The following is a 72,089-nucleotide window of genomic DNA, read 5'->3' as shown; positions in this document are numbered from 1 at the left end:
TTCCCAAATCGACCCGTAAGTGAAAACCCGGACCCCTGAAACCATAATGTGCATGAAAAATCAAGAAATCAAGAAAATTGGATTTCACGCGGGCCGCGTAAGCCATAAGGTAAGGCTACGCGGGCTGCGACAACTTGAAAGTCTCCGGATAAGCTTAAGGGACATGTGTCGTCCACGTGTCAAGACCACCGATGACTCAGCAAACCCTACTGCCGCCTTTATGGCCCTCGCGGGCCGCGTGAGATCTTATTAAGGTTTACGCGGGCCGCGTAAAACCTATAATGTTGCTATAAGTAGCCTGTGCATGGGACTTGCTCCTGTGTGTGAAATCTCAGTCTCAAAACGTCCATATTCTGCTCAAAACGAGTTTTTCGGTGTCAAGACGCTGCTACGAATCCAGGGTATTAACTCAATCACTGTTATTTTCTTTCCTTCACCTTTTATTATAACAAATAGTAGCTCGAGATTATACCTTCTAAATCCCGAAACTCTGCCTGTATTAGGGTAATAACTCTAATCACTGGTACGATACTTTATCCGATCGATTAAAACAGATCCAATGGATGTTTAAGTGCTGCCAATATCTGGCTATACTTTGTCATTCATTGTGAGGGTTTCGATCTCGTGATTATCGTTAAAGTTGAATTGAGATAATACATTAATACGAGTTCCATTGTGTCTAGAAATTAGAACTCATAATCAGGAAGCTGTTAAACTAGTATATCAACTTAGCTATTAAGATAATTTAGCGGTTAAGAAAACTTAATAGCTACTGAAACTTAACAGGAAAGGAAACTTAGCAGTTAAGTAAGCTAAGTAAGTTAATTAATCAGCTAGTTACGTTATCTAATTAATCGGCTAAGTAAATTACTTGATTAAACCGTTAAGGAAAATTTATCAGTTAAGTAAGATTAATTAATCAGTTAAGCAAGATTAATTAAGCTAAGCAAGATTAATTAAGCTAATCAAGATTAATTAAGATTAATTAAGCTAATCAAGATTAATTAAGCTAAGCAAGATTAATTAAGCTAAATAAGTTATTTAGTTAAATGGTTAAGTAAACTTAATGGTTAAGTAAACTTAATAGTTAAGAAAACTTAATAGTTAAGAAAAAACTAAATAAATAAAAGGAAACTTAATAATTAAGGAAACTTCCTAGCTAAGAAAGGAATTTGCCTTACCTATAAATTGGAGCATAGGATTTCATTCTCCCTTGCTCATTTTTTTCTTCTTCTCTCTATACGTTGGTGTTCTAACCAATAATCACCGATGCGATATTCTGTCCGATCGATTCGGGAACCAACTAACGAATGCCAAAGTGTTGTACTTTGTGAATTTCGTTAAACGAATGCCAAAGTGCTGTACTTTGTGAATTTCGTTCTGAAACGATTGCCAAGGTGCTGTCTAAATAAGACTATACTTTGTGAATTTCGTTCTGAAACGAATGCCAAGGTGCTGTCTAAATAAGACTATACTTTGTGAATTTCGTTAAGGTTCAAATCTGGTGACCGTCGTTAGGTTTGATGTGGTTTTACACTAATACGTATTCCACTCTATTAAACTAAATGTTTAACTACCCGAAATTCTGCACTATACACTTACAATCAAATAGATGCTCAATCATCAGAATATTCAGAACTATAAAGTAGATGCTTAGAATCAAGATGCTTGTTTAATCAAGACTATACGCTAACAAGGTGAGTCATTCTCTTTTTACCAAATTATTTCCAAAACCCTATTTATGTTTAAAGTTATAATTACAGGCATTAAGTCTTTGTAATCTTCAATTACTGCCGATATGTGGGGTTTTGTATACATTACTTGATACCCGTCACCATTGGACAACGGGTTAGCCAATGGGTGATCTGACCATAGTCACAGAAACGAGTCGAGTGAGAAATACCGATTTGGGGTAATTGGTTGATATATAAACATTGTAATCGCTCTTAATACTGTGAATTATAACAAATATGTTTTTGTACAAACATGAATGAACTCACTAGTATTTCCTGCTGACAAAACCTTTTTAAAACGCGTTTCAGGTAATTACAGTAGATTGGAATAAGAGTTGGATATGGTACCAAAATGCTTAAAGAAGTGGCTTATTTTATCATTAAATTGAATTAAGAAAAGTTGTTTATGTATTCGGATTATCCAATATAAAAGCTACCTTTGAAAAACTTGGGTTTATTCCCATTTATTTAATAAATAGAATCCGATGTTTCAAACTCTGATATTTTTCCTAACTCACGGTCGTTATGAATATTTCCGCTGCAACGTTTTTAAAATAACCACCGGTACCACTTGACTGTTCACGGCTCTCGTCCAGGGTGTGGTCGGGGGTCGTGACAGAAGGTGGTATAAGAGCTAAGCCACTGGTTTAAGCAATTAGGTGTTGTAATAATACCTAAGCTTAAACGAAAGAGTTAGGAAATTATTATTAACTGGTAGCAACAAGGATAGTATTTAGACTTTAACTTAAGAAGGATGCCTTAGTATAAGCTTCAAGATAAGCTAATTACTTGTGTAAATAAAATGTGATGGGTGTTAGTATGCCGTGAGGATGATGACTAGAACGTTGCAAGTATGGTAAATAAGCAATAACACTTGGCCACTGTTATTTCTTATTTATTGGTACTACTTGGTTCTGGAATATGATCCATCATGTGAATACTAATTACCTTGTTCTTTGATAAAAGCTCTAATAAAAGATTCATTTTTAAATCATTGAGAAGATTCTATTTATGGGAAATACAAATTACCTCTCCGGCAAGAACCGTGTAAGATGGGGTTACCTCTCCGGCGAGAACCGAATAAAATGGGATATATATATATATATATATATATGTATATATATATATATATATATATATATATATATATATATATATATATATATATATATATATATATATATATATATATATATATATATATATATATATATGTATATGATATGTCAAACAAGCGACAGAATTCCCTAAATAGTATCATGACCTGATATCTGCCTCGTTTTTGGAAATATGAATTTTTTAAATACATTAACCTTATGCAAGGTTTGTATATTACAATATGTGAAGTATATGATTATATAGATATGTATATCTATAAGGAAATCTAAAAACCATAAGGTTTGACACTTTAGAATAAAGCATGAGCATGTGTGTTAATGATAATTCTAGATTTCTTTATTAGGAATCTCTCGTATACATCTATCATTTCGACATCGAAAACTATTCCATTTGATCTCCCGTCTCGTAACTCGTGCGACAAGATGAACGTGTGAACCCCTAAAGTTGGGACGCCATCGAAAGTATAAGAATTCCCTATGCGTTACCTTAGATTATTAACGCATTAGGAAAAGTTGTGCTAGGTACAAAACATCTCAAAACCTACTCTAATGAGAGTAATTCTGCTTTCTTTAGAAACTCTTGCGAAGATAATAGTAACCACGACTAGATGCACTTACAAAGACTTTCTTCACCTATAATCCCACTAAGATTGTCAGTAACAAAGGAATTGCTACAACAATATGTGAGCTTAAAGGACTAAAGTTATCCTAAGCATTAGTATCTATGTTAAGAAAAATGAAGTAGTGTATGCTTCAAAATTTAGACATCAAGATAGTAAGACCAGATCTTCGAAACACAGGATCAAGACATATGTCTTGAAATGGAAAGAATGAAAAGAACTAACAGAAAGGAAATCCTGTCTGCTTCATAAAAAGAAATAACATGGAAACGATGATTCCAGAGGTGATTGCTGACTTAGGTTTAGGGTTGCAAGCCAACCGGAGAAGTGACCACAAGGAGGCAAGACAGATCAGCCGACAAAGTTCGTCTCTGTGAGGAAAGCTGCGAGTTATGCACGGAAGTAAGACATAGCGTATATGGTCTCGGAGTTCATTAACACTAGAGGCATGGAACTGAAAGAAATTCCGACCGACGTTTCCCAGAGGATCTACTTAGACTATCACCCGATCGTGAGAAGAAACCTAGAATTCATCTGAGACTAGGAACAACACCGCTTGTTATATCACAAAGTTAAGACTAATGTTATAGTTGATGCTTTAAGCCATAAGTTTCATAAGAAGTCGAACCAAGTACGTGCTCTTAGATTAAAATTGCAGATAGATTTAATGAAACAATTAAATAATACCCAAGATCACAGCAACCAAAAATGATGCTGAAGGATTACAAAGGAATAATGAAGGAATCAGAAAAAGGAATTAGTGGAATTTGGAGATTCCATAAGAAAAGAATTTGGGTACTAATCAAGGAAACCTATGAGAAGGAATTCTCGAAGGAGCTCATAAAACTAAGTATTTGTTGCATCGTGTAAGTAATATGAGGTATCAAGAGTTTATAGGAATTACTGATAAATAGCAAGTTATGTCTCTAAGTATTTAATCTGTTAGCAAGCTAAAGCTGAACGTTAGAAACCTTTAGGTTGACTTCAATGATTAGAAGGGTCAGTACGGAAAGGGGGTTGATAACAAATGGATATTGTTACCAAATTACCCAACATAAGAAAATGTAACGACACAATCAGGGAGATTGTGGATGGATTAACCAAGTCTGCTCAATCCCTACCAATAAAGGAAAACTTTAGCATAAAACGCTTAGTTAAGTTGTGTAGGGATCCAATGGTCTCATTACATAGAATCCCGTTATCTATTGTATTAAATCAAGATAGTCATTTCACTTCTCATTTTCGGAAAGATTTTAAGCCGACCTATTTTGAGCAGTATAAAAGAACACTACAAACGTAGAAAGACATGCTAAGTGCATGTGTGATAAATAGAACTATCATTTATCACTCATAAGATTCTCCAATAATTGGTCTACAAGTATTAGTGTTAACCGTTTAAAACACTTTATGGATGATAGTATCATCCAGTTTGTTAGACATACATATGAGAAAAGCAACTATCAGGCCATGAGATCGGCAAACCATTGAAATCAGAGAAAAGAAATCACTAAAAGTCTCTCTATATTTGGTAAGGAAAGTTAAGTCCGAGGAATGTCAAACCATTAAAGTAACTAAGCAAAGTGGACCAGTAGCTTATCATCTAAAATGGCAAGTATACATGATACATGAAATACTTAGAAATCTTTAGTTATACCTCCTCAAAATATAGAAGTAAATGCAAGATCGTATCAGTCAATCTTGAGAATTCCAAAAACATGCAAGATTAGTTCTGGTCAGGGTAAAGTAGGACTTAAAGCGTGGACAAGAATATACTTGGGTATCGAAAATAAGACGGAAGTATCCTTACTTGTTCCAGTAAATCTCGAGGACGAGATTTTAATTAAGGTGGGGAGGATGTAAGGACCTGCAAAAATGTCCCAAATCGACCCGTAAGTGAAAACCCGGACCCCTGAAACCCTAATGTGCACGCGGGCCGCGTAAGCCATAAGGTAAGGCTACGCGGGCCGCGACAACTTGAAAGTCTCCGGATAAGCTTAAGGGACACGTGTCGTCCATGTGTCAAGACCACCAATGACTCAGCAAACCCTGCTGCCGCCTTTATGGCCCTCGCGGGCCGCGTAAGATCTTATTAAGGTTTACGCGGGCCGCGTAAAACCTAAAATGTTGCTATAAGTAGCCTGTGCATGGGACTTGCTCCTGTGTTCGAAATATCAGTCTCAAAACGTCCATATTCTGCTGAAAACAAGTTTTACGGTGTCAAGACGCTGCTACGAATCCAGGGTATTAACTCAATCACTGCTACATTTCAAACTGCTCAATTCTTTTCTTTCCTTCAGCTTTTACTATAGCAAATAGTAGCTCGAGATTATACCTTCTAAATCCCAAAACTCTGCATGTATTAGGGTAATAACTCTAATCACTGGTACGATACTTTATTCGATCGATTAAAACAGATCCAATGGATGTTTAAGTGCTGCCAATATCTGGCTATACTTTGTCATTCATTGTGAGGGTTTCGATCTCGTGATTATCGTGAAAGTTGAATTGAGATAATACACTAACACGAGTTCCATTGTGTCTAGAAATTAGAACTCATAATCAGGAAGCTGTTAAACTAGTATATCAACTTAGCTATTAAGATAATTTAGCGGTTAAGAAAACTTAATAGCTACGGAAACTTAACAGGAAAGGAAACTTAGCAGTTAAGTAAGCTAAGTAAGTTAATTAATCAGCTAGTTACGTTATCTAATTAATCGGCTAATTAAATTACTTGATTAAACCGTTAAGGAAAATTTATCAGTTAAGTAAGATTAATTAATCAGTTAAGCAAGATGAATTAAACTAAGCAAGATTAATTAAGCTAATCAAGATTAATCAAGCTAATCAAGATTAATTAAGATTAATTAAGCTAATCAAGATTAATTAAGCTAAACAAGATTAATTAAGCTAAATAAGTTATTTAGTTAAATGGTTAAGTAACTTAATGGTTAAGTAAACTTAATAGTTAAGAAAACTTAATAGTTAAGAAAAAACTAAATAAATCAAAGGAAACTTAATAATTAAGGAAACTTCCTAGCTAAGAAAGGAATCTGCCTTACCTATAAATACGAGCCTAGGATTTCGTTCTTCCTTGCTCATTTCTTTTCTTCTTCTCTCTATACGTTGGTGTTTTAACCAATAATCACCGATGCGATATTCGGTCCGATCGATTCGGGAACCAACTAACGAATGCCAAAGTGTTTTACTTTGTGAATTTCGTAAAAAGAATGCCAAAGTGTTGTACTTTGTGAATTTCATTCTGAAACGAATGCCAAGGTGCTATCTAAATAAGACTATACTTTGTGAATTCGTTCTGAAACGAATGCCAAGGTGCTGTCTAAGTAAAGACTATACTTTGTGAATTTCGTTTAGGTTCTAATCTCGTGACAGTCGTTAGGTTTGATGTGGTTTTACACTAATACGTATTCCACTCTATTAAACTAAATGTTTAACTAACCGAAATTCTGCATTATACACTTACAATCAAATAGATGCTCAATCATCAGAAGATTCAGAACTATAAAGTAGATGCTTAGAATCAAGATGCTTGTTTAATCAAGACTATACGCTAACAAGGTGAGTCATTCTGTTTTTACCAAATTATTTCCAAAACCCTATTTATGTTTAAAGTTATAATTACAGGGATTAAGTCTTTGTAATCTTCAATTACTGCCGGTATGTGGGGTTTTGTATACATTACTTGATACCCGTCACCATTAGACAACGGGTTAGCCAATGGGTGATCTGACCATAGTCACAGAAACGAGTCGAGTGACAAATACCGATTTGGAGTAATTGGTTGATATATAAACATTTGAATCGCTCTTAATACTGTGAATTATAACAAATATGTTTTTGTACACACATGAACTCACTCACCAGTATTTCCGGCTGACAAAACCTTTTTAAAACGTGTTTCAGGTAATTACAGTAGATTGGAATAAGAGTTGGATACGGCACCAATAGGCTTAAAGAAGTGGCAACGTTTTTCCTAACTCACGGTCCTGATGAATATTTCCGCTGCAACGTTTTTAAAATAACCACCGGTACCACTTGACTATTCGCGACTCTCGTCCAGGGTGTGGTCGGGGGTTGTGACACAATGCCTAAAGTTGGTCCTTGGTTATGCTATGCTCATGTTTGAGGCTGCAAATCTCATTTTCTTTTTCTGACAATTTGATTTTCAATTCTTTTAAAGATTTTTCAAATTGTATCTCATCATTTAGCAATTTAGCTCTATGGTTTTCATTCACCTCCTTGATGTTTGCAAATGCTATGATGCATTTGTCTGAACAAAGGTATTTAAGAACCTGGGGTGATACCTTAGTTGCAGCCATCATGGCACAATCATAGACATGTTCACTTTCTTCTGGTTTTTTCTCTTCACTTTCTTCTTGCTTCTTCTCCTCTTCTTCAGCAGACCAAGGGTCAGAAAGTGGTTCCAACAGGGGTTTTGAATTTTCTTCCAACAGTTGTTCACCAACAACAGCAGTAACCACTTCTTCAGCAATTGTATCCACAGTTTCTGCACTGGATGTTCCTTCTTCAGTTTCCAGCCCTTCTGGAATTGACTCTAATGCTGCAAAACAGAATTCATCACTAGAAACAATATTCTCAGCAAATAGAGCAAAGTTTTCATCACCTAGATCCTCAGGCAAACTACTCCAATCAACAAAGCCTTGGGTGAAAAAGCTTTGCTGATCTGTTTGAACAACTGTTTGTGTAGCTTGTTGAGGTGCAACTTGTTGCACCTGAACCTGAGGAGCTGGGGCCTGGACATACTGTATCTGAGGAACAGTGGTTTGGACATAGTGCACAGGAACAGGGGTTGCAGGGTGTGCATAATGAGCAGTGTTTACATGAGCAGCAGGGGCATATTAGGAATACTGCACAGTGGTTGGTTATTTTGTGGTCTAGACCTAGGGTGTGTGATGATTGTGTAGGATCGTGCGATTGACCCGAGTGAGTCGTTCAGAGAGGTTCTGATCTATTTCAGGTGCGAAAAACAAGAAATAGACTTAGATACAGCAAGCAATTCACTTTAAACACTGATTATATTGATTTGACAGCAAATACAATCAGTCCTCACACCGGCAGCACTTCGGTATGGAATTCATGAATTGTTACTCTGATTTCGCTCTAAACGACTATTTATAGTCGTCTTGATTCCACTCGAAAGATACCAGAACCAGTTGGAGCGGAATTAGCAACATTGTGATTCCGCTCGAAACCGTTTCGGCGAAATTAACATTTAGAGCTTGGAGCGAAATCAGCTTCTTACACATACAAATTTTCCTATTTTCTCGATCTACTAGCCCTGATCTATACAATCTAATCTATGACTCGATACAAGACGAACTTGACAGATGTATGCACCAACAGACTCCCCCTCAGATGTTGACGAGTCTACAGTGTCGAGTCTGACTGTGTCGTGTCTTCACATCTTCAGGCTTGATCAGTCTCTGGGCTTCATTCTCTCTTTCTTCTCTCACATGTCTCCAGACTCCCCCTTGCGATATGCTGGCATTCCTTAAGTTCATCAGCATTATCAGATGATCAGGATCGTTGTCTAACTTTCACAGGTTCATGATCGTTGCCTGGCTTTCTTCAATTAGAGTCCTCATATATCGTAACCTGGCTCTTTTAGAACATAAGCTTCTCAGGATCGATCAACCTGGCTTACTTTTACACATCTTGACAAGATCTAATGTCCTGGCTCTTTTAGGAGATTGTTTCAAGATCGTCATCTGGCTCTCTTCTAACTCAGTATCATCACCTGGCTCAAACATACACCTGCACATTCTCTACCTTAAAGTAAATATCACACTTTTCAAACATAGAGACATGCACTAACTCAGACTCTCCTTCAAAAACACCATTCTCTTTGATGAACCATTTAAAGATTTGATTAAAATACAATCAATTAAGAACAAACTCCCCCTTAAATTTTGCTCATCATGTTTAGCACTCGAAATTTTGAAAATCAGCTTTTCAATACCAGTTGTCGAAAATCTTTTTGAATTTTTCAAAAATTTATGCTAAAACACACCAAAAATCTTTTTGGATTTTGAAACGAAATACAATAAAGAAATATTTACAAACAATCTTTTTGCGGGTTTGAGTAAGAGGATCATATCAGTTTTGAGACAAGTCACCAACACTGTTAAGCTAGATTTCATTTTAAGTTCTAAACAATTCACCTAGATTGTCAGTATATTTGTCCACTTAAATTTTTACACAAAGTTCAATTGATCCGAGATACGAGATTAATGTCTTAAGAACTTAAACTTATTTGCGTGTCCCACTACTTGAATATACTCCCGTATCCAGATCCCAATATTCAGTCTTACAGGTGAGTATACCTAGATGATATCTTTAAGGGGTTAGGTGCGAGGGCCGTGAGAGCTCAGGTCGATACTTCCGTATACGCAGAGAGATGACGGTTTCGACTTTTTGGTGTGTCCCCTTTAGAGGATCTTTTGTTTCAACAGCAATGACTATCAATTTTATTGTTTCATCAATTTGCTGAGGGCTGCGTTTTTTCAAGCATTTGCGGAAAGTATTATACGGGGACTAGGTCAGAATTTCCATTCAGCAGAAGTCCCGGGATAATACCCCAGATATCACTAAGCATAAAGACCTAGTATCTCAGAAAAAGGGACCTTTCAAACAAGATTTCGGGGGTTACCAATATATCCAAGAAGTTGTTACCCACAAAATAAGCAAGTTGGAATTTTTAGGTTTATACCTCGTCACAATCTACTAAATGTGCAAAAACCTACTGGCATATCCACAGTGAGATTGTTTATCACATTTTTACATTCCAATTCTTTAGCATGTTGTGACAGTCCACTGATGTACTATCATTTCCTCTTTTATACAACAAAACTCTTTTTACATTTTATAATGTTTTTGTCTTTTTCAAATTTTCTAATGTTTTTGGATTTTCTGAAATTTTCTACTCCCCCTAAAATGCAAACACATTAAAGAAAATTAAAAACAAACTGTACAGAAAATTTGACAACCAACATCGAATCGCCTCAGATCGCCATTCACTTGGCATAAACAATCAGAACTCCCCCTTTCAACAAACTATTTTCTCATTATGATTTCAAAACACTTAAGTTTGTTTTAGTCAAAATGATTTTTCTGGAAAATAAGTTTGTTTTTACCACTTGTAGGGATTGGTTCATCATCTTGTTCATTCAACCACTTGTATGATTAATATCAAGTTCAAATTAATGACCTTGACGAATCACTTATACCACTTGTAACAACACAAACACCTGTACCATGTGTAGGAAACAAACATCTACACACGTCATTTTACCAATCAAAGATGCCGATTCCTGCTTCTCACTTATCAACCTGGAAGCTCCGGCGTAGTCCTTCAACCTGTAAAATTTAAACTCATTCAAAATCTTTCAAACAATCTATTCAAAAACTAGAATGATGCCGATTCCTGATCCACGATTACAAACTTGGGATCTCCGGCGTAGTCAGATGTTCAAGGGAAAAGAATTTCCACCCAAGTCTGACCAACCTTGGGTGTTTTTAGCTCTTTAAGCTCTTGTTCAGTTGAGTTAAAAGTCGCTTTCTTTGTTGCGTAAAAATCTTTAACCCCTTTAACTTTCCCATCAAGCTTTTTCCCAAAAATTTTCTTAACATTCCCATTGAATGTTTTCTCGACATCAAACTCGGTTTTCTCAGAATAAAACTGATCTTAGATCTCAACTTTACCAACTTTCTGTTTAACTTGTTCCAACTTCAGTGATGGAAATTCATCATCATTCACTGAATACACAGATTTCCTTTCTTTTTCTCAACACGTGGCTCTTCTGGCTTTGTGGAACCAGTTTCATCGCCGACTTTCTCATCAACCTTCTTGACAACCCAAACTTGGTTGTTATTTGCTTTTCTTTTGTAAAAATTCTTTTTAGAACATTCACCAACCTCATAAGTTGAATTTTCAAAAATTTAGAATTTTTCGATTAGTGGTTCAACATCAACAACTTTCTCTTTTAGTTTCTCAGAGACTCCTTGTTTTGTCTTGGCATTTTTCGGACAGTTCCATGCAATGTGACCAGCTTCATTGCATTTGAAACAGGTTCGAGTCTCTCTTGGATGAAACACTCCCGTTCCATTCCTTTTCTCAGCAAGAAACTCCTGATTTGATTGTCTCCAGAACAGTTTCTTCTGTTCTTCCTCTGCACTTCCACCTGAAACAAATTCTGTTTTTGTTTTAGAATTTTTCTCATTTTTATAATTTTCTGGTGGAATAAACCTAAACCTTTCTTTTTGTAGCTACCATTATGGTTTGGTTTCTTTTGAAAACCAGAACCAGAATTGTAACCCTTTTTCTTGTTTAAACGTTGTTGAACTCTTGAAGTGTATTTTTAAGGTTTTCCAGAAAGATTTAAATCTTTTATTTTAGAAATATTAATTTCTGTCATTTTGAAAACCTTTTTGATCATGTCAAACCTAACACTTCTTATTGAAAACTCTTTGTCAGAGTATAATTTGTCAGAATCATTTAAAGTGTATGCAACTTCAAATGTTTCATCATTCAAATTCGATTTTGATAACAAAAATTCTTTACTATAAGACCGTTTAACCGACGATTTTGGACCGTTGACTGACGAACTCGACCCTCCAGACTCAGATTTTGACTCAGACTCCTCATCAGTATCCAACACCTGATCGACCACCTTTGTGATTAACTCAGACTCATGATCAGTGTCAGACGACGTGAAAGTTACGTCAATATTTTCTGGTAATTCATCAGTTGTGTCGGTTTTTAGCTTTATATTGACCGCTTTTTCCAGTTGCTCCTCCTTTGGTTTCCTGGGAGAATAACCTTCCCAGATTGGAGGCGGACACTTGTTTTAGCTAACAGTCGGTTTCTTACCACCATCTTTCTTCTTTGGCCTGTCATCTTGAAAAGCTTCCATACCTGCAACAGTTGGATAAATTTTATCAATAAGATAATCAGAACTAGAATAACTCTGCAATAAACGTCTAATTCTCTCATTCTCAATTTTCTCTGTTTCCAACTCTTGCTTCCACTTAGCACTCTCTTCAATATAGAAGTTGATAGATTTTTGCTTTGACATCATCACAGCATTCATCATCGTCAAAGCATCTTCTCTCTCAGAGTTTGTCTTTTGAAGACCAGTACCATTCTGTTCAAGACATCATAAGATTCTTTCACATAATTGAGATTGAACAGTAACTGCTCCTTCATCTTCCCATACTCTGCCAACTTCTCATCTTTGGCTGCACATTCTTTGCATGGTTCTAAACACTTTGTGCAAGGTTTGAAGACTTTTACAATCTTTTCTACTTCGATGATTTTCTCCACTTCAACCACTTTTTCAGCTTCAATCACCTTTTCTTCTTCTTTCACTTGATCAGCTTCAACAATCTCCTCAGCAACACTTTCAGCCTTCATTTCTTGTTGTTCTTTTGCAGCTCGTTTTTCTTTTAGCTTTTCCAGGCGATCTGCAAAATAAAAATGAAAGCTTTCAGGAGACAGATGAGATTTTGCAATAATAATATGTCGTTCTTCCTCATCATCACTGCTGTCATCAGTTGGTGACTGATCAAATGCTACAGATTTGTCAGAATTATCATCTGAAGAATCAGTATCAGATGGAGTTTGATCAAAAACAATTTCTTTTTCTGAACTAACATCACTTTGTGAACTTTCATCTCCACTTTGTGAGGTTTCTTCAGATGCAACAGACTCTTTATCCACATTCTTCACAATCTCTCCAATAGACTTCATCCATGTAGCAAACATATCTGGTTCTTTAACGATTTTAGCAATGAATGCTTTAAATTCTCCCTTTTCATCTACAAACATATCCCAGCTAATTCCTTCAGGTAGTCTTTCATCATCCTGGTTAACTAAACAGACTTTGCCTTCAGGTGATATGTATTCGTTCCAGTTAAAATCCACCATACACGATCTCTTTGAATCCTCAATCACTTTTCTACCATGAGCCACCTGTGGTTCTTGCTGTTGTTGCTGACCCACTTGTTGGTATATAGCTTTCCGGTAGTAATCATCTTTTCTGAACGGATTCTGAGCTCCACTAGCTTCCCTGTTCTTGCATTCTCTCTTGAAATGACCTTTCTCCCTGCATCGAAAACAAGTAACTTTAGATTTATCAAAACCTAAAGTAGAAACATGGGCATCAAGAAAGTCATTTCTCCCAGTAATCAGTTTGAACTTTTCAGCTCGTCTAAGAACACTAGCTAGACACCATTTGATATCCATTAGTTCCATCTCTTCAGCGTCTATCTGATCGTAATCCTCCTTTGTGAGCATCGGATTTCCGATCCTTCCAGCAACTAAACCTTCATAAGATAACAACACAGAACCCAGTAATGCCATATGATCCTTTGCAACCTCTTTAGAAAAACTTTGACCCTCTGGAAGATTCAAGGCAATGTTACAATGTATCACATAACCATTTCCAGTCTTTGTGCTTTGAGAATGGAAGTTTGATGTTGAATCTTTTGGATTGACACTCGGGTATGAAGAGAATCCACTTCTTTTGTTTGAACTTTGATCAGCTTATTCCGTTGAAGCCCCAGCACTAAACGCAGTCTGGATTTTCGGACTTCTCTCAGCTTCCGGAACACTACCTTTGTAGTACATTTTTACATCCTGTTGAACACTTGGACTGTTCATCCTCGCAATCTTTTGTTATTCCAAATCCTGACTTTCAATCTTCTCAATAAACTGAGAAATAGTTAACCCATCATACACCCCAGTGTTTCTCAAGATCATCAAGTATGTTCCCCATTCTTTTTGCGGTAAAGCGTCTGCTAATTTGTCTACCCACTCTTCACGATCTTTTGTTATACTACGGATTGACATGGATCGCACCAAGTGGCAGTATCGTTCTATCAGCTTCTTCGTATCTTCTCCCGATAAACTACTGAACATATCAAACTCTTTCTTGAGCAATGCCTTCTTACTCTTAATCATGTTCTCACTACCCTCAAACTTGATTCGAAGAGCATCCCAGATTGATTCTGAAGTTTTGTCGTGCTGAAGCAATATAAAGATGTCTTCTTTGATGGCCTGATGTAAGAAACTGATCATCATCTTTTCAGCTTTGTACATATCTCGTTCCTGAACAGTAAACTCAGATATAGCTCTCTCAACTTGTAGATCAGTCCGTGGCAAGACATATTTTTTCAAAATACACTCCCATGACCTCAAGTGATTTGCCTGAACCCAGTTTTCGAACCTATCTTTCCACCTGTAATACTCCTCAATGCTTATTAGTTTTGGGGGTTTTTGAGTAGTTCCTGTTTCATTTTCCAAATTCATAGCTTGAGCAATGACAGCCGGAGGAGTAGGAGTAGCAAACGCGTTGTAGAATTCGTTATCCATGTTTCAATAGCACGTTTTTCAAAAACAGTAACTTTCGAGCGAAATCACCCAGATACAGATTCGAGTGGAATAGCAAACAACACACTCTAGAGTGGAATCAGAAGTTTGTAACTCTGGAGCAAAATCACCACTTAGATTCAAGCGGAATCACCGATTTAGTATCTCTGGAGCGAAATCAGCAGACTGAAATTGGAGCGGAATCACTGAAATGATAATCTGGAGCGGAATCAGAAATGTAGTTGAAGCGGAATCAAACTTTTGAAGTTGAATCAGACAACTTGGAGCGGAATCAGTCACACAACTCGAGCGGAATCACTAGAGGTCCATTCGAGCGGAATCAGTTCGGGGGTCCATTTTGTCCATTTTTAAGTCGAATTTTACTAGGATTCTTTCAAGGCTTTGTTAATGTTCAATTTTATACAATCTGTGAGAAATTGCTCCGGTTTTGACCGTTAAAACTTTCTGAACTAATGAAAGAAGGTGTTGAAAATAGAAAATGCAATCAAAATCAGCTGTAAATTGCAGAACTCCTCCTCCTGAGCTCTGATACCAATTGTAGGATCATGCGATTGACCCGAATGAGTCGTTCAAAGAGGTTCTGATCTATTTCAGGTGCGGAAAACAAGAAATAGACTTAGATACAGCAAGCAATTCACTTTAAACACTGATTATATTGATTTGACAGCAAATACAATCAGTTCTCATCTAAGTAGTAAGCCCACCCCAAGATGAGTACCGACAGCACTTCGGTATGGAATTCATGAACTGTTACCCTGATTTCGCTCTAAACGACTATTTATAGTCGTCTTGATTCCGCTCGAAAGATACCAGAACCAGTTGGAGTGGAATCAGCAACATTGTTATTCCGCTCGAAACCGTTTTGGGCGGAATTAACATTTAGAGCTTGGAGCGAAATCAGCTTCTTACACATACAAATTTTCCTATTTTCTCGATCTACTAACCCTGATCTATACAATCTAATCTATGACTCGATACAAGACGAAGTTGACAGATGTATGCACCAACAGATTGGTCCGTTGTTTTGACTACTACACTCTCTAGCAAAATGACCTAACCTATTACACTTGTAGCATTTGATCTTTGATTTATCCAACCCTACTTTCAAGTTCCCATGTAACCCTGGAAATTTTCTCCCTGTTCTCTTATAAAACTTGTTGGTTCTAACACTCAGCAGTGCAAGTTGATGCAAAATATCCATCTCCTCCAGATCAGTTGGATCAAAATGCTGGAGTTCATTGAGTTCAAAGGACAGATTATCAGAATTCTGGTTTTCTCCATTAGCTGTAAAAGCATAATTGGATGAGTAAGAATCAGAGTTGTTAAGAGCTCCACCAGCTGTTATGTCAATGTAATGATCATAACCCTGATCCTTACTACCACCAGATTCTTCCTGACACAAAAGAGTTGTGTTTCCAAATGTATAGTCATATGCAACCTTCCAAGTCTCCTGTAGCTTCTTTTTCTGGTTCAACTCCCTTTCATAGGCCAGGAGTCTACCATGAAGCTGGGTCAGGGTAAGATCCTTGAACCCAACTGAATTTCTGGTTACAAAAGCAATTGTGTTCCATTTTTCAGGAAGTGACCGAAGAAACCTACTATTTTGAGTTGATTTAGCAAATTCAACATTAACAAGTTTCAGTTCAATTATGAGATAGCTAAAACGTTCAAACTGTTGTGTTAATGATTCACCCTTAGTGTGACAAAAGGTTTCATAATGTTGATTCAAAACCTCCCTGTTATTTTCAATTACTTCTTTAGTCCCACCAAATTGTTCCTTAAGTGCATCCCACAATTCCTTGGCACTGTTACAGTGTAACAGCCCAGCATAAATTACATTTGGGAGTGCAGATGCAACGATGCTAAATGCTTTGGCATCCAGTTCAATTTTTTGAAAATCCTGGTCAGAATAGTTTTCAACTTTCTTAGGTACAAGAACTTTTAGATCCTCAGCACTCGGCACCATTGGAACATGTGGTCCAAAGACAACCGACTTCCAACCCCCTGTATTTTGTTGAGCTAAGATGTGACCCATCCTACGCTGCCAGATGTTGTATTCAGATCTGACCAACATAGGTGGTTTAAAGAGTGAACCAGTGTTATTAGTGTCCTGTGATTGTGACGCCATTCTAGTTGTTTTACAGGTACTGAATAATCAACTTTTGTATGTGATTATACCTTACTCTGGTTTTCAACTAAAAACGAACAATCGAAAGTATCAACGAAATTGAGCTGAACTTTTACGTCAAAATGATTGTTAGATCAAGTTTGACTGTCCTAGCTCTGATACCAATTGTTAGGATCTGAGTTTCTTAGATTGTGTTTGTTTAATTAGAATGAAGATGAAACAAAGATGAATTACAGCGGAATTATAAAATAAACTTTGAACACACAATCAATGGAAGAAAAGTTTAAGCAAACATGTTTAACGTTTAATAGAATGATTGTATTTGATTACAATAAACAAATCAAATGCATGCATGCACAGATCTCCCCCTCATCCTGAGCTCATTGATTATCCGTACAGAAATGACTTAGAAGAAAAGAGCTAACAGAACAGTACATGGTACTGTTCTATTTATAGTACAACACAACCACTGAGCATCTTCGGCTGACGTCACCATGAAAGTGACATCTAACTTCATAACAAACTACAACCACTGATCTATACAACCACTGATTATTAATACTGATTACAAATATAATGCATAACTAAACCACTGATTCTTCATTCCACTGTTGTAGGCTAAGCATTGATGTTGAGCATCAATGCTTTCTTCAAAGGATGATCAGTTCTTCGGAGGAACAGTGCTTTGATCTTTATCAGTGCTTGGGACACATCAGTAGATTGAGCTTCAGTACTTTAATCTTCATCAGTGCTTTGGCTTGTCAGCAGTTGTAAAACAACAGAGCTTGTAATCTATCAGTTGTTAGGGCCATTGTCAAGGGGAAAGACTTCAAGCAACCACTGCTTATGATGATCCACTGTTCTGAACCCGTTTTAGCTTTATCAACTATTCCTTTGTAGGGTTCAATCCCAACACATATCCCAGACACAATCTTTTTAGGGGAATCTCACTAAAAGCAGTGATTTTAGCAGAGAGGTAAACCAAGAGAGTATAGTTTTCAGGTGTGAACTTTTGTTTAAAAAGTGTTGCTCCCACCATCTGCCCTTCATAGCCCCTTTATACGAATTCAGCTTGTAATTCATTTTTGGGATACGTTTCCATACCTGTCTTATCCTATAGATGGAACATGGTGGAGATGGATTATGTGGTGATTTCCACATGTTCTCTATTATCAGTGGAAGTAATGAGAAAGGGCTTTTTGTTTTGCAGGGATAATTTTCAGTAGCCCAAGATTCTTTGAGTGTGGATATGTAAATGGGTGCGTCGGTGGTGAGAATGTAGAGGTCTTTTGATGAATTGATGATGTCGATGATAGGGTGGAAGTCCGTATCCAAGCTATACGATATACGGCAAGTAATTATCTGGAGTTTGATTTCGAGATCCATGATCAACTGTCGTTGAAATGCTTTTGAAATTTTCAATAATAGAGGATATAAATAAACTTTGTATTCTCATGGTTTTATATGGTTAATGGAACAGGGATGCCATCATGGACAACGGTTACCTTTTAGACCACGTGCTCAGTTGCTATTTGCCATACCAAACCTCTGTTTCAAAGAGTGGGTCTACATAGGAAACCAACTGATGAAGATTCCAAAGATATGTTTTTTAAAATATCTATTTGAAACCACTGTTGGGTTTAATAGACTTTAGCATAACTTGATATGTGTTTTGAAACATCTGATTGATTCTTGGTCAAAAGAGTTTTGAAAAAACCTCTGTTTGAAACCTTTATTGGGTTAAAAAGAGTTTTGGATGGAAACAGCTGCTTTGTTTGACTTTTAAATATCAAATAGTGGTTTTGAAAAACAGTGTTTCTTTTTCCTTGAAGAGTGGTTATCAGACCTTGAACAGTTGTTTTAAGTCCTTTGAACATAGTTTTTGTTGATCTTATCAATCTTTTCTTGATTTCAAAACAAAATTTTGGTTTTTCCTGATTTTACAGACATAAATTAAATAAAAGAAAAGACAATTTTGGGGTTTTTAGTACATTTTTTTTTCTATTATTTGGATAGAAGGATACTTGTGCAGGTAACCTGTGTTGGCACTTTAAAATTACCATCAGTGGTTCCCTGCAGATAGTGGTGAATGGATCAATCTTACAGATGATCCAAAGCATTGTCTGCCTAGGATTTGGTGTTATCAACCACTACAATAGCTTGTTAGGGTTGGTCTTTGGTTACTAGGAGTTTTTGAACAATCTCCGACAGTTGTTTTTGACCCTCTACAAGTGCCTGCACACCTGGGTGAATAGAAAGTTGACTATTTCCAACAGGATGTTGAAACCCATTAGAATGCACATATACCTTTGCTCTTGAGACTGTGGTACATGTTTTATATAACTGTAAGACATCCTAGTTGGTTGCCCATAGCCGAGGGTAGTTGGTTATGAGGTGCAATAGAGGTTTGACCTGAGCTATGTGTAGAGTATTGATTTGGCTTTTGTGGATAAACAGTATGGTCAGGCTCAACTCTTTTTGTAACAGAATGGGTATTCTTGTTATCTGACCCACCTTCCCTTTTGAAGTTTTCTTTCTTTCTTGACCTATTTAAATTTACTTCAAAAGGTTTAAGAAAAGAACATTGTTGAGTTAAATGATTTTTTTCCACAAATGGTACACTCAGGAGTGGATATACAAACATTGTTGGTTCTGTTAATAACATATGCTCTCAATTTAAAGCAGTCTTTTGTCATATGATTTATTCTTCCACAGAAATCACACTTCAGTGCTGAATCCTTATCTTTCTTCTTACCCTTATCTCTCTTTTGATGTACAGATGTTTTATCATCAGTTTGAGAGTTGGCAAGATGAATGACTTGTATCTTGGGCGGGTCAATACCGTTTGGGTTTGTAAAATCAAAGGGTTTGAAATTTTTCTGAACATCACATTCGTCTGACCTAGTAGATTTTAGTTCATACCTAAGTGTTTCAGTTTGAATCGAGCTTAGTGGTTTTTCAAGAATTATTTTCTTCCCACCAGGTTCTGTGATTTTTATTTCTTCCCTAGTTGATGTAGTTGGTATAATCTCAACCATTTCAGAGTCAATGAAAGCTTGGGTTTCCTGTTCTTGGTCATGTTTTCTAAAACCAACCCCAAACTTCACATTGCTCTTAATGTGTTTATCTAGAAGCATCTCATCACCATGACAAGATTCTACCTATTTTTCACATGTGATCTGTGTGGATTTCAACTCCATTTTAAACTGCAAATACAACCCCACTAAATATAAAAACAAACTTTAATCTTCTGACCTCCAACCCTTTGCAATCAGATTTAGGGATGAAAAAAAATTAGGGAAATAAATATGATAACAGATGAAGATGAAGACATATAATGAAGAAGAACTTTTGATTTACACTTTTAGTCCCTAAGGGGCATTTTGGACATTTACTCAATCAACTATCAGTCAACAGATGGTAAGTTACTCCAAGGACTCAGGGTGTGACAAAGTGTAAGCCACAGGGACTCAGATTAAAAATACATATAAAACCATAATAAACTAACTTTATGGGTGGAATATTATAGATCGATGAATCACTGTATAATAAAAAATTCTCAATATAACTGATATGAGCAAAAATGAACATGTTTTTAGTATCAAATTAAACCCACTTTTTATTCGATAAAACAAACCTACATTGAACAAACGAAGCAAAACTAGGCAAATATCATAATAAATGCTGAAAAATACTCCAGACACGCCCCGTGCCCCTTAGGCACGCCTCATGTTTTAAGTTCGAAGACAACAACAACTTCTAAAGACCACCTTTAAAGTCCAAATAGAAGAGGCCAAGGGACACCCCGTGCTTTGGCCACTGAAGCCAAAAATCAGATTCTAGAAGATTTCGAAGATCCAGTGGGGTCCACAAAGCTAACCACGGGTTGTACCATGAAAGTACATGTCACACCCCAACTGATGGCAGAAACCTCAGAGTGAGACGAACGAGATTGTTCAAAGACAACATAACACTATGATCGTGACAATAATTTAATAATTCATTTTCATACCATCACTAAAAGTTACATTGTCTTAAAAGGAAAGTACAACATATTGGGAAATAACATAACAACATAATGAGAAAACATAAAATGAAATTTTGGATGAATTTCTAGTTCGCCCTAAGTTGATTTCTTGAGCATCGTCATACATTTTCTACAACATGTATTAAAGTATTTGTCAACACAAATGGTCGATGAGCATACAAGTTTGGTTTACATAGCATAAGTATAAAGAAATGTCTCAAATCCACATGGCAATTGTATACTAAGTTATATGAATCATTCTAGCTTGCATGAACTATAGATCAAACCAAAGTGTCCACTAGTGTAATCTTGTCATCGCAACGATAAGACCGTAAAGATTGAATAATTAATAATGACCTAAAAAATGGGGTGGTGTACTACTCCTATAGTACTATACATGTTAAGGTAGACTTGCAAAGTTAATGATAGATAACATGCATTTAGTGTGTCCTAGTATGTATAACAAATAGCATAACAAGTAGCATGTTGATGGATTGAGTGTTTATGTAAGCATGATTGTATATGTGATTGTGAATTTGATAATAATACAAATTGCAACCCAAAGTGTATAAAAAATAAAATGGGTCAAGTATACTCACGGTTTGTGAAGAATTTTCAAAAAATGCGAGTGAGCGGTTTTCAGAGGATGGAACAGCAAAGTCACCGGTTTTAGTTTTTGAACTTTTATCCCAAAGTTGAAAATCTTGGAGATTCGAGAGAGTTTGGAAGTGATTTGGAAGTGGTTTAAGTGTTTGGAAGTGTTTAGGGGTTGATATTTATATAGGGTTAAGTAGTTAGGCTTTAAATGAAGGTGGTTGGGAGTTAGGAGAAGTATTAAATGAGTTGGTTGAAGGTTAAAAGAAGGGTTTGGGGTATTAAATGAGTTGGTTGGATGTTAGAATGCGGGTTTAGGGTATTAAATGAGTTGGTTGGATGTTAGAATGCGGGTTTAGGGTATTAAATGTTTAAATGTATGCAAACATAATAATAAAACTTATGAAATAACATTCCAAATAAAATCTCCATGTATGCTCGGTTTTGAATTAAAAATGTGTATTTGTGATTGTTTACGTATTATGCAAGAATAATTAGGAAAAAAAAATTAAAATATGATTTCTATTATGATCAAGTCCCAAATTACAAAGGATTGAAATAAGAATACAAATTACAATAAAATGGAAAAGAATGAAAAATTATGGAACGTTACAGCACGCCCCACGCCTGGACATCCAATAGCATTTAAATAGAGCTCCAAGGCCACCATTTTCACTTGCTCAGTTGTTTTCTCTTCTCCTGAACACACTACTCTTATACCCACTACACTAATCATTGTAATCATTAGGTAAACCTCAAGAACTATTAGTGTAATCAATCTTTTCTTAATTTATGTAACACCCCGTTTTGTAGACAAATATTAACAATATATAAAACTTATATTTCATATATTGTTAAACGAGTAAGTAACGAGTAGATTGGTTATTTGAAATATCTAATATTAAGACGACTATTTAGTATTATAAGACATTGTAGTATAATAATAATAATAATAATAATAATAATAATAATAATAATAATAATAATAAATATATTATATTTCCACCGTACTCCGTTAATGAAACTTAGGTTAAAATGTATTTAAAAATAAGCTTATCCCGATAGAGTATTTATAATTTTATAAAATACTACACGTTAGAAGTTATAAGAGAAAAACGAGATTCGAGCTAAATTAATTATAATATAAAATAATGAAAGTAATTTGATTTGAAAATATAAGTACAATTTATATAGTATTAATAATAAATATAAACAGTAACAATAATCATGTAATGTACGATTAATTTGATTTTGTCAAGAATAGTTATACTAGTTTTACAATAAATAAATAAAATGAATGAAATAAAGATTTATTAGTTTTCTGCACACATGAGTGTACACGTTAACATCCAGAAACAATTCAAAATCTTAATTTGTAAGTAAACAAACTTCATTCGATCTTTAGTACACGTATATGTGCAACGTGGATGCACAAGAGAAATTTGAAATCTTCGGTGTTAAGATATAAGTTGAATCATTAGTAAAGAACCCTATACAAATAGAGGTCATAGGAAGAACCCTCTATAAATAGAGGTCGTAGGAATATCATTTTCTCCTCGGCGAACGCTCAAATAACTAAGAATCCGGAATTATATCATTTTGGAGTATTAGTAGTAGCTATTTTTGAAGCACAAGTAGGGAAACTCTACACCAAATTATCATAGATAGTTGTTAGGTATAATCTCCTTTTAAGTTTATGTTTAGTTAATAATTATGTTATTATTAAGCATTAGGTTTATTGTCAAGGAAGGGTTAACCAATATCCAATGTTGATAATAACTAGTTAGGTGTACCGTTACTTAACTTAAGACTATGTAAATTATGCAAGGACCTTGAGATAGAACCTGATCATACTAGCAACTGTTATCAAGTGTTACGCAACTAGCAAGACGTGAGTTTTATGAATGCTTTCCAAATGTGAACATGCTTGTCCTAAATTATAATAATATGGCATGACTGTTATATGCGTGTATATAACCTAAGCATGGCATACACATGATATTTATGGTCCCTTATACGTGCCGCTATGGCAGGATTTGTCGGTACATCACTCGTGGTGTAGTGGGCATTAACTGTATGGTTATGTAAGTCACGTGGTGATGTTGGGTTATGATGATATGGGCGGGTACAAAGTCATGGTGAATTAATGTGATTTATAACTCGTGTATATTCATGAACTCACCGGCAATGGCTGACGTCTTTTTAGCATATGTCACAGGTAATGATGGTTAGTTTTGTACGTGCTGGTTATCCCGTACCTGTGTGGCCGGTGGAATATTGTATCTCGGACTTGTGTGGTCTGTGTGGTCCAGTGGAAGTCATGTGTCTCACGCTCATAATATTAAGCTTTGTACTTTTTAGCCTTTATAACCTTACAATTTATGTTAACGAGATAAAAGTTTCCACTTTAAGCTATATTCAATTGTGAATTGGTATCTATATCGGGTGGGGTGTCATAGTTGGTATCAGAGCCTAAGCTTTAAGCGAATTAGGTATTCAATAGAGATATCTAGGCTTCAACCTTGGCGATTAGGCCTTCCTTAAAAGGTAAGTTATATACTTATATACGTAGTTTTCAGATAAGGATGTTAGGAGAGGCATACAACTCGACTTTGTGTGTAAGCTTTCTTCAATTGACCCCGATACACAAGTAATAAACTAACTCGAGTACGAACTACTTAGGATACAGATCATCAAGATATACTTTTAGTGACAATTACAACTTATAAACCCTTTATTTAGCTATCAATCCGTACCCACCACCTTTAGCAATGATTACCTATACCGCTCGTTCCTTTACTCGTCACAAAATTTAGCAATGGCACATCTTAACGCATATCCCACATCAAAGAGAAAGAAGATTCCAACGACCCACCTGAGCCTCCAATCTTGTAGAGAGATTCCCATCCCCAATGGAACCTAAACCCTTCCGTGAAGTGCCTATAAACCAATGTAGCCCTATAACTATACGTAGTCCTTGTAAAACGATGGGTTTATAAGGAGTAACCCGAATAGTAAGAGCCACGCGAGTTAGAGTAGCCAAGTTAGAGGGTGTGAACTAGAGGTTAACAAATGTAGAAACTCGGAACATGATAGTTCAGCAGAAACTAGATTTGGCTCGAGCCTAGGGAGGACATTAAATTTCTATTTCTATGGATTATATTTGATAACGTGTTGTACTATGTGGACTTGTTATGTTAACTACTTGTTAACGAATAAATTGTTGAAGTTATATTTTCTTGAAATTATAGAAAAATATCGATAGAACACACTAAGTACTAGAATGAATAAGACTTTTATATTTATTGACTACCTCTGTTGTCCTAAGAATAATTAAGTTTGAATAATGGAACTCTTAGACTTGACTAGGATTCGCTTATTTAGTAATAGCGGAACTTTAGAAAATTTACTAAGAATATTGTTGTAAGACATGGTAACTAGGTTGTGTTCCACTCAGAAGAATGATAGTAAAATCTTTGATATGAGACCAATGTAAACGTATCTAAAACACCAATACAAGTATGTACAAAATAATGACTAAAGTAAGAACACATACTGTGGTATGTGAAAAGCCTATACGCTAAAATTGTGGCTAAATTTAGAGCATATTGCCTATTATGACGTGGTCGTGTATATGAAACATGGTGGCTATGGCAATGACGTTGCTAAACCATGATGGCCAAAGTAAGAGCACATGTTGTGGTATATGACGTGACGGTATCCTTGAACCATAATAACTTAAATGAGAACATATGTTATTGTGTATAACGGTCACCCCGAAAAAAAAGTAACCTATGTACTGACTTATTTAAGATATCAACTGTGTGTGAACACGGAACACTCTGTTAATAATAGAAACAAAGGTACTTCTAGAACCAAAACTCACTCTAAAATGTCCAAACATGGGGAAGCACAAAAGTACTGTTAAACTAGGAAGCATTTCATAGAATATGTCATGAAGTCTAACGAAACAGCTAGGTTAGTCCCTTATGTGATGGTAGTAGGGAAAACAATAATGAATCGAGTCATGTGGGATTTATCATTAGGAATCTGAATGTTCATTTAAGCTAGAGCCCCTAAGAATTTCTCTAATTCATGGATGTTGTTGTGAATAGATTATTAGTATCAGCCAATATTAAACCCTATTTAAATTAAGAAATCTAGAATTTTAGCCATATCTTTATAGCCAAATGACGAACATGTGTCAAAAGGAAATAGTTGAAATCATTTAAAATTGTACGATAAGCTTAAACAATAACCTCGTACATATAAATTTGATGCTTATGAAATTTAGAGAATTCTATGTAGTCAAAATAATAGATTGCTAGCTCTCTATTAAGCAGAAATTGTGTGTACCAAAAAGATATGACTTAGATTGCTTAACAACAAGAAACTAGTCGTATATAGAGAAAAATAGAAAAGGTAAAGAATATCATTGTAACCCAAACCCAGAAGCTCAGATTCTTCGTTAAGAAGAAAGACAGGTGATGTGTATGTGAAAATATTATAGAGAATTGAATCAAATCACTATGGGTTCTTAGTAATGTCATTAGTATAAGAACAACACACTTGTAGTATCCATGGATCTCATGAACTTAGTTTGCAAGGCAAACGGAGTCATGTATGCACTCCATAGAAAATAAAGTCTCCAACCAATAATAATCCATGAATCTAGCATTAGTGTTTAATATAAACCACTTTAACCACATAAAGATTGCACAACAAGAATGCCTTACCTGCATAAGAGTTAATTTAGAGCATTAAACCACTTTAACCCGGAAGCTCAGATTCTTTAAGAAGAAAAATAGGAGAAGTGTATGTGAAAATATTATAGAGAATTGAATACAATCACTATGAGTTCTTAATAATGTCATTAGTATAAGTACAACACACTTGTAGTATCCATGGATCTCATGAACTTAGTTTGCAAGGCACACGGAGTCATGGATGTACTTCGTAGAAAATAAAGTCTCCGACCAATAATAATCCGTGCATCTAGAATTAGTGTTTAAGATAAACCACTTTAACCAAATAAATATGTACAACAAGAATGCCTTACCTGCAAAAGAGTTAATTTAGAGCATTAAATTGACTTCCCAAAGGTGAGCTTCTGATCTGGTCATCTTTAAGGCTGAATCTCTCCAATGCTTTCTCAACGTACTTCTCTTGAGAGAGTGTCAACGAACCATCTTCTTTGTTTCTAAAAATACTTATCCCGAGTATTTGGTTTACAGCTTCCAAGTCTTTCGTCTCAAATTCTTCAGACATTTGCTTCTTTAACTACTTGATCTCAGTCATGTCTGAACTGACAATTACCATATCATCCACATAGAAAAGTCGAATGATGTAATAACCCTTAAACCTCTTGATGTAACAACAATGGTCATTGTCACATCTCTTGTAACCAACTATTCCTCATGAAGTTATCAAACTTCAAGTACCATTGTCTGGGTGCTTATTTTATACCACACAAGCTCTTCTTCAGTTGCATCATGTAGATGTCTTCTTCTAGATCACCATGTAGAAAAACTATCTTGACATCTAGATGCTCTAGATGCAAGGCTTCTACTACTACGATACCGATAACAAGTTTGATAGTAGCCATCTTCACAAGTGGAGAGAAAAGAGCAATGGTGATATATATGTGGATTATACACCAAAAAATAAACACTCAAAAAATGGCTACAATTTAAGGAATGTGTTTAGAGACGGCATCAGATTCCTAAGATGGAGAAAAAGGCGTAAGGTTCACAATGGTGTAAAACTAAACTGGGATATACCGAGCTAGGATTCGAGTTACAGGAACAAGGGCCAAACCAACCACCCTGAAGAGCCTTCTTCCCAGCTGGAAGCTTTGTTAGATGCCAGGTCTTGTTCTTCTCAAGCGAGTTCATTTCATCTCATTGCAAACTCCCACTGCAATGAATCTTTCAACCGCATAGCTTCAGGGTAACATTGGGGTTCACTGTTTTCTATCAAAGGTATGTAGTTTATTGATGGTGAGTACATGTTTGGTAGTCTAGAGGCTCTAATTGATCTTCTTGTTGAACTTGAGGTGTTTCAAGGGAGTTTGGAGTTGAAGGAGTAGTTTCTTCTTCATCCAAGTCATTACTATAATCATCCGTAAGCTCCCACTGTCGCTTAACTCGTTTCCATTTTCTGGAATGTCAGCTGAAGCTTTTTTTCTTGTTTCACCACTTTCAAACTCAACTTATTCTTTCTGAATTTCTAGCCTTTTCATATTTCTGTCTTTGTACAATTCGTTTTTATTAATGATGACATTCCTGAATTTGTTTAATTTTTTGCTTTCATTATCCTAAAGCATGTAACGCATTTATTCTAACCCATAACCAATGAATGTGCACTTCTTGGACTTTGAGTCTAACTTATACTTATCACCGTCTTCTAACAAATCGTAAGCACTACAACCAAAGACCCTTTGTAAGAAGCGGAAAAACCATCAAAAAATGACGATTGTTTATGGAGGTTTTCCACAGAAAGACCCCTTGGTTCTGGAAAACGGATCACAATTACAGGTACCTGGGAGCATACCGATGGAATGAACGAGATACGAATAGTTAAGATAATATGGTTATAGATCTTATGTTGTAACTTAATCATGAGCGAATTTGTTGATGTTGCATCCATCACGTATGGAAAGTGCCAAACGTTGGGAACTACTCGGGGAGGAGTTAGGAACAGGAACAAGGAGAAGCGAGAACCATTTAAATGGAGGAATCGATTGTATTTCGTCCTTTGTTCCCCATAGCAACTGGGGATCAAAAAGCACCAAATTTGATGGCTTAATAATGAAAAGACGAAGTAAGAGCATGCTATTGAAGACGTTGCAAGATATGTCAGGGAGGCCTTCGTTGATTATGTACGAAAAAATACAAGTCCAAAGGCAAAGTAAGAATAAGAAAGGGTATAGCTAATGGAGATATTAACTCTTCCAGGAACCAGTAACGTGTAAACCATGTCAAACCAAGACCGATCAATATCCGAATGGAACAGATTCGAACTTCTCCTAGAATAGTTTCCGGTGCAAAATGAAATTCATAGGATACATGAGTAATTCAAAGGATAAATAGAAAGATTTTATAGGATTCTTTAGTAATGAAAAAATAGGATTATTATGTATCACAATTTCGTCACTACATCGAAGACTTTTTTGTAAATATATTGATAAGATAGCTTGGTATCCAAACTGTATCAATGATTGTGATCCTCATTGTGTAGTGTACATAATTTGTGTTAGGATCTACCAAAGAGGGTGGGTATAGGGCATCTAATAAAAAGTTTCCATTTCTATCGGTCATAAAAGCAATCAAAAAAGAAAAAGCAGACAGGAACAGATTTATTCTCTAAACAAGCAGGTTTGGGGTTCTTTTTTAACACCCTAATTCTCTTGTTTGTTGGCTTTAATACCATGAAATAAAATAGAGAAAAAGACCTTCAAGATAGTATCCATTTTCGAGAGACAAACTCAGTGAACCACTTTCCTCCTCTCTTCTTTTCTTCATTCCATTCATTCCCCCTTTGAAAAAAGAAAAAAAAAATCTAATGCTCTAGCCTAATTGAAGACTTTCAACGCTCATGCTATTTGAAAGAGCTTTCAACATGGAGAGGAGACTCCATAACGTACACAAAGAGTAATCGCTCTATGAATATCATCCTAATTTAGGTCTTGTTCCGCACTTAAATGGATAACTCAAAGCCTTACCTTGACTAGGAAAACCTTGATGACATAATCGTTTATAGTCACTCACTTGAGGTTTGGAACCCTGAGTACAGTGTTCCGGGTGTAGCAGGAAAAGAGGCTGTACGTGAAAGGGTACTCAGACTAAAGTGCTATTTCTTAGCCATTGGATCAGCAAGGCTGTGATTCAGATGGATCAAGAGGTCAGTTTTGGACTGGGAAGTGACGAAGAAGGAGAGAGCAGGAAGTAGTGGTGAAGCCGGATGCTCGAATAAATTTTATTTTTAGGAAGGAGGCGCCTCCCTCCTATGTTGTAAAAGGGAAATGCAGATCTTTCTGCAACACTCTTCCGGCTTGATTACCCCCTAAGATAAGAGGAGGATATAGAAGTAGATTGAGTTGCAGGTAGGAGTGAGTCTACCCTGCAAAGCGGCTTCTTGCTTATCCCCGTTTGGGAATTAGGATATCCGACATCAAGTGTAGGAATTGCTATCGAGGGGGCAGGAGAGTCACAGTCCGTGTTCAACGCCTGCTTGACTAGCTCAAAAGGAGGCAATTGGAGTGTGTAGATGGACTTTGAAGAAGGGACACAGATATTTCAAACGGAGACGGGATGGAAAGACTTTCATGGGAAGAGATGGTAGGCTTGATACGGATACAATTACCCACCTTAGAATTAACCAGTTCGACTATACCCGCCTGAATTCCCTCATTTAGGACAGATGCAACCAGGTTATGGATATGTTCAAGTTGGTCGATCAATCCCTCCTTTGTTTCCCATGCCTCTGGGCACCTTAGAATAGATTTGATTGGAAGGAGGGTGAGGTGTCACACCCCCAAATTACCACCTAGGGAGTGTCCCTGTGAGGCGTGTGACGACTAGCATTGAGCCACCAATTACATTGAATCACAAGTTCAAAACAAAGTTTCATAAATTAATAGAAATAAAATCCAAGCACAAGTTGTTCGAAACCATTAAGTTCAGCGGAAGCATTAACGTATCACAATGTATAAGTTTCACACAACCAAAGTAAATAAATGTTTGTTAAATAACTTAACAATGCAACCATGACCACTCGCGCCCTCCAGCCAGCAAGTTCCTGCGTTCCAAGTACCTAAGGACCTGCGAGCATGTAACACGTGTATCAGACAAAGCTGGCGAGTTCACAGTTTTAGAAAACGTTTGTTACCCGTTGTAAAACAGTTCAATAACCAATGCAAGTAATATTGTTAATATCTCATTTCCGAACAATGACGGCTCCTGAAATACACGACTGCCCTTCCCACGTACTCCTATCTAGTACTGGGCCAGACTGGGTCATTAGTTCACCTCCGTCCTCTACAGGCACGGGGTGAGGGTGCCAAACCTAAGTAGCGCTACTAACTAATACCCGATGAGGGACTTACAAAAGATGATAGGTGAGAATATTAACCAATATACCCGTTTTTACCCAAAGACTTATCCCCCCCATGGAATACCCACTGACTGTCCCCAACCACTGGGACGCATGCTCGAATGTAGTGAACTCACCTTAGATTGCTCGGTATGTTACTTTACACTACCCACTCCAAGTTGGTCAACCAAACCCTACCGTGGTTACCAAAGATTGTCAGTTTCGCATACACATAATTCACGTGTCTTTCACATAAAATACACATGAAGTGTCCACATAAATATGATATCATTAGACAGGTTGAAATCAAGAGATCATGTAACACACAGTTCATAATGGCAAGTAACAAGTATTTGAGTCCTGTGTAAAGTTTACATCTCACGCAACCACTTTGACAGCTCAAAACATTAAACACTTATATGGGCGATTTATATCCGATCACTTGAACCATTCGGTCCAATTGTGTGTTGTATACATGTGTGTGTATGTGGCCCAATAGCACCGGCCCAAAGGAAGTTCGCAACCCACATCCTTCTGTGCGACCAGCCTATAATGTGTGACTTAGACTCAATCGTGCAAACGTGCAACATGTTGTAATTGTGCGATTCATGACTGGCCCAGTCCACAACTTTCCACGGCCCATATTAGTGTACGTTTAAATTATGTTCCCAGCCCATTCATCCTCGGCCCAACATGACTAACCCAATGGTGCATTATGCGATCAGTGTTTTTGTGCGATTACCCCCTCCTTCTTTCTGTTACACTTCCCTCAAATGTGGTTAGTTAGTTTCATAATTATTCAGTTAATTCCCATCATTTTCGCAACAATCAATATCGAAACACCTTTTCATTTCGAATTAAATAGTATGTTAGATTTCTAAACCCGAATAACCGTTTACCAAATAACAATAGGCTAACAACATTAAATTTGATCATAATTCACAATCATCGCATCTCGCGATTCAATCGTTCAAAACTTGACTCATATGGTCAACACACAACCCTCGATCACATCCATACTATCAAGACCATTCTAAATATGATCCCTAAAAATAGTAGTTCACATGAATCATTGTTCCATCATTAACAGCGAGTAGTGCATAACAAACATTCAAATCAAATCTATGCATTTCATTGACACTAGCCTTATGAACTGGTACTTTATCATCATCACCCAAGGTCTTTTGACTAATAAGAACCCTAGTTATCATATTCAATAAATAGCATCCTAAACATTCCTGATTTCGATGCATCAATTTATTATTATACCACTACCCACCTATGCTACTCGACAAAACAAAACAAGGCTCATAACATTCTGTTCGGTTCCACAAATCCCTATAACTCTCATAACCCTTGTTATTAGAATACCATTTTATTGTCAGAACCTTTATTACTTGCCACGTTAACTGTTACCCCATCCTTATGGACAAAACATATTTAGCATGAAAACACTAATTCATATTTATTATTATATAATCTTCATCAGTTGTCCCATACATACAAATCGAACAACATTAATTAACAATTATTTATCATCAAGCAAGTCTGAATCATTAACATTATAATCACCAATCAAGCCACTTTGCACACTCTTAATCAGCCGATTATCACAAGAATTAACCACACTCCCACGATCATATTATCACGGATTCATCTAATATTACGCATACATTCAACATATCCAAACATGCAGTTACACATAACCGAGCAAGATTAAACAAAGTTAAACAAATATATTCCTATTCTCGTAACTATGATGGATTATTATTCTAACAACACTTGATCCACAAATATGTTTACAACCAATTATATCACGTAATTAGTCTATTGACCCACAACTAATATTAATGAATAACAAAATATGCACTAACCCGGTTACGAGGTACAAGAGGTGTTGGAGTCCGGGGGGGGGGGGGGGGTGGCTGCCGTCAATGATGGGAAAGTGAGGAAAAATAATAGGGTTTGTTACCCCTTTATGACTGTGATAGGTATATGAACCCCACGCATGATCTAGACAAGTGGGTTAATCATCTAAAGAAGTGGGCCGATCCCACTTAATCCTCTATTGCTGATTTTGGCTTCAAAGAAAGTGGGCCGATACCTACTTATCTATGACTGTGTGATCCTTTAAGCGGTGCGCGACTCGGTAAGATGTGCGACAAGATTTATGCGATCCTTAATTAATATAAAATAACTTATATTGTATGAATAAATAACACTCTAAAAGACCAGTCTACGATTAGCGTCACAGACACCCGATTATTACATGAGATGAGACAGGATGTGCAATTATGCGCACTAGAGATCAAGGAAATCAAGTACCACTAACCTTGCAAGTTCGGGTTGTCACATCATCCCCAACTTGAAAGAAATTTCGTCCCGAAATTTGATAAGTAAGCCAGAGAAGTGAAGTGGTAACTCAAGATTGCTGCAGATTTTCCTCAGATGCCACATCATCCCCAACTTGAAACGGAATTTCGTCTCGAAATTCACCAGTGATATCCGAATTAGCTTGATCAGTAGGGAAAAGTTGAGGAAATTTGAGCTTCATCTGGTTTTCGCGCTCCCACGTGAACTCCGGTCCACGTCTTGAGTTCCAACGAACTCTCACGACTGGAATTCAACTATGTTAACGGACCTTGGCTTCCTGGTCCAAGTTTTCGATAAATCCCTCGACAAGTGTAACTAGTCGTTACCTTAGACTCTAGTGAAGGTATCACAAGTGTTTTGTCAGACGATCACTGCCTTAGATTCGAGATATAAATGATATCGTGTGGGTTACCCATTTCATCAGGTAATTCGAGTTTGTAGGCCACGTGATCGATTCTTTCCAGAATTCTGAGTGATTCAACGTAACATAATTTAAGCTTGCCACGCTTCCCAAGCGTACCACACCCTCCCAGAGTGAGACTTTCAACATGATACGATCGCCTACAGCGAACTCCCAGTGTTTCCTAAGCTCGGGCAGTGTTGTCTGACATACTAGAATGGTAATTATTGCAGTATAACTCAACCCCAGGCAGGTGTCCTTCCAATCCTCACTTAAGCCAATCAAATATATGCTTGTTGCATGTCTTCGAGTGTCAGGATGTTTCGGTTACTTCAACCGTTTGTCCAATGTTCATGTCTAGACGTGAGCCAAGAGTGTGCGCATTGCCCGTCATAGATCAGGTATAGGTCAAAATCAAAGGTAACAGGAGTTGGCACCTTGTGCCTCAAAACCGCCTCTCTCAGAGGACTATTCATAAGCTGTGAAGACTCGTCGGTTTCCTCGGTGGCAAGAATGTGTGCTGGTTACATGAGACAATCAATGGTCACCCAGGTGATTGTTTCCATTTTGAGTTCTAGGTAGACCCATGACAAAATCCGTGACAGTCTATTCCCATTTCCAAATCGGTGTTTGTGGTTGCTGACACAACCCAGAGGGTTTCGAGTATTCCACCTTGACCTTCACGCCAGTCAGACTTGGTTCATGTATAGTGCTATGTGGGCCTACCTGCCTGGTCATCAATACAAGGCTTAGAATCCTAATATATCCTATCAAAACCCAGACTACTAGGACAACGAGGCTAGTGTGCTTTGCTCAACACAAGTTCCCTACGGTTTCCGTATGGTAAGATCCATATTCGTTCCACGAAGTAGCGGATATCGTTCGACTTACCAAAAGTTGTTATTCCATGCCCCCGCATAGACTCAACTTGAAAATTCTCTTCCTTCAGTGCTTCGATGTAAACCGGGTGAATCTGATCGGGTAGGCTAGGGTCGATGGTGAGTTGCAAGCTTATTTGCGTTTCAAGTTCCATAGTTGTATTCGTTCGAGAGTTTCATCCAGCGATGCCTTTGTCTAATTAGTTTTCTCAAAACAAACGTACACGAGAGGCGCTTGTGATCGGTCTAAATGGTGCAATTGGTACCGTCCAAGTAATGCCTCCATCTTAATTCCAAAGACCATGGTTTCCACCGCAGGTTATGACTCGTGCATTTCTTCTTGTAAATCCATCGTGTAAACTGTCACCTTCTTGTGTTGCATCGGCGTGTACTGGGACTCTGATTCAAACCATCATGGTGTACCACTAAATCACCTGTACCCTCGGGTAAAGGCGATGCTTTGTGCATTGCAGAGTTGGGATTCCAGGACTAAAAAGACTTCCTCTTTTTTTTTTGTCTTCCACGAACACAGCACCCTACTGTGTTAAAGAGATTAAAGCTGCGCGATCTTTGAAATCCTATAATGAGTCTACATCAGTGTCTAGCTAGACAAAAAAAAAAGTTACTATATCCTCGAAGGGATCTTTGTTGTCGATTAGTTTCTAACAAGATGGATTTTAGCGAGATCCACATGTACTCCTACTTTGTTGGTTTCATGACCGGAAATGTACCTCTCGTATCCAGAGGTCACGTTTAACAAGACTTCGGGTGGCGTGGCTCCTCCCTCAGGAGCTCTGAAGTAAAATACGAATGTTGTCCATGATTCAAAACATCACAAATAAACACGGTCGATTGTGATCCACAAGGCTGCTGGTGTGCCGATTTACCCAAAGGTCGCGGAATACATAGTCGCAATGGTCGTACTGCGTTCGATATGCTTTTATAGGAACATTCTCCCTTGGACTTTCACCTGATGTTAGTTCGTTCGTTTGCCAACCCTCGAATGGGAGCTTGACCCTCGCAACTGGTCAACAGGTCGTCAATACATGGTCGAGGCAAACAGTTCTCAACTGTCACCTTGCCGAGTTCTGGATAATCAGTACACATACGAAAAGTCTTATCTTCACAGATATAACTGGGGCTCCCCAAAGCGAAAAACTATGCCTGACAAAACTCATGTCCAATAGTTGCTGAAGTTGATTAGACAACTCTTGCAACACTCATGGCGCAAGATGGTATGAGTACAAGTAATCAGAGCTGCCCCTGGTGTGAGGCCAAACTGAGATTCTGCCTAACAGTTGTAGAAGCAAGTCCGAAAGCTCCTCGTGTAGCACGCCGGGAGGAATCACGAACAATTGGTGGATCCTCGATCCTCTTTTCTTAGCCTTAACATCCGTATCGGTTGCTAATGTTGTGGGGTAATCCCTCTGTAGACACTTCTGGGCCTTCATTGTTGATAGGATGCTAGCCCTTACACCACTCTGACACTTCAAAGTATAAGTGACGCAAAATTTTCCTTTCTCGTGGTATATCTACGCTATATCGAGATAACTAAATCTATGCTATTACTGCATCGAGACCATCAAGGATAGCAAAAAGGAAGGTCGATGTCGAACACTCGTCCCACAAGGTCGAGCTTGCATCCCAAAGGACATACAAGGTTTCAATTGACCTGCCATCAGTCGGTTCCATAACAGGTTCGCTTTCGAGAATCATCAGGGTTAAATGGAATCAAGACGAAGCAGTTAGCTACTCATGCAAGCTACCATGTTGTTATTATGCCTGGCGTCGCCTACGCCAATCCTAAATGCCCTTCCACAAACACCACTACTGGTGTTGTTGTTACGATCACGTGGATTCCCAATACTGTCATCGTTCTCTTGGTTATTGTCGTTTTGAATTATCAACGGCCAACCATGCTGTAGACACCTCCTTTTCCATGCTGTAGGCCATTATTACAGGTACCCTGGTGTTGCCATGACTGTTGCCTCTAATGTTGTTGCTTGAAACGGAACCCTACGATCTTTCACCAACCAAGTCCATCTTTCCACTTTCTGTGCCACGCCCTAAAGCGCTAATCACTGTCCTGGTAGTCACACATTCCACACTGTAATCAGCTGTCACCGCTCATGCTTCCATTGATTTGTAAGAGTCGACTCCCATAAGTCGCTTACCAGGGTTAAAGATTCGATTAGCGTCAAACTGCTGATGTTCATTGCTGGTAATCAGGGTCGTCCAATACTAAGGTTGGTAAGGTATTACGCTCATCCTCTTCTCCATCGTTCTTGCGAGTTGACTGAGTAGTACATGGTATGTTTCCAGAGCGTTGCAGAAGTGATCGCACTTCGGGTCTAAGACGTTAACGCGCTAGGTTCTAACAAACAACGATAGGTGAGGAAAGTATAGACCAATCATTCGCCGCGGAGGCATCCACCTCAGGGACGTTCGTACAAGCACCTAACATTCTACACAGTTCGCTAGGCGTTCAGATGGGTGTTCAGGTAATACTCGTTAGCATCGAGATTCGTAAGGATTTAGAGTGGAGTGAAAAGATCACGATCAAGTGAGAGACAATCACTGCTATGACTATTTTAGACTGTTGGGTTTTACATCGATTTAATAACAGGACAGAACCCCTTTTCAATTGTTAAGCCTCACTAGGACTCGCACGCACCCCACATTATTATCATGTGTGCACCCACAATAATACTGCGATTTGCGTGCTCATCTCAGTTCCACTTAACTCATGTCAAATGGTTCCTCCAACTCGAGTAGCAAACAAAGAGCATTACGAAACGTAAGTCATGAATGTTTAGGGAAATACTACCCTACCAGTCACATAACACATGAAAGTAATACGTGAATTAATACTATTGCTCTAAACGTGCAATCACATGCAATATCATGTGTAAGTGTTCACTAGTTATGTAGTACAATGAGTATACGGGAGACGAACCTTGCAGTCTGGAGCTGAGTGTCATGGTCGTATTCAGAACTTGTTCGGTTATAGTCTGGTTTTATGAAAACGTTTAAAAACCAAGTTCACTATAACCAGTGGCTCTGATACCAAACTGTCACACCCCCAAATTACCACCTAGGGAGTGTCCCTGTGAGGCGTGTGACGACTAGCATTGAGCCACCAATTACATTGAATCACAAGTTCAAAACAAAGTTTCATAAATTAATAGAAATAAAATCCAAGCACAAGTTGTTCGAAACCATTAAGTTCAGCGGAAGCATTGACGTATCACAATGTATAAGTTTCACACAACCAAAGTAAATAAATGTTTGTTAAATAACTTAACAATGCAACCATGACCACTCGCGCCCTCCAGCCAGCAAGTTCCTGCGTTCCAAGTACCTAAGGACCTGCGAGCATGTAACACGTGTATCAGACAAAGCTGGCGAGTTCACAGTTTTAGAAAACGTTTGTTACCCGTTGTAAAACAGTTCAATAACCAATGCAAGTAATATTGTTAATATCTCATTTCCGAACAATGACGGCTCCTGAAATACACGACTGCCCTTCCCACGTACTCCTATCTAGTACTGGGCCAGACTGGGTCATTAGTTCACCTCCGTCCTCTACAGGCACGGGGTGAGGGTGCCAAACCTAAGTAGCGCTACTAACTAATACCCGATGAGGGACTTACAAAAGATGATAGGTGAGAATATTAACCAATATACCCGTTTTTACCCAAAGACTTATCCCCCCCCATGGAATACCCACTGACTGTCCCCAACCACTGGGACGCATGCTCGAATGTAGTGAACTCACCTTAGATTGCTCGGTATGTTACTTTACACTACCCACTCCAAGTTGGTCAACCAAACCCTACCGTGGTTACCAAAGATTGTCAGTTTCGCATACACATAATTCACGTGTCTTTCACATAAAATACACATGAAGTGTCCACATAAATCAGATATCATTAGACAGGTTGAAATCAAGAGATCATGTAACACACAGTTCATAACGGCAAGTAACAAGTATTTGAGTCCTGTGTAAAGTTTACATCTCACGCAACCACTTTGACAGCTCAAAACATTAAACACTTATATGGGCGATTTATATCCGATCACTTGAACCATTCGGTCCAATTGTGTGTTGTATACATGTGTGTGTATGTGGCCCAATAGCACCGGCCCAAAGGAAGTTCGCAACCCACATCCTTCTGTGCGACCAGCCTATAATGTGTGACTTAGACTCAATCGTGCAAACGTGCAACATGTTGTAATTGTGCGATTCATGACTGGCCCAGTCCACAACTTTCCACGGCCCATATTAGTGTACGTTTAAATTATGTTCCCAGCCCATTCATCCTCGGCCCAACATGACTAACCCAATGGTGCATTATGCGATCAGTGTTTTTGTGCGATTACCCCCTCCTTCTTTCTGTTACACTTCCCTCAAATGTGGTTAGTTAGTTTCATAATTATTCAGTTAATTCCCATTATTTTCGCAACAATCAATATCGAAACACCTTTTCATTTCGAATTAAATAGTATGTTAGATTTCTAAACCCGAATAACCGTTTACCAAATAACAATAGGCTAACAACATTAAATTTGATCATAATTCACAATCATCGCATCTCGCGATTCAATCGTTCAAAACTTGACTCATATGGTCAACACACAACCCTCGATCACATCCATACTATCAAGACCATTCTAAATATGATCCCTAAAAATAGTAGTTCACATGAATCATTGTTCCATCATTAACAGCGAGTAGTGCATAACAAACATTCAAATCAAATCTATGCATTTCATTGACACTAGCCTTATGAACTGGTACTTTATCATCATCACCCAAGGTCTTTTGACTAATAAGAACCCTAGTTATCATATTCAATAAATAGCATCCTAAACATTCCTGATTTCGATGCATCAATTTATTATTATACCACTACCCACCTATGCTACTCGACAAAACAAAACAAGGCTCATAACATTCTGTTCGGTTCCACAAATCCCTATAACTCTCATAACCCTTGTTATTAGAATACCATTTTATTGTCAGAACCTTTATTACTTGCCACGTTAACTGTTACCCCATCCTTATGGACAAAACATATTTAGCATGAAAACACTAATTCATATTTATTATTATATAATCTTCATCAGTTGTCCCATACATACAAATCGAACAACATTAATTAACAATTATTTATCATCAAGCAAGTCTGAATCATTAACATTATAATCACCAATCAAGCCACTTTGCACACTCTTAATCAGCCGATTATCACAAGAATTAACCACACTCCCACGATCATATTATCACGGATTCATCTAATATTACGCATACATTCAACATATCCAAACATGCAGTTACACATAACCGAGCAAGATTAAACAAAGTTAAACAAATATATTCCTATTCTCGTAACTATGATGGATTATTATTCTAACAACACTTGATCCACAAATATGTTTACAACCAATTATATCACGTAATTAGTCTATTGACCCACAACTAATATTAATGAATAACAAAATATGCACTAACCCGGTTACGAGGTACAAGAGGTGTTGGAGTCCGGGGGGGGTGGCTGCCGTCAATGATGGGAAAGTGAGGAAAAATAATAGGGTTTGTTACCCCTTTATGACTGTGATAGGTATATGAACCCCACGCATGATCTAGACAAGTGGGTTAATCATCTAAAGAAGTGGGCCGATCCCACTTAATCCTCTATTGCTGATTTTGGCTTCAAAGAAAGTGGGTCGATACCTACTTATCTATGACTGTGTGATCCTTTAAGCGATGCGTGACTCGGTAAGATGTGCGACAAGATTTATGCGATCCTTAATTAATATAAAATAACTTATATTGTATGAATAAATAACACTCTAAAAGACCAGTCTACGATTAGCGTCACAGACACCCGATTATTACATGAGATGAGACAGGATGTGCAATTATGCGCACTAGAGATCAAGGAAATCAAGTACCACTAACCTTGCAAGTTCGGGTTGTCACATGAGGAATGAAGATAGTGGTTTAACTGTTGGGATCCCAATCGGCCTGCATCAGCGGAAAATGGAACTATCAAATCACGAGTGACTCCCTTTATTGGGATGAGAGGAATTGCTTAATCGGCATTTCTGTTAATCGGCGGAAGACTCATGCACCCTGGGAGGGTACGACTTCAAGGGATGGACTCGATCGAACGACCAACCACTTTCCATTTTTGTAGGATATTAAATCCAAAAGACCATTATTAGCGTAGAGTAGATTGGCCCAAGTGCACAATACGCTAGTCGATCAGAAATCCCATCAATGGATACGGTAGATGAACGAAAGTGGCCAATGGCGGTGTAGAGCTATAGCTATAAGGAACGAAGCTCACACACACCGGCTGATGTAGGGTGGGATAAAGTTGCCAATGCGAGTCATGCGCAGATTTGGACACTTTTTTCAGCGTGATGCTGATAAGTCCACTCAATAAGATACAACTTTCAGGGCCTTATGGGGGCCTTGGTTTAGCTACTAATGAGAGGGCTGCATTAGGGACTGGAATAGGGACACGAAGCTGCTCCATGATATTCTAGATGAGTTGAAAGACTATGATCCCCTCCCTTCACATCCACTCGCCCTAATGAATAAGCAGGAGAAAATCCACAAGCTTTTACCCGCACCATGGACTGCTAAAAGTAGAATCGGGGTAGGCTTTGAAAGAAAGGTTCTAAACTAGAGAGGGACCTCCGAACCCCGCAACAGATTAACTAGAAGAATGTCAGGTTATTTTTCAAGAAGGCAGTTGAAAGACCGACCTTGAGAGGACATTCTCTTTCTTGAGGTTTCGTTGGTTACAAGATCGACTAGCACATCCAGCTTACTCTATCGATAGCCCAGCCAGATGAAGGATCAATGAAATCGGGATCAGCTGCCTTTACTTTATTTAGGGGGGTCTTGAATCTCATGTCATCAAAAGTAGCCAGACTTTGAACAACCAGATAAGAATCAGTTCCACAAGGGCTTTCGTCCATCTTTCGCCCATCTATCTCTGGATGCAAGCACTTATCTTGAATGGTGGAGTTATCATATCTCTTAGGTGTCACTACCTCCAGACCTGCCCGACTTCCTCAACCTATCGATCGAGTCACTTCCTTCCACTCGCCTTACAAGGACCTACTAGACTATCGGCTTTAGATAGTCATCTTCCTCCCCCCCCCCCCTTTAACTCATTTCCTCTCGTCTTTGAGTTAAGTAGCTTCTTTCCGGCAAAGCTTACCAATCCTTACACTCCTTTCTCCTATTTATATTGTTAGAAAGTTAGAGCTTTTACTTTCAAGGAAAATTCCGGTCCCTTTCGATACATAGATCGGCTTCATAGATCGGCCTTACGGGACGGCAGGGAGAGTTGTCTCCTACCTCCTGGGATGTTTCAATCAAAATACATGTAGTAAGTTCAAAGCTTGGGCAGAACAGTATGAACATAACGAGTTGAGTAGTAGCCTCTCATCTTTGAACATTTTTTTGATGGATGTCTAAAGAAATGGGAGCCCCATGTACTAAAGGCTTCCTACCTAGTAATTATCACTGGTAGGCTAGGGCATCTGTAGGAAGAAGGAAGTCAAAGGCCGATAAAAAGTGCCCCGATCTTTGACACAATGGGTACTTGGTAGGAAAGTAGCTCTATCGTCCTTTTCGGTCTTGTCTTTTCCTACCGCTAGGGTTACGTAGACTCTGGTGACGAGGTCTTGAAGAGCCTCAAGTTCGGTTTAGTGTTCTCTGTTAAGGAAGTCCTCAAGTCTATTGTAGTCAGTAATGAAAGTGAAATCTTCTCTGTCGATTCTGGGTTGCCTTTCTTTGATTCAAAAAAGTTGGATTGGGGAAAAAAGAGACTTATTTCAATTCTCTTTTCAAAACTATGAAAATACTATACAAGATAGTTACCGGCTTTTGCGGGACGTGCAATAGCAACCCGTCCATTCGCAATTCTTTTCACAGTGATGAATAAAATCATAGCTTTCTGACATACCTCTCCCTTATGGTCGAGCCACTTCGTATCTTTCCTTTCAGTCAAGCCGATTCGTACCTTTCCTTTTAGTCAAGTCACTTCGTACCTTTCCTTCTCTTAAGATCTTCTTTATATACATAATTTATTGATTCAGCTTTGATAATATCCTTATCAACCTATAAGACAACACAAGGATAAAACTCAATACATTCTACCTTCATCTTCTATCTTTGTTAGAATATTAGTCATATAATGATAATAATCTTCCTATCTATTGAAAGTCGATCGAATTTTAGTGTATGTGATTTACCTCTTTTCCTTGCCACATTTCTTCTGGAAATTTGAAACCCAAGGGAACAAATGGTGAACGGTTGATCAAGTAAGTTGCACTGTTAACTGCATCTGCCTAGAATGTTTTAGGCATCCTAGCATTCAACCTTATTCTTCTAGCCTTTTCTTTCAGTGTTCTGTTCATTCGTTCAGCTACAGCATTCTGCTAAGGAGTTCCAGAAAGCGTCCTGAACATCTTTTTCCTTTCTTGGCACAATAGGTAATGAACTTCTTACATATGTATTCACTACCATTGTCTGACTTTAAGCAATTTACCTTCAAATTTATTTCATTTTCAACAACAGATTTCCATATCTTAAAAGCATCAAATACATCAGATTTATGTTCAAGAAAATAGACTCATACCTTGTGCTTTGAATCATCAATGAACATAACATAGTATCTTGAGCCTCTTAGAGATGAAACTAGTGTTGGACCATTTAAATCCGAGTGAACAAGCTCCAACTTATGAGCTTTAGGTGTCCTCTTTGTCTTCACAATAGTAACCCTCTTTTGTTTACCATGGACACAAGATTCACAGAATTCAGTTTCCACTTTCTTCAAGTCTGGAAACTTCCCATTCTGAGCCAATATCTTCACTCCCTTCTTGCTCATGTGTCTGAGTTGGTTGTGCCATAAATTAGATGGACTAGGACTGCTGGTAATGGCAACAACACCTTCAGCTGAAAATTCTACCATGTATAGAGTGCCTTTCTTCTTTCTTGTGGCAATCACTAAGTTTCCTTTGATCACTTCCATTCTTCACCCTAAAGTGAACATTAACCCTTCATCGTCCAATTTACCAACTAAAATCAACTTTATTCAAAAGTTTTGAATAACCCCGACATCTTTCAATGTCAATACCGTTCCCAATGAGGTCTTCAAGTCTACATCTCCAATACCCGTAATATCAAGCATTTGATCATCGCCTAAACAAACTTTACCAAAGTTATGTGTTCGTAGATTCTTGGCCATATCCAGGAATGAGATTACAAGGAAAGAAGCATACGAATCCATAATCTAGGATTCTATTAAATTCTCAACACAACACAACACAACACAACAGAAGGATACATTGTTTACTTCTTTCTTTGCAGGTGCTTTTGTACATTGGCTTCTAAAGTGACCTTTTTCTTTTTAGTTCCAACATTCAATGTATATACTGTTCTTTGATTGTCCCTTTTCTGGACTTTGACCTACCTTGACTATATCCTCAATTGTTTCTTCTTCCTCTACTTTCTGTGTGCAATAAAGAACTAGGACTAGAAGCCTCACCATTGCTTCTCCGTTTGATATCTTCATTTATAATCAAGTCATTAATACTCTCAAAAGTGAGTTTGGTAGTGCCAGATACATTACTAACAACCATGACTGTGCTTGACCAACTGTCGGACAAAGATGATAAACAGAAGAGCGCTTGTACATCATCACCAAACTTTATCTCAACTGAGGCTAAACGAGAGATAATCCAGTTAAACTCTTTTATGTAAGAGATAACCGACATGCCTTCCTTCACCTTGGTGTAAACCAATTGTAGGATGAGGAATACTTTGTTTGAAGCGAATGTTTTATCATACGTGTTGGATAAACCTTTCAATACACTATACATAGTTGTTTCATTGACAATGTTATATGCAATACTCATTGCTAAGGAAAGCCTAACCACACCCAAAGCTTGTATATCTAACATCTTTCATTCGTCTTCATTCATGATATCTAGTTTCTGTCCCAACAAAGGCAGATGCAGACCTTTTTGATCCAACAAATCCTCAATTTGCATTCTCCAAGATGCATAATCACTACCATCGAACATGTCAATCTTGATTTTACTATCATCTACCATTTTAACAACCAATTAAAAATTGCTACATACCAAATCAAGTTCATACTACTAAATAGTAATTATGCAAGCAAAAGCAATAAATAGAAACAAACACTTATATGTTTCAAGCTTTAAATGGTAATGAACAAATAAAGACGGTTGATAAGATCCATGTCAAAGTTAGGGGTTCTCTTTCCAAATAAGAGAAACTTAATTTTCCCTTAAAAACACGCATTCTTCTTCTTCTTCCTTGGACAGGCAGTGGCAGACCCAGAAAATATTTGTTGGGGATGCGGATGAGGTGTTCAATCATATCTTCAAGAGGTGCGGTCAGGTTTTTTCCGTCTAAAATATGCACTAAGTTTTTTTTCAAGGGGTGCGGCCGCCCACCTTGGCTAAAGGATGGGTCTGCCCCTGGCTACAGTGCTCCCACAGCTTCACAAGATCAGGCAACCCAACTACAAAATTGAAACCCTAGGTCTCCGATTTGGAACCCTATTTTGTGATTTCTAGCAACAATGGTCTTTAATTTGTAACCCTAGGCAACGGCTACTGGGTTATCGAAAACCTAGTCACAATCTGCAGCAGATGTCTTCAATCAGAACCCTAGCAGTGGTTGCTGACGGCTGAGCGGCTATGGGAAGATGAGCAGCGGTGGCTACTGAGTCGACAAACCCTAGCTGCGATTTCTCCTTGGCAGGTATTTTCCTCTACACCTCTGTTTGTTATTGGTTTGTGTGAATTAGGTCAGAATGGGTCTCACATGAACGCTAGAACAAAACACATTGAGCTCACACGTACACACTCTAAATCACAAGAACAAGAACATGCGATTTATAGTGGTTCGATCAAGCTTGATGTATATCCACTCTCCACAACTAGTTATCTCTTTGTATTAGGTACTCAAAGTGTACAGGTACAATGAGAAGTATTTAGAGGGTTATAATTAGGGTTATAGATTTTAGCTACAATGACAATAGAAAATCCCTCTAGTTATTGCTAGGTCATCCTTTGAGTAGAGGAAAAAACCTCTGCTCGTCATCCTCTGCTCTAATCAAATCATCCCAACTAACAAAATCGTATTTCAGATGCCAGCTATGATGTCAAAGAAGCTAGCTCTAAGCTAGCTCTGAACTGGTGTTCACGATTCATACTTACGTAGCATTTCTTGCTGGCCGGTAAGAGATGTTGGTTTTTGTCAAGTGGTTTCTTGGTTTATCATAAAGAAATCATTGTTGGTTCAACAAGTGGTCAATAGATGAAGTGCTAGTACAAGATACAATGGAGTAAACTCAAGTGAAAATGATTCAGATGTCTTTTTTTATTAAAATGAATTGTTTAGACCAGGTTTGGTAAGTGCCATATAACATCTAGGTTTGGTTTTGGTCACTGGTGGTCAAATTTATTTAGAATAGGTCATTGGTGGTAATTAGAGGCATTATTTGTCACAGATGTTCTAATCTTTATTTCCAATGGCTGATTCTTCATACTCAACGATTGGAAATATGCGCTTACTCATCACTGTAAAACAAGTTTAAAGCAACATATTATTCTATTTGCCCAAAACAAAGAATTATTACAAATGGAACAAACAGATGATCATTTATGTATTGGAACTTGATTTGTAGTGTCAAACAATTTCTCAAAGTTCATAAATATACTTTATTATCCTAAATTACATTATGATGAGTACAATCATCACCAATAATGTTAGCCTACTAATCCACTTAATTATTGGATCTTTATTTATTACTAGTTATGGGTCAAGTATGTAAATAGTATAAACTATGTTTGAGTCACATATGTATTTTTATTAAGTTAGAAGGGTCTGTTGTGCAGTTTTTAAAACCTTGAAACCGTATTGTAGAAGGATACGATGGTTCACTAACAAACACATCGGTTCATCCTTTTACTGCACATATATATATTTAGTCTATGTAAACAGTGGAAGTTACTGTTTTCATTTATCAATTCAAGAATATTATTATCATTCATTCTCTTTCATTCCCTTATCATATTACTACAAACAAACCTACTGCAAACATGAAGAAAACAAACAAACCAAAGAAGATCTTGGGAAATCCACTGTGCTACAGTGGTATCAGAGCGCAGGCGGGAAGAAGAAGAAACAATTTCAAAGCCATGAACAGGGCTGATCGTGAACAGTCTAAAGGCCTCGAACATGTTTGTTCGGGTGTTGATTCCGTTCGCCGGTTCGGACAGTGGAGAACCACGAAGGACCGAGAGGGTCTTGCACAGGGTAGTGCGGGTGTTGGTTCTGATCCGTGGAGTGAACAGAAAGGAATCACGAGGGGTCTTTCGAAGTTGCATATCGGTTCTGGTTCCATGGTACATGTCAAAAGATCTCCGAAACCAGGCATGGTAAACAAGAAATTGATGGCAGCGAAGCGAGTTGTCAAGAAGGCTCAGACCTTCAAGCGTGGTTATTTCAGGAATCTGAAAATAAGATGTTACTTGTGTAATGTCGTTGGTCATAAAGCGATAAACTGTCCCGGTAAGTATCTTGAAATTTCTTCTCCCGTTTTACATGTTCCTAAAGATTATCTAGTTAAAGGTACCGATTTGGGTACATGGGATGGATGTTGGGTTGTTGATTTGTCGTATAAGAAGGATATGACGGGGAATGAAAACATGTTCAAAAACTTGAACAAGTCTCCCGGTGTTGAAATTGGGTTTGTTAATAATAACAAACTTTACTCCATTGGAATTGGAGAAGTTGAAATCATGATAAATGGGCAAACACGAGTCATACCCGGCGTGAATTTTGTACCCGCCTTGAAAAGGAAAAATATTCTAAGTTTGAATCAATTGAATGATCAAGGGTACAATGTAACATTCGATGGTGATGTATGTTACATAAATGACATGTTTGCAATCATGAAAGGTCCAAATAACACCGGAGAATTGGTCGGTGAAAATGAACAAGAAAATGATTATTGGAGTGATTATATTGAAAAATTGGATGATCAAAGTGCCAATGAACTTAAGTTGGGAAAACTTGAAGCCGATCTTGAAGGATACTTTGATTCAAATATCAAACTAGGAGAAAGTTTGATAAAAAATGGTCAAAACCTTGAATCAATTGTGTCCAATGATCCTACTATTTGGGTTAATTTCTTAGACACTTTGCATATTCCCAACTATCTTGAGGAATCAAAAGAATCTTTAAGAGTTGAATTTGCAAAGTTTGTCAAACGGTTTTACGAAGAAATGTTTAGGCAAGGAAACAAAGAATACCCGCCTAAACTTCCAAATGGATGTGCCATAGAACTTTTAGATCTTTACATGTTTGTTGAAGAAAATGGGGGGGGGGGGTATCAAAATGCCTCCAAAAACAACAAGTGGGCTGAAATAGCCATGAAACTTGGGTTACAAGAGATGTATGCAGCAAACTTAAGGATCATTTATCAAGGCTATTTAGACTTGATGTCATGGAGGTACAATATGGCAAAGAATAGTTTAAAAATGCTTGGAGAGCCGAGTTGCTCGATGGATGTCAAAGTTGAGAGTTTGATTGAAGATAAAGATGCATTCATGGAAGATATCAAAAAGGATGTACATGCTGAAAAATTGGAAGAAGCACCTATTGACATAGAAGATGTTCTAAAAATAGGCGGATCACTACTTGATGAAGACCTTGATGATCTCAACTTGGAAGATTATGAAGATTTGGATGATTTCGTTCTCCTGGACGACGGGGAACCTGCTGAAACTTGAAGTTCAAGACTGCACCAAAATTAAATGGATTAAGGGGGTGAATGTTAGCCTACTAATCCACTTAATTATTGGATCTTTATTTATTACTAGTTATGGGTCAAGTATGTAAATAGTATAAAGTATGTTTGAGTCACATATGTATTTGTATTAAGTTAGAAGGGTCTGTTGTGCAGTTTTTAAAACCTTGAAACTGTATTGTAGAAGGATAAGATGGTTCATTAACAAACACATCGGTTCATCCTTTTACTGCACATATATATATATATAGTCTATGTAAACAGTGGAAGTTACTGTTTTCATTTATCAATTCAAGAATATTATTATCATTCATTCTCTTTCATTCCCTTATCATATTACTACAAACAAACCTACTGCAAACATGAAGAAAACAAACAAACCAAAGAAGATCTTGGGAAATCCACTGTGCTCATCACTGTAAAACAAGTTTAAAGCAACATATTATTCTATTTGCCCAAAACAAAGAATTATTACAAATGGAACAAACAGATGATCATTTATGTATTGGAACTTGATTTGTAGTGTCAAACAGTTTCTCAAAGTTCATAAATATACTTTATTATCCTAAATTACATTATGATGAGTATAATCATCACCAATAATCATCCTTACACTTGAAAGAACTATATATTGCATTGTGAGGGGTTTATATATAGATAAACCCTTGAATCTTACTCTTCGCCGTTGCTGTCACTCCAGTACTTAATAGCTTTCAAAACAGTTCGTTTCACCACCTGAGCATCTATGTCATCAACATGTCCCTCATTCTTCAATAACTGTTCATGTATAATGTATTTATAGAAGATCAACAGTGAAAAAGTATAAACATTTGAAAAAAGAATAAACCATGCTAATGTGCTTTTTCTTCCATTATATTGCCCAATATGATTTCTACATCACTAAAAAGACTATACGAAAAGTTTTAGTTGTCGTTTGTGTATAAGAGAGATCGCGATTGGGTGAAAACAAAATAATAATATGCATCAAAGCGTGTATGTAATCTCTTACTTCGCCTATGGCTTGGAGATGGAACTTATTGGAACAAGATATGTTAGCATCACGCACATCAAGTCCAAGCTCTTCAAATGCTTCAAGAATAGAGACAAGTAGACCGGGGCAATCCTCTTCTGAGAAGACGTTAATTCGAAAACCCTTATCTAGGGTTTCAACTGTGGCTTTCTAATATTTGATAAGAACAAAAAGTTATAAGTATTATAAGTAACAGGAATTATAGCATATGTTTTCTTTGGAGATGACATTAAAGTTACCATAGGTATTGAAGTAGCTTCATTCGAACTCATGATATCTTCATCTAGTTTTTCTACCTTATGCTTGAGTTCTTCGATATAATTTGCGGCCTCCACGACAATTGATGTTTTGTTTACCTGAAAGTAGAATAAACCTTGTACATATAAATCAGACATACTATAACGACACTTTTTTACCACTAGATCAGCACAACTGGATCATTAAATTAAGTCATTTTTTTTATAAACACCTATAAATATAAATACCATGCATCAAGAATTCATATAATTAAAAAAATTCTAAAGAAATATTCATCTAATTGTAGCTCTCAATTCAGAATCAAGTATTAGAGCCAGGAATTATTTTCAGAAATTTTTGAGTTAACTCTCTATGAGGAGTTTACCGCATCGGAATGGGAAACCGAGCCAAGTTCTTTGAACTTCTGATATAAAGCTGCTCTTTGTTCCTCCTTAGAGCCCATAATGATTTAATCTCGAAGAGCTACCACACTTTCATTTAGGGTCTTCTGAAGAAAATGAGTGATATATATGAAGATTCGGAGTTGCTGTCTCAGAAACTATTGTTGTCTGCTTCTTGATGAGTTTGGGTACATTAAGCCTTCACCCTCACCAAAGATTAAGACACAAAGAGTACAATATATATGTTTGTACAATTACATACTCACCCTCAGGCTAAAGGGTATGGGGGTCATGGTTGGGACATGATTTGCCATGTAGGAACATGAATAGAATACTATACCACCCCCTTGCTTGATCCACCATGGTTCCCATGGATTAAACCATGGCAACCATGGTCCTAGTTTCCATTTTTCATGATTTCCTTTCCTTTTTCTTTAGACAAAAATTAACTAAAATAAATAAGAGGATAGTGTTTGGGTCATGACCACACCCCTAGGGTAGTGGTTTTAAATGGTGGATTAGAGATGGATGACATGGTGATGATGTGGAGGGTCATGGTGATCATATGGGTTATGACCACACCCTATAGCCTCAGAAACAATTGTTGTCTCAGAAACTATTGTTGTCTGCTTCTTGTTGAGTTTGGGTACCCTTCTATCAGGATTGAATAATAATGATTCTTAACCTAATTGAATTAAATAATATATCAACCACACAAGGAGGGCATTTTTGAATGTAACTTTATCCTTTGTTCATGAGCACCGTCTAGATTCGTATAGTAGAGTGATCATAGATGATGATATAATTGAATATAAGTCAATTCAACTCGATAGGAACTTCAAGATTATTTATATATTTATTGGTTCATGTTGTCATAAAATATCAAGAACATTAGATCATAGATTTTGTAATATATAAGATTGTAAGTAACCACAATGCACAGTTACGTACACTGGGAGAGCAATCACATGATCAATAGTAGAAGATAATGTGAATACGCGATTTCGGTCACAAATTTACAAATCATTTAACTTCACAAGAAGTTAGCATAAAAGTACTTCTATTATTATTTAATTTTTTCTTTTTTTTTTTGGGTAGAGTAACGAAATATTTAAATGAAAACATTATAAGTGTTCGTTTCATGGATTGTAACGAAATTGGAATGAAAATTGGTGCAGAAATTGAAATTTGATTTGTAATTTAGTTGTGTTTGTTTTGCAAAATGGAATAAAATTTGGATGAAATTAGAATCTAGATTTCATTCCTTATGTTGTTATTCCATTCATTTTCTTGTTTAAACCAATAAAATAAGAAGTGAAATTAACATTCCAATTCTCTCTCAAGATTTCATTCCATTATGTGAAACGAACACTAAGGTAGCGTTCGTTTCATGGAATGGAATGGAATGAAATTGGGAAGCTTTTCTTTGTAAAATTGATCTTGGTTTGGGGAGGGAGGAATTTGAAATCCAATGAATTTCTTTAATCAATGAAATTTGTGACTATTTCAACATTCCATTCCATTCCTTCATTAGAGTGAAGGATTTCTAAGGAATGTTGAAATAGTCACAAATTTCATTAGAGAGAAGGATTTCTAAGGAATGTTGAAATAGTCACAAATTTCATTAGAGTGAAGGATTTCAAATTCCTCCCTCCCCCAACCAAGATCAATTTTACAAAGAAAAACTTTCTAATTCCATTCCATTCCATTCAATGAAACGAACGCTACTTAAGAGTCACTAAAAAAACTTTGTCTGATACGACGAGGTTGTCCTGGACGACTGGTTGTCGTCGGTATAGGTCCATGTGTAGTGACGACGGGTGGTCAATGTATCTGTTGCACGACATGTCATCAATAATATTGTTGCAAAAGGTTGGGCTCCAAGATAGTGAAAGTAACCCGCCTTTTTGAAAATTGTGTCGGCAGTGTCTCGACGGAATAAAGTCAATTATTTTTTTATTGTTATTATGGCGCGCTGAAATATGGATCAAAGGAGACCGCGTCGGTATAGGTAAAGTATTATCTTCCTTTTTTCTGTGATTAGTGTTAAATAAAACGATATCGTATCCTTTTGTAAGTGCTGATGACGGGTTGTCAAGGCTGATTTTAGGGCTAAAAAATATAGCTTTCTTTTTCCTCATTCACTTCACATCTGTTCTTCCCTACATCTCCCCCTTCAGAATCATCTCCTCTCCGTTGCCATACTTGCCGGCCACCACCACCACACTCGGCTTTATGTGTAAATTCTTTACTCTATTTCGTGGGTTTCTTCATGCGTAAAGAAATTTTGTTGTGAGCATATATTGTCACAGAATTAGGTTTTTAAATTTGTATGTAGCTATGTATCTATATGTGTGTATGTAACGAATGATATTTATGAAAAATCAAGGTTTTTAGACATTTCCCCCTCACTGGCGGACTAAGATTTTTTTCATGAGGGTGCGGAATATTTATAAAAATTTAGGCCCCTAGGTATAGAAAAAAATTCGGTTTTCATGGAACTCAGCACCGAAGCCCTGGTTACACTAGGTTGCGTGGGTGCAACTGTGTAGGTTGCGCTAGGCTGGGTTCTTTGGCTTCCTGATGGTGCAACGACATCACCGGTTACTAGTGCAGTCGTCTGACTGCTCATCATGTTTGATAACAGTGGTTTCTTGACTTAGTTTTGTCCCACGGATGGCACCAATGAAGAAACGTCTACCTAAATTATTGATCTTTCGGGTGAATCTGGGTTTTATTATCAGAGCTAGGGTTTACAAAACTAAAGTGTTTTATCAGAGAGAGTATTGAGAGATTGAATGTCTTACCTTGGATTTAGTCTTATGTATTTATAGTGTTTGGTGGTTAGAGGTTTTCCCCTATAGAAGTTGTAGTTGCATTGGGATTCTACTCGAAAAGTAGGTGATATGATAAATCTTCCTTACTTTAGGGGAGGAGGGGTGGTTCACTAGTGATAGATTCTATCACTCTCCCTGTCCAATAAAATCATGCCATGTCATCAACCAAATTTCTATCACTAGTGATAGAAATGTAGGAGGGGTGGAATCACTAGTGATGGAATTCTATCACTCCAAATTTTTTTTTAATTTTCATTTTAAAATTATAAATTTCACTAATTTTTTTAATTTTTCATTTTAAATTAGAAATTAACAATAAAACACTAAAATTAAAAATTTCATTAAATTTAAAACATACTACTTCAATTTAACATACTAGAAACATACAATTTAAAAAAAAAAAAAAAAAAACCTACTCCTCGTCCGAATCCGGAAACTCCAAACCTAGAGAACCTACTAGTTCGATTAAATCGAATCTCAACCGAAAGTGAGTTTCTTCATTACGCAATTCTAGTTGGATATTTTGTGGAACTTGAACTTGTGTACGAGGATCCGGCACCCAATCCGGGGATATTGCACGTTCGTCGTGTTTGATCAGCATATTGTGCAATATGATACATGCATACACTATGCTATGTATTGATTTCTTGGTCATCGAACGAACCGGTCGGTGTAGTATACCTCATCTACCCTTTAAAACACCAAATGCCCTCTCAACATCTTTTCTTGCCGATTCTTGCAATTTTTTGAACGCCTTTTCTTTAGCCTCGACAGGAAATGAGGGAGCTTTAACAAAAACAGACCAAGACGGGTAGATACCATCCACAAGATAAAAACCTCGTCTGTAATGTCGACCGTTAACATAGAAAGGAGAGGAAGATGCGGTACCATCCGTTACGCTTTGGAACAACGGCGACGTGTGCAACACATTGATGTCGTTGTTTGAACCTGGAACACCGAAATACGAATGCCAAATCCATAAATCATTCGACGCCACCGCTTCTAGTATGATGGTTGGTCTTTTGATGTCTCCCCTAACATACGCCCCTCGCAACTCTCTTGGACAATTTTTTCCACTCGATATGTGTACAATCGATGCTACCGAGCATCCCGGGAAAATGCCATCTAGCCTCGTGTGCGGCGTAAATACGTGAGATGCCGTGGCTCGTCGGTTTACGTAAAAACTCGTTAGCATACAACTTAGTGACCGCATTGCAAAAAAATTGCAAACATTCACGTGAAGTTCTTTCAGACATAGCTAGGTATTCATCATATTGATCGGGTGGGTTACCTGTCGCTAGTTGGCGAATGGCGGACGTGCATTTTTGTATCGGCGTGAAACTTGGTTTGCCCCTCGCATCGTAACGTTCTTGTAACCATTCCTCGCTTGCTTCGATGTCTCCAACAATCTTTAAAAATAATTCTTTGGGTAAATGAAACCGATCTCTAAACGTTTCGGCATTGTATAGCGGGTTTTCCACAAAATAATCATTCATCAAAACTTCGTTGGCACGTATATGATCACGGTCGACCATCTTCTTCTTTGGGCGGGACGACTCGGCATCAAGCTCGTTATACACCGACACAAAATATTTTAGCGTCTCGTTGTCGGAAGACGACTCGGTATCGGTATCGCTAGATATCGGAAACGTCGAATCCGTAGGGAATTCCATTTGAGAAAGATATAAAAATTGTGTGAAATGGGTTTAAATTGGTTTAAAAGATATAGTTTGGTGTGTGTAAAATGGTTAAAATGTAGATATATATAGATAAATGGTTTAAATTTTTTTTATTGAATTTTACCGTTTTAAAACGGTCAAAAATCACAAACGGTCCAATTTTTTGAAAAGTTCAACGCGTTATCGGTAAAACGCGTTTTGAATATCACGCGTTATAGAGGGTGCGGCGGCGGTGTAGCGTGATACTTTCACGCGTTATCGAGCTCCCATCACGTACCACCCCGTGTCCTCTTACAAAGATCCTATTAATTTATGAGATATATTTGTACGGTATAGAATGTTCCGGAATTATTCTAGGATCTTTATTAGGTCAAAATAGGTATTCACCGGTTCGTGATTAGTTAAACCGGGTCATACCTCGCCAGATAACATGTCGTCAAGAAGGTCAATGCAAGTTGACAATGCTTTACCGGTGACGCGTTTTCTGCCCTCGTGATAGGGCATGTGTTGTATTAGAGTGTTAGCCTAATGTTGTCCTAAAAGTCGGTGTCATCAAAATACTTTTCTAGTAGCTGGAAAAGAGTTGAAGGGGTATGGCCCCAAAAAAACCGCGCAACCCTTCATCAAGGCTGCGCGCAGGGCCATACTCCTTATTCGACAATTCTCTTACTAAGACAACCTCGCGCGAGTCCCGTCACATCCCACGAAGAGGCACGAAGTCTAGTCAGAAGAGAACTGCAATTCCGACACTTAGCAATCTGATAAAAGTCTTCACTATCTGTAAACCCGCACAACCTGGTTTCATGCCCAGCAAGAATCACAGAAAGGTTGCAGCGCAAGACCAGGATAGGAAGGTACAAAAGGTACAAGTGGCAGGAAAAAGGAGTCAATGAGCATCCTGCAGGCTGTGTTCAATCGTGCGCCACGATCGTCTGAGGTGCAAAGGACGAAAAGTACATAAGGACAACTATGTGGCACCAATCAGAGGACAGAGACATCTGTCCCACGATCTCCACTTGTCTGCTGATGGCAGAAGGACAGCAAGGCCGACAACAGTGACACGTGGCTCCATTCAAGGCGCGCCAGCGCCGGAAAACTTCTAGAAGCCACTAACGGTCGACACCAGCGAGACAAAGAGCATATCCGCTATATTGTCGCCTACCGGCCCAAGGCCCATCAGCCCACATCCTCTTACACCTCCCCGGCTATAAATAGAGACCTCACTTCACAGGTTAAAGATTCCATGCTCTCTATTCTCATTCTTAATACTTAATTATCTTCCCCAAAGCAGTCGCTTATTCTCACGCCGGAGCCCGGTTAAGAGGGAAACCCCCATATTCCCCTCTTAACGAGTAACGGTGTTCTGTTTTGCAGGATTATACGTTCAAGACGAAGCTCAGATAATCATTAGAAGATTAACCATCATGGTAGAAACATAAACCCAACTGATTAGCCTCTTAATTGGTTTCGTGTTTCTTCATTGGCGCCCACCGGTTTTTCTACAACCACTTTCATCTTCTTTTTTCTGAGTTTTCGACATTTTTCTTCCTTCGATCATGGCTGGTCAAGGAATCATTCCCGAGTTTGGTTTCGGAGCAAACTCCAATGCGGTGTTGGGCGAGGGAAATCAAAACATCCAACCCCAACACATCGAAGAAATTGGTGAAATCGAAGTAACCAACACTAGGGGCCCGTGCGGGAGCATCACCCGCATTACTCAGACGGTCACCCCAGGAAACAATGGCGAGGGACCTTCAAACCCGGGCCCACCTCAGAACGTTTCGGCGCTACTAGGGCTACCAGAGGGCGAAACTCCAGCCTCATGGTACGCCAAGAATATTGCAACCATTAACGCAGTGTATCAATCTCTTATCGCACAGCAAGCAGTCTTAACGGCAGAACCGTCCTTGGTCACTCCTCAAGCACAAAGTCGGGGGGCACGCCAGATACCCCCACAGCCAAGTCTACAAGGAAGAATCAATAGGCCTCCCCCCACCAGGTGACTAAGCGTGCATGATACGCGCGATACAAGGGGAGAAACGGAAAGTTACTACGACTATCCGTCACACCTTCAAAGAGGTCCTGTTCATAGCCGGCTCACGCCGCACAACATGAACAATGAATGGGAGGAGACTGACCCGAATGATCCAACTTGGGAAGATGATGAGGGTTTGTCAGTCTTCAATCGCTTGCAGAAAAATCATGAGTACTACAAGCCAAGACAACACATCGGGTACACTGAAGAAGCGGAAAGAGACTTCCGCCTCGCTTATCGGCCAGCTGAGGCTGCGGAACATTCAAAGTTCATCCCAAAAATTGCGCTTGCGCCACTTTCAAGAGAGAAGTTACCTCCGACGGTTGTAAAGTTTAACGGATTGACTGATCCTGATGATCACGTCAGAACTTTCACAAGCGTAGGTTGCATGGGAGGATGGAACATGCCTATGTGGTGCCATCTGTTTATTCAAACTCTTACCGGGGCTGCTCGCGCTTGGTTCGATAGCCTTCCTCCGGGAAATATTAAGTCATGGGTAGATTTCAAGACGCAGTTCTTGAGTTACTTCAGCCAGCAACGACGCTACCAGCGCGACACAGCTGAGGTAGAAGACATCTGGCGAAGAGATGGTGAGGGTTCGGAAGATTTCATCACTCGCTTTAACAAAGAGTGTCTGGAAATCGGTGGCGTAAGTGAGCAACTCATGCGCTGCCATTTCAAGAAAGCCATTCAATGTGATAGTCTCATCAGAACTATCACTGGCAAAGACGGAATGCCCAAAGAATGGGATAAACTCATGGAAGCCGCAAAAATAGTCGCGCAAACTGAAGAATCACCCGCTGGAAACAAGAATTATTATTCTGAAGACCGATTTTCCAAAGGGAATTCGCGCGATCACAACAAGCGCAACAAGTACAAAGGTAATGATTGGAAATCTGGAAGATCAAGGGGCCATGACGAAAGGCCGCGCTATAGAGAAGACGCGTGCGACACAATCGATAGAATCGGTTACCGAAAAGCAGTCAAGGATGATAAGAGAGAGAAGCAGTGGACTCCGCTCATAAAAACACCAAAAGAGGTGTTGATGATGGAGAATCATGATTTCAAGGCACCAAGGCCTATGACAAACAAGAAGGGGCAAGACCCCAACCTGTACTGTGACTTCCACAAAGATACAGGGCACCTGACAGATGACTGCTATAGTCTAGGTCAAGAAATTGAGAAAGCACTAAAGAGCGGGAAGCTAAGTCACCTGGTGAAAAACGTGGGAAAAGAAACTCGACAGCTTCAACGCCATGATGAGGGAAGTCACAAGAAAGTCCGGCGCCTCGAAACCCATGTGGTCAACGGACCAAGATACAGTGCAAAAGAGAAAGGCAAGCGCCCTTACAAACCTTCATGGCAAGAGCAACAGGTCATTTTCCCGGTAGTGCGCGGCGGTCCTCGCGCCACTCGACCCGTCGTCATTACCGGTATTATCGGCCATTATCAAACGGAATATGTCTTCATTGACCCAGGAAGCACAGCTGATATCATCTATGAACATTGTTTTAACCAGTTTGATAAAGATGAAAAAGCAAGACTCGAGCCAGTTGATTATCCGTTGTCTGGATTTTGCAATGAAATGGTTTTCCCACTAGGCCAAATCAGCTTTCCCGTCACACTCTCTGACGGAAAGCATTCAAGAACAACAAATGTAACTTCATGGTGATGCCTGTCAAATCGAGGCACGATGTGCTGATTGGGAGAGAAACCCAGGGCGAGCTAAACATGGTAACTTCCACCCCCCACTCAGCGATAGGGTTTCCAACCAAGACGGGGGTAGCGATCATCTATGCCAAAAAAGAAGTAATGTCAACAGAAGAGCTGCGCCCAACGAAAGCGGCGAAAGTTTCAACAACTGAGCCAGAGAAGTGCGTGTTAAACCGTAAGTACCCAGAGCAAACGATAACAATAGGCCACGCCATTTCGTCAGATATCAGAACGCATCTGAAGCAACTATTGTTCAGGAATATGGATATCTTCGCCTGGACCCTGGCAGACATGACCGGTGTCCCGCGCGACATCACCGAGCATTGCTTAAACACTTACCCCTCTGTTGAACCAAAGGTCCAAAGAAGGCGCAGCTTAGGGGCAGACAAAACAAAAGCAACGAATGAGAAAGTATGTGAACTACTCAAAGCTGGAATCCTGCCGGAAGTCCGTTATCAAAGTTGGGTCGCGAACCCAGTAATGGTGGAAAAGTCGAGCGGAGGATGGCGAATGTGCGTTGATTATACTGATCTCAACAAGGCGTGCCCTAAGGATTGCTATTCTTTGCCTGAGATTGACAAAAAGATAGACTCCCTCGCGCCATACAGGTGGAAGTGCTTCTTGGATTGTTATAAGGGGTATCATCAGGTTCAGATGAAGCTCGAAGACGAAGACAAGACAGCTTTCAGAACCGATCTCGGGATCTTCTGTTATACAAAGATGCCATTCGGTCTAAAAAACGCTGGCGCCACGTACCAACGCCTGATGGACAAGACCTTTGCTGGGGATATTGGGAAGCACATTGAGGTTTACATCGATGATCTAGTAGTAAAAAGTCCTGAAGAGGACCAAATGTTGAAAGACATTGAGAAAACCTTCAACTCGCTGAGATGCGTGAACATGAAATTAAATCCAGCCAAATGTTCCTTTGGTATGGAAGAGGGGAAACTCTTGGGCTTCATAGTCACCAATGGAGGATTTAAAGTAAACCCAGAAAAGGTCCAGGCAATAGAGCGCATGCCTTCACCCAAAACAATCAAAGAGATGCAAAGGTTAGCCGGCCGCTTAGCCGCGCTTAACCGCTTCCTGTCAAATCACGTCGCAAAGTCGTACCCTTGCATAAGTACCTTGCGCAACTGTGTAAAAAAGCAAGAGTTCAAGTGGACGCCCGAAGCAGAAAGCGCTTTTCAGCAAATGAAGGAGTGTTTGATCGAACTCCCGACGTTGACCGCACCGTTCGAAAAGGAGCCGCTCATCTTGTACTTGTCATCATCAGACAAGGCAGTGGGTTCAGTATTGCTTGTAGAAAGAAACGGGGTTCAAACTCCAATCTACTATGTCAGTAGAATGCTCACAGATCCAGAGACAAGATATTCAACGATGGAGAAGCTGGTGCTAGCGCTGCAACATGCCTCTAGAAGGCTGCGCCGATACTTCACAGGCAACGTCATCACAGTACTGACCAATTTCCACATTGGGACGATATTACAAAAATCGGAGACATCCGGGCGATTTGCGAAGTGGGCGATCGAGCGGGGGGGCCACAACATTTTGTATAGGCCGCGCCCAGCCATCAAGGGTCAAGTCCTTGCAGACTTTATCACAGAAGTCCCAGCAGAAAAGGTCAAAGATTGTGAAATCGTCGAAGCTCCCACAAAAGATACGTCAGATGGGCTATGGTTCCTATACACAGATGGTGCCTCAAACGAGGACGGCTCAGGAGCCGGATTGCGCCTGGTGAGCCCAGAAAAGCATGAATTTTTACATACGCTACCAGGTTGGATTTTAAAAATACCAACAATGAAGCAGAGTACGAGGCATTTCTGGCAGGCTTGCGCCTCGCCATTAAAATGGGAGCTAAAAATCTACAAGCGCACGTTGATTCACTTCTGATCGCCAACCAAGTCAACGGATTCTATGACGCAAAGAGCGACGTTATGGCCTTATATCTGGATCAACCAAAAGAGCTGCTGCAGAAGTTCACGACATATAGGGTCGTACACATCAACCGCTCAGAAAACAAACAGGCAGACGCTTTAAGCAAGCTCGCGTCAACGTCCTTTCAGCATCTTGCAAAGGAGGTATGGATTGAAGTGCTCAAAAATCCATCAGTCCTGCTGCGCTAGGTGAACGTGATCGAAATAGGGCAGCCATCCTGGATGACCCCTATAATTCACTATCTACAGGAAGGGATACTCCCAGAGAACAAAGCAGAGGCAAGGAAGATCCAGCACAAAGCCCTGCATTATGAAATGAATGACGGCATTCTGTATCGGAGATCCTTCTTGGGTCCCTTATTGCGCTGCGTAGACCCCCAAGACGCGAGTTACTTAATTAGAGAAATCCATGAAGGGATCTGTGGTATCCATGCGGGACCACGCATGGTTGTAGCGAAGATCATGAACGCCGGATATTATTGGCCAGGGATGCATGTCGACGCCCTGAAGGAGCTACTCAAATGCGACTCCTGTCAGCGACACTCCCCAAAGACCCTGCGCCCCAAAAATGATCTTATCCCAGTGTCAACTGCTTAGCCTTTCCAACAGTGGGGGATTGATATGGTGGGACCTTTCCCAGATGCCCCGGGAGACGTAAAGTTTATAATCGTGGCTGTCGATTATTTCACCATGTGGGTGGAAGCCAAAGCCCTCGCATCAACCACTGCCATGATGGTGCGCAAGTTTATCTGGGAGCACATCATCTGCAGATTTGGCCTTCCACTCAAGATCGTCACAAACAACGGTACCAATTTTGCCTCGGAGGATCTTCAAAAATGGATGAAGGAAATGAAGATAGAACATACCTTCTCGTCCGTTGCGCATCCTCAGGGAAACGGTCAAGTGGAAAGCGTAAACAAAAGCATCGTGGAGGGGATAAAAGCCCGACTGGGCACAAAGCGCAGAGGCTGGGTAGACGAGCTCCCAAGCATCCTATGGGCTCATCGAACCATGCCGAAGACAAGCACCGGCGAAACTCCTTTCAGCCTAGTATATGGCTCAGAAGCAGTTATCCCGGCAGAAGTTGGTCTCCCCTCACCGCGATTGACAGCAGTCAACACGGTTGATAATGAAGCAGAGCACCGTCTCGATCTGGATCTCTTGGAAGAAAGACGCGAGATCGCGCTTATTAAAGAGGCGGGATACAAGACACAACTGGAAAGGTACTACAATGCGAGAGTCCGCATTTGTACCTTCACTCCAGGAGAATACGTTTTCCGTGACAACGAAGCTTCAAACGTCGAGCGCCCTGGAAAGCTAGCACCCAAATAGGAAGGCCCATACTTGGTCCATGAAGTGCTAGGAAAAGGGGCGTACAGATTGTGAACATTGGATGGCCATATCATCCCACGCACATGGAACGCGCAACAATTGCGCAAGTGTTATATGTAACTACTTTAGACCATGAGCCGATCCTCTGATGAGGACCACGCACCTACTTGCTTTCCTATGATTGGCTAAACACCCTATGTGTTATTTACTCACAATGTATGATTGGCCTAAGCGCCTGTTTCCAAGTTAATGAAATCATATGATATGTTTTCCTACTGCCATATTACTTCATGAGTTACAAATGCATGTTAAACTTTTGATTAGCACGAAAACACTTCAGTGAATTATCAGCTCTTGAGTTGCACTTACATTTATTCGCGCTAACTTAACCAAAGTTTCAAACAACAGTGCAATAATTGTAACAAGACAAAATAAATGTGAACATAAGCATCATATTTAACACAAGCGCAATGCGCAATGGTTACATAAACCTAACATCCATTAAACTAGGTGGAGCGCGACCGCGCAACACAATACATGCAAAAAACTAAACAAAACAAGGCACAAAGCCTTCAATTCCTATTAAGGTGGATCACCATCTCCGCCGTGATCACCACCTTCATCATTGCCTGCCAACTCCTCCTCATCAGATACCTCAACCATCTGTGGTGGATCAAGGATAGTCTTTAATCGATGACACCAGTCATCATGCTTCAGTGCTTCAGTAACTAAATCCATCACCGGTAGAGACAAGTTATCATAACCATCTTCAGCGCGAGCCAGCTCAGCCTCAGCTTGATCAGTCACCGAGCAGTGACTAGTGTCAAATTCTTGACCAAACACCTCTGAAGCATGTTGCACACACTCCAAGTAACCATCCCGGTCACCAACGGCGCGCGAAGCATCTATTAAAGCAGCAACAGCTGTATCTAGCTCCCCAGCATTCAAGACAGAGTTGGCCATCTACAATAAAAACAACATAAGACAGCAAGTTTTAAGAAATTGAGTCAAAAGTCAGGAGAAATCTTACCAGAGCTATTCCTCGGCTGCGCAGCCACTCAGCCTCAGCGACCAAAGTGTCCACGATACTTTGGGCCTCAGAATAATTATTCTGCGCCACATTGAGAGTAGTGGTACTAATGGCTCGCGCCTCCTCGGCCTTTTGCTTGTCTTCCTCAGCAGTGGCAACTTTTGACTTTTCAGCTTCGAGATCAATCTCTAAGGACTCGCTCCTTTCAATCTGCTAGCGCAGACGACGCTTCAACTCAGCGATTTCAACGTCCTTGGCAGATAAATCCCTATCCTTGCTAGCAATTTGCGCCTTAAGCTCAACCTGTAGAAAGCAAGACTCAGAGAATTTTTTACAAACTGAAGCATAACCAAGAAAGGACAGTAACATACCTCGGCTTGCTCCTTCACAGCTTGCGCATTCTCCACCTTCTTCTTCAGATCCGCAACTTGACCTTCAAGTTCGGTGATCTTGGAGCGAGCCGCATACATACGTTCATTATCCTTGGCACAGATAGCCTTCCAATCGGCACGTTCCTTTGAGAGAAGCTCTTCAGCGGCGCGGAGTTTGCCTTCACGGCCCCACTCCTCAGCCTTCTTATCTGCTTCAAACTTCGCCTTCTCCTCGTCAAAGGCGGCCTTCTCTTTTTCAAAGCTCTTCGCTTGCCTCAACAACCGCTCACGATATTTCTCCCACTCTTCCCTTTCCCTAACCATAGTCCGCCACTCGCGAACAATCTGACGGTTAGCAGCGTAAGTGTTGGCTTCTCCAACCACATAAGCGTGATAGAGCGCGCTGTGGGTTCGCTCCCTCTGACGATTCACCTCACCAGGAGGAATGGAGTTAAGAAGCCAATCGCGGCAAGGAGCGAATTCCAGAAAAGTATCCTTCTGTTTTGGGCCCCATGGAGGTTAATGAAGCGCTTACCCTCGACTTTCTTTAGTATAGGACTTATAGTAAACATCTCCCAAGGTGTCCATCGGACCTATAGGAGAGTGAAGCGTCCCACCCTGTTTTCCCGAACTAGCTTGGCCAGCAGCAAAGCCAGCGCTACCACCAGCAGCAGAAGTAGTCTGTTCCTTAGTCGCCGGACCGGTTTGAACAGGAACCTCTGTCGGCGAGGGCTCAACAGGTTTCTCCATCTCCAAGTTTTTCCCCTTCTCAGCGATGGGCTGGTCAAGCCTAGTAACAGGAGTTGGCCCCGAACCTTGCGCCGTATCAGTAGAAATGGGGGCGGTAATCTCGGGCTCCTTAGGCCCAGTAGGAGGCTTGTCAGCAACTTTCTCTCTCTCAACCTCTTTTTCCCAAACAGGTTTCTCAGGACCCTTCTGTTTCTCCTTATCAGCAGATTTTTAAGCAGGGAACGGTTTGATAGTGACCTTAGTAGCCTTGGGCCTTTTCTGCGCCGGCTCCAAGGGCTCTATGATCGTGATGCCCTTATCAGTTTTCTTCTTTTCAACCTCTGCAAAGATAGAATATTAGAAAGGAGAATACAAGTACAAGAAAACAAAATACTAACCAGGAGAGAATTTGTAAAGTGAGCGCAAGTTGCTTTTCTTTCCAATCAAAGGAGTACCGCCCGGTTTCGATAGCACAGTGGCCCCAAGCGCAGCCTCCCGACTCCTTTTCCTTATCAGCTTCACTGCAGGCTCTTCCTGCAATTCTTTTTCATCACCCCCTTCCTGCGCAGCAGAGGACGGGGTGGTCCCAGCATCTGGGTTGCGAGAACCCGCGCTCCCTGAGCTCTTGGAGCCTCCCGCTCCAATTTTCTTCTCGCCTATACGCAATAAACCTTAAAATGAATCACTGATAATAACGTAATCTTCTAGGTTACTTTGATGAAGGCGGAGAGTACCTTTGTCGGCAGCAACAGCGGTCGCGCGACTACCACCACCTCCCTTGCTGGTCACCTCTGGATCCAAGGTGATAACCTTCTTCCTTTTCACAGGTTTTTTCTTCTTGTCTTCAGGGTCTATCCCCAAGTCACGCAACACACCTGCAAAGATTTGAGACCACGTGCTTAGCTCTCCATTCGATGATCCCACAGACTCCTCGCTTGAAAGATAGACAATCTCTTTCCCAGCAGAAGTCACGGAGCACAAGGGTCGAGGGTTAGGTATATGCGCACCTTCAGTTGCAGTAGGCAGATCGGCGAAAACATCATCAGCTGGGTACATGAAATTGCCCTTTATTTGCTCATACCAGTACTCCTCCCCATCCTGGAGCGGGCGCACGCCAATAGACCCACTAAAGGTAGAGAAAGAGGCTTGATACAAGTGCGCCTCTACACGTCAAATCGTATAAATAAATAAAGTTATGAAGCATGAAATCAAAGAAATCAAGGAAATTACTAACCTCGATCGTCAATCATCAAGGTGGGAATCTCCTCGCTGTCGGGCAACCATCGGTCACTCATGCGCGCAGCAACGAGGACATTCTCTCCAAATACTCGGTTAGGGGTTGGAGTAAGTTGTTGATACTACCTTTCATGCTTGGGAATGGGAAGATCTTCCTTCAGTATTGGTTCAGACCAGTCCCGGAAAGGCATAGCGATCGGAAGCACCTCCTCGCGAATGAAGAAGAATTTAGGTTTCCAGTCATGGAAACTTTTAGGAGGATTAAGCAATATCTTCCTCGCAGCCCCACGACTAGCAAAAGAGAAGAAGCCCATATTCCTGATGAGCTGATAAAACGCACGAAACTTCTCCACGGTAGGTTGAATACCATGGGCTCGACACAGGAACTCGAAGTGCCGAACCCTAACCATCCCAGGAGGGCTCATCTGAGAAATGTGAAATCCGTAAAAATGGAGAATATGAGCCATAAAGTGTGTCGCTGGCAGCCGGAAGTTCCCCTGGAGGAAGAAATCTTCAAATAAAGTAATATAGCCCGGCAGCGCATCGGCGGCCGTTTGATTCTGCCCAGGGTATCTAGCATCCCATTCCAGTGGAAACCGGAAGCTTCGTACGATTTGCTCGAATAACCCTAAATCCCACCGGAGAACCGGGATAGGCCCCTCCTCTCCGGGATTTTCTTCAGTATGTTCTTCTGCCATTGGTGTTCTTGGATAAACTTTGAATATCCAAGAACAAACAGGAAGATATGAAGGAGAACTTGAAGAACTGCTATGAAAGTTTGAAGATTTGAAGACTCAGACGAAGAGGATTAGAGAGAAAAGGGTAGAAAAGAGTATGAGACGAGTACGTCCTCCTTACCTCGTCGAATATATATACCCATCGCATTTAATGCGATGGGTAAACGTGCCGCACTCTCCGTTCACCTGACCAACGAGAGGATGCCACGTAATGCGTAAAACAAGGGGTGACGGTTACCACGCGCGCGTGGGCCTCACTCTCCTAACGGAAAGTGGAACCGTCAGAGGTAGCATGATGACATCCGTGCCAGGAGTCAACTCAAACGTCACAATCAGAGACAATCTCACCAAACCGTCATAATTCAAATTTCGATGAATTTCCCGCCCAAATTCCCTAAAACTTCACAAAGAAGTTACCAAGGGGCGCGCAATACACCCGGCACCCAAGGTATTCGCGCGCTAACAGCTCAACAAGGTAAAAACGCGCGCTCATAGATATCACAAATCGAGCGATCTCTGCAACTTTCTTTTTCTAAGTCCAGAGCTCCAACCACTCGCCTTGCGCATGGTGCAGCACTGGACTGGGGGGACTTGGAGGGGTATGGCCCAAAAAAAGCCGCGCAAACCTTCATCAAGGCTACGCGTAGGGCCATACTCCTTATTCGACAATTCTCTTACTAAGACAACCTCGCGCGAGTCCCGTCACATCCCACGAAGAGGCGCGAAGTCTAGTCAGAAGAGAACTGCAATTCCGACACTTAGCAATCTGATAAGAGTCTTCACTACCTGTAAACCCACGCAACCTGGTTTCATGCCCATCAAGAATCACAGAAAGGTTGCAGCGCAAGACCAGGATAGGAAGGTACAAAAGGTACAAGTGGCAGGAAAAAGGAGCCAATGAGCATCCTGCAGGCTCTGTTCAATCGTGCGCCACGATCGTCTGAGGTGCAAAGGACGAAAAGTACATAAGGACGCCTATGTGGCACAAATCAGAGGACAAAGACATCTGTCCCACGATCTCCACTTGTCTGCTGATGGCAGAAGGACAGCAAGCCCGACAATAGTGACACGTGTCTCCATTCAAGGCGCGCCAGCGCCGAAAAACTTCTAGAAGTCACTAACGGTCGACACCAGCGAGACAAAGAGCATATCCGCTATATTGTCGCCTACCGGCCCAAGGCCCATCAGCCCACATCCTCTTACACCTCTCCGGCTATAAATAGAGACCTCACTTCACAGGTTAATAATTCCATGCTCTCTATTCTCATTCTTAATACTTAATTATCTTCCCCAGAGCAGTCGCTTATTCTCACACCGGAGCCCGGTTAAGAGGGAAACCCCCATATTCCCCTGTTAACGAGTAACGGTGTTCTGTTTTGCAGGATTATACGTTCAAGACGAAGCTCAGATAATCATTAGAAGATTAACCATCATGGTAGAAACATAAACCAAACTGATTAGCCTCGTAATTAGTTCCGTGTTTTCTTCAAGAGTACTCTAAATTAAATTAAGAATAAACCAAACGCGTTTGGAATGTGACTTTATCTTGTTCTCCACCAAGTCTAGATTCATATAGCACGTAGAGCGAAATTTAGTTATTCTTTAATTCATGTATTCATCATATAATTGCATATAACTCCATGAAAACCAATAGATGGAACATTATTATTATTCATCTAATTTTAGTTCATGTTGTCTTCGAGTAGTAGAGTGACCTTATAAACCTACTTGTCATTTCCACTCCGATAATGTTGCAGTTTTTTTTTTTCCAAATTGTTTGAAATTTGGCAAGAAGAATAACTTTCATTTTTGCCAAGAAATCTATATCAAACGACAATGTTATTCATCATCGATCATAAAGCACCAAAGGGGCGGTGGCTAATTTTATTAAATATCCTCGTGAGATAGTTTTGGATCTCTCACTAGCAACCTCAATCTTTCATCTCCTTATGAGAGGTAGATAAAGGTAAATGAACTACTTTTTTGCTTCCAGAATTTTTTGACCACAATTTAGAGGACCCGGGGTGGGTTTGTTTTGTTCCGTGATGAATTCCACCACGCCGTTATACACGGCCGCCACTCACATCCACCACGCGTGGAAGAGTTAACGCGTTGTGGTGGTCACGCGTTGAACTTTGGAATTTTGTGTATGGTGGGTTGTACTCTAGTGCTGAGGAGTTGTACACTGATGGAATAAATAAAAAGGTTGTGATACCATCACTAATGATACCACCCCCTCTACATTTCTATCACTAGTGATAGAATATTGGTTGTGCACATGGCATGACTTGATTGGATAGTGGGAGTGATAGATTCTATCACTAGTGAACCACCCCTAGTCCCTTATGAAAAAAGCAAGAAGTTATTATCTAGTTTGGCCCTAAAAAGATTAGGTCGGCTGTCCTAAGTTACTATATTTGAATCCAAGCCCTCCGTCTTCTACCTTTTTGGCTATCTTTCCTCAATTCTTGTTATTAACGCGCTCGGTCCAGAGTTCTCTCTTTTACTCTTGGGTGTGATAAATATACCCATCACAAGGATTAATATACCCAAAAGTCAATTTTAATAATGATTTTGCAATGATTAACAACTTTATATTATTTTATTATAAAGTAAAAAGTAGTAATTATGTTTTATTATAAAGTCAAAAGTAATTATTTATATTTTTTATCTTATTTTATTTTATAATACTTTTGTTACTTTTTTATATTTGTTATACTATTATTAGTATTAATATCAATATTAATAAATAAATAATCAAGACGCTTTATTATAAATACGAAAGTGAAAAAGTTAATCATAAATAAATAACGAGTCTCTAACATTTCTAGTTCCGAATATCTTTCGGTTGATGTCCTTTATATAAACATTTCACTCTAAGTCACAAAATATTGTTCGATATCAAGATTGTGGTTATACACATACCCTAGTCCAGTGTTAAATAACTGAACATAATACTACCAAGGCTGGGCACTATGCCCAAGCCACCTCAGCCAAAATACATCACTAACGCCACCCACCCTTAAACCGCCGTTGTGATGGAGAGGGCACCATTGAGCCTACTCCTTATACACACACTTATTTTATTCACTCTCAAACCACTCTATACTCTCAAACTTTTTATACTCTCAACCACTTTATACATTCAATCACTTTATTTTTCAATGGTACGTTGTTGGAGCGAGGCCCAGGATATCGCGTTCGTCACGAGTTGGGCGGATACGGTCGATGTAGGACTCCCTTCATATTCGACTCAATGTTGGAGCATGATTAGTACCACATTCTACGAATGGGTGGGTGAGAATTTTCATGAAAGAGAACAAATTCTAGGAAGTTTTATGCACCTACGTATAAAGTATACAGATTTTGAGATGTTCTACGTCACTGCGTTAAACCGCGAGAAGGGTGTAACCGAGGATGAAGCGCTTGCTGAGGCACGTGCTGAGTTCGAAGCACAGTACGTAAGGCCGTCTGATCACATTGTGGCTTGGAGAGTTTGGGAGATCGAATTGTGGGGCTTGGAGCTGCACGTCTTTAGTTTACGTTTCTTTATTTTAAATGATATCGTTTTGTTTTTGTGTTGTCTTTTTTTTATTTCTAAGTTACTTAAATGATATGTTTTCATCTTTTGTGTACTGAAATGTTTTTATCTTTTTATTTATTAAAATGTTATAAAAAATAAATACAAAATTAAAAAAGAATGATTAGATAATAATTGAAGTGACTCCATTCAACACCATTGTAGTTATTGAAAAAATGCAATAGAGACTCTTGTTTGACGTGACGCCTATGTGGTGCTTAGGTTGTAGAATAAAGCCGCTAGAGGCTTATTCCATAACTTAATTGTAGCCTTAATATAACCTAAACATCTCATAATATCATAATAGATACGTTTAGATGCTTTATTAGCTTATTCGATTTTTATGTCCATTTATATAATGATTTCCAACCACGTATACGTGATAAAGAGAGCAATGTGATGGGAACATTTGCCACTGACATCACTTGAATGGCATTTAACATATTTTCTAGGTAAAACATACACGTTATATCCCCTACTTACTACATCCTTACAGGTCCCAGTGTAAAAGATCGAGCCATGACATTTCTGAAGGCCTATAATCGAGCTTCCAGGGGTGATTTATAAAAACGAGCATAACTTTGGCTACGGGTCTCCGTTTTAAACGTTCGACCAGTCAAATCGAAGCTTGAAACGAGGAGCACGTCGTGGCAAGGCCCAAAAGGGCCTTGTCCAAGTTTCGGCCCAAAAAACGCATTCTAATGGCAGTTTTGGACACTTTTATGCTTTTTTCGATGTTTTATGCATTTTGTTTTTGGGCTTGTATTCGGCCCATGGCCTTTTTGTGGCCCATTTCGAATTTATGTCTTTATTTATATCTTCCCTTGTAATTTCGATGGTCAGAAATCAATTTTGATTTTAATCACTTTTCACTTCAGATTCTCTGCCCATTGAGTTGAATTTTGGGGGTTTGAGGAAGATCATCACGGGTATTCGCAGAATCAACGTGATTTGTTCTTCGTTATCATAACACACGCTACATCAATCAGAAGTTACTGAGGAGCTTATTGTATACATGTGGATTGTTTTGTTTGCTGTGATGATTAATGGTAGGCATGTGATCAATGGGGGAGACAAGTTGGCTTTGTTTGTATGGAATGGAGACAATCTTATGATGACGGGAAGAAAATGTTTCATCCGGAAATTAGGCTTTCTTTAGCCTTTGGGTTACATTCATTACCGTGTGGACCTCTACTTTGAAGCTTTGTTTTTGATTGAATTTTGTTCATGATAACCGAGGGATGAAATATTCATCTACAATGATATCCGGTTGCATTTTATCTAACAACCAACAATTAATTATATACTGAATTTAAGACGTTTTATTAATTAAACTAGTGGGATACCCGCGCTATGCAACGGGAATTCGGTATGTATCAGTTCGGTTCTTTCCATTACTAGCACTCGGAGCAACTGAAAGAGAAATTCTCTAAAATTAAAATCTTGATGTGTCCAAAAATATATTATCACGTATTGTACATCGATCGAAAACCATAATAACAGATATCAAATACCGGTTCTAGTAACACCAATCGGTACGTTGCACGGTTGGAATTGGTTCGTCATAGTTGCGACACTTGCATAAATTAGGATACCAAAAAGATACACAATTTTGAATACATTTTTTTACCGAAATGCCTAGCAAACAAAATTACACAAAGTCATGTGTCCAGATTTTGTTTAGCTAGTTAACGAACACAAACCATAAAGAAAGCTAAATTAAATAATATAAAAATAGATTAAAGACCTATATTACAAATGCGAGTACCGGTTCTAGTAATATCGGTATCGATATGAAAATCTTATAATTTTTAAATTATGTAATTTTTAGTTTGTTTTAAATTAATACTAAGCTAATGAAAATATCAAAAATTCTTAATTGAAAATAGATATCGTAGTAAATGTAAGCTTTCTTTATATGAAAATAAACATGGGTCGAAGTAAAAAGTAAGAATACATTAGTGTTTAAAAAAGAAAAAGAAAACCTATCTTGTTTAATAATGAATTATTAAAGTCTAGTATTAAAATTCTGAAAACAAAAACTTTGATGCAACTAATGTGATGTGTTTTAATATATATCATAATACCGGGTAAATAGGCGTACTATAACCACAAGTTGGCCTGAAACAACCCCGCTCATACACCCACCCGAAACCCGTGCATGCAAGGACCTCATGCCCCGAGTTTTCTCTTTTTATGTAAATTAAACAAAGGTCGTATTGTTTAAACAAACCATAACATATATTTTTACGATGTTTAAATTTCTTTTAAAAATAGTTTAGATTTAGTTTTGTACATATTTCTTCAAAAGACAAGTAATTTGGTTAAGAGAAGATAATTATTTTTACGTCGACGCTTGCCTGTAACGGGTAGCGGTGGGCGATCGTGGTTGTCATTGGTGGAGATGGGCGGTGGCCAACTTCCTGTAGACAATGGTAATGGTAAGAATCAAGCCTCAATGATTGAGGGACTATAGCATACGTATATATAAAAGAAACAGAAGCAATCTCTCCTACAATTATGGAGATGATTGATATCTACAATTAATTACAATATATTCACATTATAATATTGTATTCTCTAATAATAATATTTTATTCTCTAATACCCCCTTCAATCGGAACGGTGGCGGTCCAAGACGGAGCATAGCACGAAAGGTTTCAAACGGAGCACGCGGAAGACTTTTTGTAAAAATATCTGCCACCTGAAGATTGGTTGGAACGAACTTGGTGTACAATTTGCCAGATGTAACAAGTTCGCGAATGAAGTGATAATCCAGATCTATGTGTTTTGCCCGTTTGTGGGAAACCGGATTCTGTGTCATAAACAAAGCACTTTTATTATCACATAAAAGAGTTGGTCGATTAGGCGGTAATGCTCTTAATTCTTCTAGGAGATGAGTAATCCATACTATTTCAGCAGCTGTGTTAGCCATT

The 72,089-nt window shown here is 39.0% G+C and overlaps 2 protein-coding genes and 1 pseudogene across 2 annotated transcripts; 1 reads left to right on the top strand and 2 right to left on the bottom strand.

Annotated features, from left to right (window-relative positions):
• Positions 1–28,070: 28,070 nt before the first annotated feature.
• LOC118490120 lies at positions 28,071–43,451 on the bottom strand (annotated as a pseudogene).
• A 5,143-nt stretch (positions 43,452–48,594) lies between these two features.
• LOC110936114 lies at positions 48,595–50,132 on the bottom strand. Its single transcript, XM_022178451.2, has 5 exons — positions 49,922–50,132; positions 49,539–49,655; positions 49,279–49,449; positions 48,946–49,046; positions 48,595–48,685 (listed from the first exon to the last, which is right to left on the bottom strand). Exons 1-5 carry the CDS (start codon positions 49,997–49,999, stop codon positions 48,601–48,603), a joined length of 552 nt encoding a protein of 183 aa, XP_022034143.1. The 5' UTR covers positions 50,000–50,132; the 3' UTR covers positions 48,595–48,600.
• A 6,432-nt stretch (positions 50,133–56,564) lies between these two features.
• LOC110882863 lies at positions 56,565–58,160 on the top strand. Its single transcript, XM_022130784.1, has one exon. The coding sequence runs from the start codon at positions 56,565–56,567 to the stop codon at positions 58,158–58,160; it is 1,596 nt and encodes a 531-aa protein (XP_021986476.1).
• Positions 58,161–72,089: the final 13,929 nt, after the last annotated feature.

Source organism: Helianthus annuus, chromosome 1 (assembly GCF_002127325.2).
Source record: "Helianthus annuus cultivar XRQ/B chromosome 1, HanXRQr2.0-SUNRISE, whole genome shotgun sequence".
NCBI lineage: Eukaryota > Viridiplantae > Streptophyta > Magnoliopsida > Asterales > Asteraceae > Helianthus > Helianthus annuus.
Note: the sequence above shows the minus strand (reverse complement) of the source record. Positions and strands in the feature narration are given on the sequence as shown.

What these genes read in the sequence shown, in the direction of transcription:
- LOC110936114 (XM_022178451.2), bottom strand. Translation starts at nt 49,999, where the DNA reads ATGGGCTCTAAGGAGGAACAAAGAGCAGCTTTATATCAGAAGTTCAAA. An exon ending in AAGCTACTTCAATACCTATG is followed by an intron (nt 49,450 to 49,538) that starts GTAACTTTAATG and finishes ATCAAATATTAG; the next exon opens with AAAGCCACAGTTGAAACCCT. An exon ending in AGTGACAGCAACGGCGAAGA is followed by an intron (nt 48,686 to 48,945) that starts GTAAGATTCAAG and finishes CTTGTTTTACAG; the next exon opens with TGATGAGCACAGTGGATTTC.
- LOC110882863 (XM_022130784.1), top strand. Translation starts at nt 56,565, where the DNA reads ATGAACAATGAATGGGAGGAGACTGACCCGAATGATCCAACTTGGGAA.